The 72,089-nt window shown below is 30.7% G+C and overlaps 2 protein-coding genes across 8 annotated transcripts; one reads left to right on the top strand and one right to left on the bottom strand.

Annotated features, from left to right (window-relative positions):
- Positions 1 to 15,816: 15,816 nt before the first annotated feature.
- LOC110642957 (trifunctional UDP-glucose 4,6-dehydratase/UDP-4-keto-6-deoxy-D-glucose 3,5-epimerase/UDP-4-keto-L-rhamnose-reductase RHM1) lies at positions 15,817 to 19,357 on the top strand. The gene is made up of 3 exons (XM_021795165.2): positions 15,817 to 15,976; positions 16,847 to 18,431; positions 18,527 to 19,357. The coding sequence occupies exons 2-3, from the start codon at positions 16,860 to 16,862 to the stop codon at positions 18,968 to 18,970; spliced, it is 2,016 nt and encodes a 671-aa protein (XP_021650857.2). The 5' UTR covers positions 15,817 to 15,976; positions 16,847 to 16,859; the 3' UTR covers positions 18,971 to 19,357.
- Positions 19,358 to 24,773: 5,416 nt separating this feature from the next.
- Positions 24,774 to 69,651, bottom strand: LOC110642955 (alpha,alpha-trehalose-phosphate synthase [UDP-forming] 1). Of its 7 annotated transcripts, none has more exons than XM_058145556.1 (21): positions 69,479 to 69,650; positions 59,146 to 59,176; positions 58,890 to 59,024; positions 58,193 to 58,347; positions 52,267 to 52,725; positions 51,900 to 51,997; positions 51,368 to 51,756; positions 48,823 to 48,937; positions 48,566 to 48,667; positions 43,135 to 43,285; positions 39,590 to 39,678; positions 32,763 to 32,811; positions 29,699 to 29,799; positions 28,830 to 29,017; positions 27,724 to 27,841; positions 27,433 to 27,609; positions 27,232 to 27,354; positions 27,061 to 27,148; positions 26,834 to 26,964; positions 26,620 to 26,718; positions 24,774 to 25,510 (listed from the first exon to the last, which is right to left on the bottom strand). In XM_058145556.1, exons 5-21 carry the CDS (start codon positions 52,649 to 52,651, stop codon positions 25,091 to 25,093), a joined length of 2,823 nt encoding a protein of 940 aa, XP_058001539.1. In that variant the 5' UTR covers positions 52,652 to 52,725; positions 58,193 to 58,347; positions 58,890 to 59,024; positions 59,146 to 59,176; positions 69,479 to 69,650; the 3' UTR covers positions 24,774 to 25,090. The 7 variants fall into 7 exon arrangements, with proteins under 7 accessions (XP_058001539.1, XP_058001541.1, XP_021650853.2 ...); XM_058145558.1 differs by having other exon boundaries at positions 58,890 to 58,992; XM_058145561.1 differs by having other exon boundaries at positions 25,364 to 25,510; positions 27,061 to 27,126; positions 69,479 to 69,651.
- Between the last annotated feature and the right edge of the window lie 2,438 nt (positions 69,652 to 72,089).

The following is a 72,089-nucleotide window of genomic DNA, read 5'->3' as shown; positions in this document are numbered from 1 at the left end:
TCAACATTATATTTTTTAAAACAATATTATTAATATCCTTTTTCACATTTTTTTTTCATATTTTTCATATTTTTATTTTTATTTTGTACTTTGATAAAGATTTTCATTCATTTTCCTTTTAATGTCTATCTTTTGCTTGCCTCTGCCTCTATTGACGTCCATGCTAGCAGGTCCTGTACTTAGGAATCACAATTGATCATGTATTTTTTGTTGTTTAATTTGATTGAATTTTATTAGAATGATTTTGGGTAATATATAATTAAATTTAAAATAAGTTTAAATTTAAAAAATAATATTTATATCAGTTCAACTTTTATATATAGAATATTTTTTACCCAAATTTGTTTTATAAAAATAATGATTTTGGGTAATATATAATTAAATTTAAAATAAATTTGAATTTAAAAAATAATATTTATATCGAGTTCAACTTTTATATATATAATATTTTTTACCCGAATTTGTTTTATAAAAATAATTAATTAAATATAAAATATATTTTATAAAAATATTTATAAATTTTATATATTATATTTTAAGAATTTAATTATTTCATAGAATTATTAAAATTTTAAAATATAAATTATTTATAAAAATTTATATTATATAGATTATTACTTAAAAAATATAAAATTAAATAAATTCAAATAGTATTCAGATAATTAATAATATAATTTTAGATTAATAATAATAATAATAATAATAATAATAATAATAATAATAATAATAATAATAATAATAGTTGTAAGTTTGAATTCGAAGAGGAAGATTTTCACAAATATCCTACTTATAGCCATTTCTTGTCGTATTCACCACCACAACTTAAGAAGTGGATCTTCAAGTTGGCATTGAGGGTTAATCAATTAGACATTTCCTCTCCCGATGCTTTTTTTTTTTATTTTTTTTTTGTGCCATCAATTTGTTTAGAATCTCATCAATTTGTTTAGAAATTTGAAAAATTCAATTATTTTTTATACCAATTTTCATGTTTAAAATGATAATAGTAAAAAATTAATTTTTTTAATTTAAAAAATCATTCTAAAAAAATACAAATTAGATAAAAATTGTATGATTGTATAAGAATTTAATTGGATTTTTTTTTCTTACATATAATTTATTTTTATTTACACCAAAAATATAATTTTTTGCGTTCAGGCTCATAATTAATTAACTTAGTTTTTTACAAAATTAATTTAATTAATTTTATTGCTTTAATTTAATTATGAGGCTTGATTAGTTATTTACTAGATATTTTTGATAATTGAAAATTAGTATTTAATTGGAGGTTACAGGAGGTTAGTAAGTAATGGAAAATTATAAGGAGTTACTGGAATATGATGGAGGTTACTTACCACAGAGGAGGTTACTAAGCAGTTGACAAGATAATGGAAAGCAGTTACGGAATGTGCAGTGCGATAAATTTTGATAACCGTCCCTGAACTTATCTAGTATAACATTATAGTCATTCAACTTAAAAATGTAACATAAAACCCCTTCAACTTTCAAATTTTGCATAGTAAAATCCCTCTAACTTCTAATTGTCGGTTTTTCAGTTAGACGCTGACCTGAACAGTTCTAGCGTGAAGCTTAATCAATATTTCTCTTTTCTCTTTCAAGTTATGTGTAAATTGAATACTTTTTCTCAATGTAAACAGAATGATTTTTCAGATGCAGAGAGAATAATTTTACAATTTGAATAAGAGAGGAGAGAGAAATGTTGACTAAGAGCCATGTGGGAGCTGTTCACATCAGTTTTCAACTGAAAAATTAGTAATTGAAAGTTAGAGGGATTTTACTATGCAAAATTTGAAAGTTTAGGGGGTTTTATATTACTTTTTAAAGTTTAAGGACTGTAGTGTTACAACCATATAAGTTCAGGGATAGTTATTAAAATTTACCCATGTGCAGTGTGAGAAATGTCGGTTCCAGATTCTTCCAAGGGTAGCTAGGTGCCCCTATAAATATTTTGCGCTGTGCAACGTTCAAGACCCTAGCCACTCAATCAATCAAACAACAGCAAACTCAATCAGTCTATCTATCTTTAATTTTATCTATCTTTAATTTTATCTATCTTTTATTTTTCTAGCCTTGCATTTATTTTTTCAAGCCTTGTACTTAAATTTTTAGCAATCAATACAATTTCCTATTACTTTAACTGTTCATTGGAAGTGAGATTTTGATGAAGCTGCGTTCAGTCTAGTTAGGTTCCTACAACCATTTGAGAGAAGTTAGAAGAGTGCACAGTTGATACACTCAATATCTGGCATGCTTACATTCCTAAGCTGTAAGTAGCCAAATTGTTTTATAAGGAAATAATTTTTGGCATGTCCAACGAGATAATCTCTTACAGTGTCAAGATAACAATTTTTGGCACACTCAATGGGACGATCTCATGCTTCATTGTCATTCACATTCTTGATGAGGCGTTATAAAGTGCCTTATATGATTTGAAAAAACTGGCATCAACCATCACGAATGCTTTGATAAAAGGCATAAATTCGTGGGTGGAGAAATCTCCTCAATTGGATACAAAATTTATCTATAATATTCCAATTTTTATGTTACTTCCTAATGGCCTGATTCCTAGGCCAGAGGAGTCCAATTCGGCATTCAAAAGTGTTAGGGAAATCAGAGAGCAGTTCTTGCCATGAATTCCCCAAGCCAATGTCGAGGGAAGCCAAGTTCAGACTGAAGAAGGTACTAGCCACTCCACAGGAGAGATGAGATGGTGGTAGGACAACCCAGAGCACCAGTGCAGTTAGTTGCCCTAGTGGCAGAACAGGTGCTCCTTTTTAAATTATTGGAGGCACAAATCCTATGACTCATTCGAGCAATTATGATGTAGAGGCAATTGTAGGTTCTCAGACTGCTCCAGTGTCTCAGTAGGTCCAGATGCCCTAGGTGACCTTTGGCTTAGGGGGCAACAGTCATAGGGGAATTAATGTGTCTATAGTGCAGGTTCCTTAAATAGCCACACTAGTCCCTCAAATGGTAGTACTCGTAACTCTAATTATAATGGTGCCAATAGCTTCCCAGGGGATTCATGTTCCTTAGGTGACTCCATGCTCAGAGGGCAATCATAGTATCAGAGGAATCAATGCTTCTACAGTCCGTGTTCCTCATGTAACAAATACTCCTACTCCAGTCCTTCAAGTAGCAGTTATAATGATATGATTCTCCAAGTCCAAATCCATCACACCTTACAAGAAGTCAATGGAATAACACCAAGAATAAAACATCTAAGGTCGATCCACGGCCTCTCATAGGCAGACTCGTAGCCTTAAATAGCCGATCCCATGGCTTTTCTTAGGCTCACCTATAATTATTGCAAAGACAAAGTTGATATAACGACTAACATATTATAGCATTTATTCACATAAGGTAAACAGAAGTTAACAAGTAGGCCTTATGGTCACTGTCATTCGCAAATGAAAGCCGAAACATGGCTTATTGTTCAACAAATATCTAAGTATTTACATGTGTGCTAAACTTATTTGATCAAAATATATGACTTCAACATGCAAAAAATCCTTGAATGAAGCTTAAAGTCAATTGGTAACTCTAGAAAAAGGCTGGATAGATAGCTCCCTAGTATTTCCAAAAGAGAAAGGTAGTACCGGCACCTAATAAGGAAGTGCTTATATTCTCCACGTAAAGATTGCAGTACCTGATCAGGGGAAATTTTTGACAGAGTCTCCCTACACCAAGAAGGTTTGATATAGGTTCAATAAAGAGAACTACCTTTGGCTACTATACAAAAAGAGCTAATGCTGGACATCGAGAAATTTGATTATGCAAAGACCTTTAGTACAGAAGAGGAATTAAAGCCCTCGTATAGAGATGCTCAGAGGAGATATAACCAAAGGAGGGGTCGCACCAGTATTGGTAGTAGGTGTTGTAGCAGGTGCCATACTAGGTAGGGGTGTCCACGATTCGGTTTCGAACCGAAACTTGTTTGGTCAAAACTGAACCGAAATCGGTTAAACTGAAACCCGCTTTGAATTAGACCAAAACTGCTCTTCTGCGATTTGGTTTAGGTTCATATTTTTTAGGACCTATGAACCAGTGGTTTCGAACTAAATTGAACCGACTAGTTCTGAACTGGACTAAACCGGCGATTTAAATATAAAAAAATTTAATAAATACCCTACCCCACTCCTAATTCATTTATATAAATTATTAACTCTCTAGATGATTATTCTTTGCACTCTCTTTAATTCTTAATACTCTTTCAATTTCTCTCAAATTCTCTAAACAATTATTTTTTACACTCCCCTTAATTCCCAATACTCTATTTATTTCCCTACTTGATTATTTTATATGCTCACTGAAATTTTCGATACTATCTCAATTACTCTATTATTATTTTATATCCCCAATAAAATTTCCAATACCCTCTATTTTAATTTTTTTTTTCTCTTTTATACTTTCTTAATTATCAATTATCATATAATTTTTAGAAAAAGGGCAAGCAATGGAACTTAAAATTTTGATTCATCTAAATCCTAAAGGGATAAATAGGCAAAATTAAGTTCATGCACCTTTTTCTAATTTTTTTTAAAAATAATTTCATCTCTAGTTTTTTAATCAAGTTCAAGTATTTGATTATTAAATTTTTCTTAAAGATAAATTATTTTTATTCTCTTTTTTATTATTTTATTTTGTTTGAAAGATTTCTTAGAAAAATTAAAATATTTTTATAAATATAACTTAAATTCTAAATTAATAAAATTTTCCTATGATTTTTTCATCTAAGTCATTCTTAAACTGCCCATAAACTTGTCACGACCCAACATATAGGCTGGATCGGCACTAGGATCTGGGCCAGCCTAAAGCCCCCGAGGCCCGTAGTAAGCCTAACTATTTCTCAACCCATGAGCAGGCCCACAATTTTAGGCCCAATATGCATATAAAATAATTTAAATTAAACTTTTATGATTTTATTTCGGGTCAACTTAACCCAGTAATTATCAGAAACTAAAATTAGGGGAGCCCAGCTCAACCCTGTTACATCATTTACAAACTATTTAAAACTCATAAAAAAAATTTTATTTGTTAATACAAAAACTTAAATTCATGCAGTCCCTGACAGAATTAATGCTACTACTAGTGCATGCGGAGTTCTAAATTACAAATTTAGATAATAATAATACAGTTAAGAAATTTTTATTTTCATAACCTGCGAGGAAAGGAATAGGTTATTCTGAAAAAGATCTTCTCCTGTAGCCTGGAAAAATATGGTGAACATGAGTGAGCGTTCGACTCAGAGAGTAAAATATCAATTTTAACCATAATCTCTATAACTATCTAAAGCTAATGCACCCTGTAGAGTGAAATGCAACATCATTAATAATTTCATATTATAACAACAAAAAGGTAATTTGGAGCACTCACACACCCGGTAATGTCAAACCATAAATATATGGGAGCTGATCCCCTATACAGCTCTCTTAATCCAACCTCTGCCAGCGAAGAACTCAAGCCAGACTTTCACTTAATAAACCAATACGGGGTCCCAGCGAAGAACTCAAACCGTGTCTACCCTGAAGGACCGGGTCTCAGTGAAGATCTCAAGCTGTGTCTACCCGTCCTGTCCATATCCAACACTATACCACAAGCACGCCAACGCACGCACACTGCTCCAAATTACCACAACAACATCCATGGCACTTCAACATTTATGAATGCAATGTAAAACGTGCCTATTGTTTAACTACATAGATACATACATATAAGTGATGCATGGACATGCTTGAACATATAATAATATCAAAATTATAATTAAAATTAATATTTTACTCACAGTACATCGAGGACTATTGTGGCTGCTGGATAGAGAAAAATAGCTGGCATCGATCACCTAATAATTAAATTATAAATTTATTAGTACTAAGTCAAAATAAAATTCTAAAGAGGCAACAGACAGCCTAATTCATGCTGAAAATCCGGCAGAGTTTCCCCTATACCTGCAATCTACCTAACCTGAAAAAGGCTTCAAAATACACTTCTATATTTGCCAATCACACAATCACAACTCGATCACACCACAAGGCCCCTCCTGGGCCCACTCAAATAGTCAACAATCCACAATTTGGAAAATTATAATTTAGCCCCCATAACTCGTCCTTTTGCAAAAACTACCCAAACGAGCTCTAAAAATTCTAAAATTTTACCCCGCGGTCCTTAATAATATTATAAGGCTATTGCAAAAGAAATTATAATTTTCTGATCATCCACGAATATTTTATGAATTTTTATTCTAAATCGGTATTAGCCGAAAATGAGCAACTTGGAGTTCAGGTTTACCTATGTCAATTCTGACAACTGGAACGCGTTCAGAACTTTTGAAAATGCTAGGATTGACTGTAATATCGACCACATTCTGAGACGAGCCGCCTGGTAGCCGGATCTGGCTGAAACTGCAGTCCCAACGCCGGTGAGCTATCCTCGATCCGATCACACCTAAATTAAGTCCAAATTTTGTTAATAATTATCATAAAATTATTTTTCAATTTGGGGAATCGAAAAAGTTCAAAAATCTCACCAAGCGATCTGAATCGTCTGATTATCGCCTTTTTCAAACGGTGTTTGATCGGAGCGAGACCAGTCCTATTTTGAAGATCTCGTCGTCCTGAGTCCATCGGTGGCCTCGAATTTCCGATCTGACGGTCGGATCGCCGAAAAAGTGGCCGAAAAGCCACTGTCGTCACTTTCTCTCTCCTCTTTCTCTCTCTTCGTTTCTTGCTGGAAAACTCCATTAAAACCGGCGAGTCTTGGTCAGACGAGGAACCCAGTGCTGCCAGAAGCTCGCTGCTGGCGTCCCCTGTCTTCCCATCGTCGGAGATGGCCAGAAACGGCCTTGGATGGTCCTCTCCCCATCGCACAGGTTCCTCTCTTTTCTCTCTTCATTCCGGCGGCTGGAGGAGCTTTGGCCAGCATCCATGGCTGCTGGAGGTCAACTGGTCAACGCTGGAGTGGTCACCGGCAGGGGGTCCCTCACCGGCAAGGAGAAAACGAGAGGGAGGAGGGAGAGTCGGGGAGAAAGAGAAGGGAGCTTGGGGGGGGGGTGTCTGCAGCATTTTTTTTTAACTTCTAATTACACTATTAGTCCCTCAAGTTTCATGAGTTATTCACTTAAGTCCAAATTTTTAATTCTTTGAAATTTTAGCTTTCAATTTAAAACAACAATGATAATAATAATAATAATAATAATATATGAAAAACAAAATGATACTTATTTAACAAAAATTACCATTGTGAAAATATTAATTTAAATTCATGAATAAAATATCAATAGATTATCAGGTCAATAAAAGAAAAATAAAATATATTTTATTAGAAAAATTGAGTTGTTACAAAACTGCTCTCAAACCGTTCTCCAAACCGACTTGAACTGTCCTTTTTTGAACCGCCCTTCAAACTGTTTTAAATCGGGGCTCAAATCGGAACCGACAGTTCAGGAACCGTCTTCCAAATCGTCCCATGGCGATTTAGTTTAGGTTCATAATTTCATTGAACCTGAACTGGCGGTTTCTGAACCATAGCCACTCTTGGTACTAGGTGCCATATCAGGTGCCACAGCAGGTGTCATACCAGGTGCCATCGTAAGTGCAGTACCAAGTGCCACAGCAAGTGTCGTACCAAGTGTCGCAGCAGGTGCCATAGCAAGTGTTGCAGCAAGTGCTGTGGTAGGTACAGTACCAAGTGTAGTACCAGATGAGGTAGCAAGTGTTGTGACAAGTGTGGTAAATGACGTTTTCACAATGTAAAATATAAGGATAAATGCAACATCAATAGAGTACCCATTACCTCCCAAGTGCACAAATAAATCTCAAACTACACAGAGGTACCAAATTCATTCTCAAAATAGAAAAATTCAAGGTACTTGCAATTTCTTTCAAATTTTCTCAAATTCCTTCAAATTCTCAACAAATTAACAATTTGCCCAAACAAGACCCAACATCTATTTAACCAAGAAATGGCTATTAGAGCCAAGAAATGGTTCAAGAAGCATGAATCAAGAAAATGGAGTAGAGAGAGTATCTAAAATGGCATCAGGCAAGACCAAGAGAGCGTGACAACTCACATGGAAGGCTAGGTGACTAGCAAAGGAGGCCTTTAGGCCTTTGAATCGATCGACAATAGTGGGTTTTGATATAAGGAGTAGCACGCCAAAGGTAAAGAAGCAGACCAAAGAAGGGAAAAGAAAAAAGAGAAAAAAAGACAAAATTTACATAAGGAGAAGAAGAAGAAAGGAAGAAAAATGAGTAGATATTTAAGAGAATGAGAAAATGAGGTAGAAATTTTATGGAGGGAGTTTTATAGTGCAGAGTTTTATGGAAAAAATGGTTTGGGAAGACAAAAAGTAATTTTGATAAGTGTGAAATTAATGAAGTGATGGGATAAAGATGGAATATTATTTGAATATTCTTATCTTTTATTTAAAGTTTAAATTTTTGGAGAAAATGACTTTATTTTAAATTCAAATTCTTATCAGGAAATAAGTCAAGTGCTGTGATCAATGACTGGATGTCGACCTAAATGTATGAGGCAGGGGAGATTGTACTAGGGGAGTTCAAGGAAAAGTCTGAAAAATTAAAATTTCACATAGAATGGCCTGATCGGCCAATCCATGTGTTGGGGGCATTGTTTATACCAAAAATATAATTTTTTGTGTTCAAGCCCATAATTAATTAACTTAGTTTTTTACAAAATTAATTTAATTAATTTTATTATATTAATTTAATTATGAGGTCAAATTAATTTTATTATATTAATTTAATTATGAGGTCAAATTAATTATTTACTAGATATTTTTGGTTATTGGAAATTAGTATTTAATTGGATGTTACAAGAGGTTATTAAGTAATGGGAAGTTATAAGGAGTTGCTGGAACATGATGGAGGTTACTTGCCACAGAGGAGGTTACTAAGCAGTTGCCAAGATAATAGAAAGCAGTTGCAAAATGTGCAGTGTGAGAAGTGTCGGTTCTAGATTCTTCCAAGGGTAGCCAAGTGCTGCTATAAATATTTTCTGCTGTGCAACATTCAAGACCATAATCACTTCATCAATTAACTAACAACTAACTCCAACAGTCTATCTATTTTTAATTTTGTTTGTCTTTTAGTTTTTCAAGCCTTGTACTCAAATTTTCAATAATCAATACAATTTTTTATTACTTTAATTGTTCATTTGGAGTGAGATTTTAATAAAACTGTATTCAGTTTAGTCAGGTTCCCATAATCGTTTGAGAGAAATGAGAAGAACGCATATCTAATATACTCACTATCTGGTACACCTTATTCTTAAGCTGTTAGCCAGCCAAATTATTTTCTAAGGAAACAATTTCAAAGGAAGTCATTATCTTTTTCATTCATTTGATTCTTTTACAAAAATATCCAAACTGAATTTATTTTTACAAGTCTTATAAGAGATATAAGGACTTAACTTAGTATACAAAAATCTGTGTATAGAAATGTACAAATGGGGATAATTCGGTAAATTCCAGGCACTTTTTGAATCTACAATGTCTATTTAGCCCTTTATGAAATTTTCAAATTTGAATTTAAAAATTTGCAACTTCTCTCTCTTCTATTATTAGTCATCCAATCAAATACAATTAATTCTCTAACCTAACATCTTTCATCAATTATTCAACCAATTAGAGATCATCTTACCATTAATTTAACCAATAATGACCCATCTCAACCTTCAATCTCCATAACCCTTCTCAAGTAAGAGACTCCATAACTAATCTCAAATATCTTCTTCATGTATCCATTTCCCTTTTTTTTCCCCAAATCAAATTTATATTTTCTATCTCATATGCCCTTCAAGCTCTACAATAATGAGAAGCGATTTTCAAAAGAGGGGAAAAAAATATTAAGTTGTCTCCAAAAGTGAATTGAATAAATTGAAAAATTCAAAAATAAAAATTGAACCGAGCTGAATTTGTACAAAAATCAAACCGAATTTTTTGAATTAAATTGGTTTGCTCGATTATTTTGGTCTGAATCGAATAATGCCCACTGTTATCTAATTGATTATTTAATTATGATGTAATTGATCATAATTACTTAATTTGTGATTTAATTAATTATGATCTACTTGATTAATTGATAAAATACCTGATAGTACTTGATTATGATGTAATTGATCATGATTACTTGATTTATGATCTAATTGGCTAATTGATAAAATACTCAATAGTCCTTGAGTATGAAGTAATTGACTATAGTTACTTGTTTTATGATCGAATTAATTATGATATATTTGATTAATTGATAGAATACCCAATAACACTTGATTATGATATAATTGATTCGCAGTTACTTGATTTATGATCTAATTGATTATTATCTACTTGATTAATTGATAAAATAACTGATAATACTTGATTATAATCTAATTTATTATAGTATTAATCATGATTACTTGATTTATGATCTAATTGACTAATTGATAAAATACTCAATAATACTTGAGTATGAAGTAATTGAATATAGTTACTTGTTTTATGATTGAATTAATTATAATCTACTTGATTAATTGATAAAATATCCGATAATATATGATTATGATATAATTTATTTGTAGTTACTTGATTTATGATCTAATTGATTATTATCAGCTTGATTAATTGATAAAATACCTTATAGTACTTGATTATAATCTAATTTATTATAGTTACATGATATAAGATTTAATTGATTAACAGTTACTTGATTAATTTGCCTAATTGATTATGATCTAATTGATTATGATCTACTTGATTGATTGATAAAATATCTGATAATACTTGATTATGATCTAATTGTTAATAGTTATTTAATTAATCGATCCAATTGGCTATAATGTAATTAATCATAGTTACTTAATTTATGATCTAATTAATAATAATGTACTTGGTTAATTGATAAAATATCCAATAATACTAAATTATGTTGTAATTGATTATAATTACTTGATTTATGATCTACTTGATTAATTGATAAAATACATGATAGTACTTGATTATAATCTAATTGATCATAGTTACTTGATTAATTGATCTAATTGATTATGATATAATTGATCATAGTTACTTGATTTATGATCTAATTGACTAATAATTACTTGATTAATTGATCAAATTGTTAATAGTTATTTGATTAAATGATCTAATTGATCATAACTAGATGATTTATTATCTAATTGATTAGGTGATTCGATTTTTACAAGAGGGAAGGAAAATAAAAAATATTATGTTGTCTCCAAAACCGAACCAAATAAACAAAACATTTAAAAATAAAAATTCCTAACTGAATTTCTATAGAAACTAAACCAAAATTTTGAAGTAATTCGATTTGGTCAGCTATTCTAGTCAAAATTGAATAATGCTCATTCCTAGCTAATTGATTAATTGATTATGATGTAATTGTTCATAATTACTTGATTTATGATCTACTTGCTTAATTGATAAAATAACCTAATTGTACTTGATTATAGTGTAATTGATCATAATTACTTGATTTATGATCTAATTGATTATGATCAACTTGATTAAATGATAAAATACCCGATAGTATATGATTATGATGTTATTGATTATAGTTACTTAATTTATAAATTACTTTTAATTGTTGAAATACATTATATTCTTGATTATGATATAATTGATCATAGTTACTTAATTTATGATTTAATTGATAATGTTTGATTTAATTGATAATGTTTTACTTGATTAATTGATAAAATACCATGTAGTAGTTGATTATAATATAATCGATCACAGTTACTTGATTTATAATATAATTGATTATTATCTACTTGATTAATTGATAAATAATCGATAATACTTGATTATGATGTAATTGATCATAGTTATTTGATTTATGATCCAATTGATTATGATCACTTGATTAATTGATAAAACAACCCATTATACTTGATTATGATGTAATTGATCATGGCTACTTGATTTATGATCTAATTGATTATGATCTACTTGATTAATTGGTAAAACACCTAATAGTACTTGATTATGATATAATTAATCATAGTTACTTGATTTATTATCTGTTTGATTAATTGATAAAATGCACTATTGTACTTGCTTATGATGTAATTGATAATAATTACATGATTTATGATCTAATTGATTATGATTTACTTGATTAATTAATAAAATATCCTATAATACTTGATTATGATGTAATTGATCATAGTTACTTGATTTGTGTTCTAATTGATTATGATCTATGTGATTAATTAATAAAATACTCGATTATACATTGATTATGATCTAATTGATTATAATTACTTGATTTATTATCTAATTGATTATGATATTTAATTGATAAAATGCCAAATAGTACTTGATTATGATCTAATTAATCATAATTATTTGATTTAAGATTTAATCGATTAATAGTTACTTGATTAATTGACTTTAATTGATTATAGTTATTTGATTAATTAATCTAATTGTTCATAGTTACTTGATTAATTAATCTAATTAGTTATGATCTAATTAATCGTTGTTATTTGTTTTATGATCTAATTGGTTCACCTGTTACTTGACCGGTTTAGATGAATCAACTTTGGTTTGCTGAATAAAGGGTTTGAAGCTTAAACCGAACCAACATTGTTATGGTTCTCAATTAAATCATTCCAACCGATCTAGTCTGGTCTAATTCTAACAACATTGTATGAAATCAATTGTGATTGTTGTATTTTTGGTGTAGTTAAATATAATTGGTTGAATTTTTAATGAGCTATGATTGATTGAGAGATTGGTGGGATCTATTGATTGGTTGAAGATTGATGATATATGATTAGTTAAGAGATTGGTAAGAACTAATTGGTTGAAAATTTGATAGTATGTGATTCGTTAAGAAATTTATGAGAGTTGGTTGGTCAAAGAAAAGGAGGATAATGATTAGTTGGATTTTGGAGCGAAAACAAATCAATTTGTAGCCTAAATGTTACAAGGGCAAAAAGACATTCCACCTTATTTGTACATTTTTTAATACACAAATGCTTTCCTAGATATAATACACATACAAATGAATATCTTTGAGCAAAACAAGAATTCCCACTGGGAATTGGACTGATTGACAATTCAAACCATTATTAGAATTAAAATTTATAAAGTTGTCTTTCTATTCTTTTTATTTTAAAAGTTCAAAACATTCAAAGTTTGAATAAAAGCTTTTAGAATACTTTTTCAAGTACTTACCTAAAATTTGTGATCTCTTTTTGAGTGGGAAAATCTTTTTTTTTTTTTTCACTCTCACTTTTAAATAAAAACTTCCATAAAAATCATAAATGGATTTAGAAATAAATGATAGTTCAAATAAATAAAATTTAAATTATTCTTCTTATTATTAATTATCAGGAATTTGAATTGATGCAAATGGATTTAGAAGGTGTTTGGCCTAGCAAACTAACTTGTAAACCATAATTTTAAACTAATCTATTTGTTTAAGATAGTTTTAGAGTTGCTAAGCTATACTTATAAGCTAAAAAAAAAGTTTGGGATAGACTTTTTATTTTTGTGCTTATAAGTTAGTTTAACTAAATATTTTATTATATTACTTCATTTAATTTTATAATTCCTTATTGTAGGGTAATTTTTATAGCTTGTCCTTAAACTTTATCCTATGTTTTATTTTTGTCCCTTATCTTCAATTTGTTACTAAAAAAACCCCCAAAACTTTATATGTGTCTTACAAAAATCCATCTAACTTGCTGTAGCAGGTCTCCAAGTTAAGAAATTATCTTTTACCTCATTTTCTCTCATACTCACATTATTTGAACCTATTACAAAAATATCAATGCCATCACAATGATTTATTTCCTGGAAAGGAGAAAGATTTACCCTTTACTTGAAAAGTGCTCAAATTGCATTTATAGACGTCATATTGTAGCCTAGAGAGGGTTTTTAATATGAATACAACTGATAGCTGATAGTTGATAGTTGATAATTAATTGTATATCACCACAAAATATAGTCAAATACATATTTTGAAGGTAATAAGGTATTTGTTACTAATAACTATTATTTGAAATAAAATTTTATTAATTTCTAAATATTATATTATTTATTTCTAATAATTATTTTTTGAGAAAAATCTTATTAGTTTTTAAATATTATATCATTTGTTTCTAATAATGAATTTTTTGAGGCAAAAACTTATTAGTCTATGCGCTGTGTTATTTGCTTTTAATAATTATTTTTTTTAGGAAAACTACTCATTAGTTCTAAATGTTATATTTATTTCTAATAATTAATTTTTTGAGAAAACTTATTAGTCTCTAAATATTGTATTACTTATTTTTAATAATGAGTTTTTTGATGCTAAAGCGTATTAGTATGTAAATTTATATTATTTGTTTCTAATTATTTAGGTTAATTTTATTTATATAAAAAATTTTAAGTATTTTTTAATTTTTTATATAAAAAATTAATGTTACATGCTAAGCGTTTGGTAAAATTATATTCAATACATATGATTAATAAAAGCATATATCGTATTATTTATTATTAAAACAAATATATAATTATTAATTTATTATACAACAATATAAAAATTAAAAATATATTTTTAAATATATATATACATATTTTTAATCATATAAATGAATATTATACAAAATTTTTATATTTATCTATTAATTTTATAATTATAAATAACTTATTGATATAAAAATTAATTTAAAAATATAAACATTTTATAATGAATAAATTTTAAAAGTATAATACAATTTAAATAAAAAAAAATTAAATCAAATCAATTATCAGACAAGGAAAAAACTTTAAAGCTGATGAAATTAACAATTGATTCGGATTAAAATCAACCTTTAACAGCTTATTTATAAATTTTAGCAAAAAGCTTCTTATTTCATCAAGTTAAAGCCTTTAAATTTAGGGATCTCGAAAGTGATAAGAAAAATTATACAAATAATTTTTTTTTTTTAAAGTTTATTGAGTTTGAAAAGGAAAAGATAAGGAGAGATTAATTATCCTTTCAAAAACCATTTTGTTTTTGTTTTAAAATTTATGAAATAAGAGTTATAATTATTTTATAAAATATTTTTAAATATATATTTTAATGCTTTAAATTCTTTTCCTATATGTAAGAATTTAATGTCATTTACAAAAACATAAATTTAGTAAATAGGAGAAAAAAAATAAAAATTAGAAATAAAAATTAAATTGAGAGTAAAAAAAATACAAAAATCGATAATATTGGATCAATACGTTTTTAATTTAATGATATTAAAATTGTTTTTAAAATTATAAAATTTGGAATTTAAAATTTAAATTTAAATTTAAATTTCAGTTAAAATTAATTATTAAAAAATTTTCAAAAAAAATATAAAAAAGTTCAGACTTATCTTCTGCTTGATTAAGAAAAAAAAATCAAAGAATTCATTGAAATAAGCAAATATATCATTGGTTTAAAAGAATATTAAATTTATTAAAATTAAGATATACATTATTTCACTAATAATTATCATTAAATGAGAAAGCAATCTCCACATTTTGTGGAATGTAAAAAAGCTTGAAAATATAATATTTATGAATTTAAATCGAAATTAGATTTTTTAAATTAAATTAAAATAATAACAATTTGATTTAAATCTATTTTTGAGTAAAGAGAAAATTTAAAAAAAATGAATTATTAAATTAACTTAAATCTTAGTCAGTTTAAAATACTAACCCGAGTCAAGGGAACCTAACATCTGTAATTTAATTCAATTTCGAGGGTATTATGGTCCTATAAATTTCTTCTGCCCGTGCAGTATATATTCACTTCCCAGCTTCCCTCTCTTTCATTCCTCCTTACTGCTCCATATTCTCATTTCTCTGTGGATTCTTCGCTGTTTCCTTGTCTTACTGTCTCTCTCTCTCTCTCTCTCTCTCTCTCTCTCTACTTCCAGAATTCTCTTCCTTATCTGGGTTTGCTTTATCTTGACCTGAATTGGATTTGTAAGTCAATCCTGATTTCTCTTTATCATGATTTGTGTAGGTTGGATCTTGTGTTTTTGTTAGTTTTTGAATTTTGATCTAACTGATTATTTATTGTTTCTCTTAGATCTATTGCTAAAGGTGACGTATTTTTTGTGTTTTGGTCTGCTATTTAGTTTTGATTAATCCACATTTCTTACTTGATAGAACCTGGATCTCTGCATGAAGTAGCTAGAACTACGAATGTTATTGCAATTGTTTTCATCTTACTTGTGTTCTAATGCATTTTGAAAATTGGTCACGCTTTTATTGGTTTTGTGGGGATCTGTGATGTGCTTTCTATTGGATCTGTTCATTTTGGATGGGATCTTGATGTTATTGTGCTTAATTGTGAATCTTCCATCTTTGCTTATGGTTGTTCAAATGGAATTCTTTGAGATTTTGATTACTCTGCAAATGAGGAAACAAGCTTGAAATTTAAAGCTTTTTAAGATTTTGGTCTGGCAGGTTTTGTTTTTAAGGAATGACAAGCTCTAATGATGACACTAAGTAATTGTATTGGATTCACTTGGATTGTCTCAATTGTTCTGGAATTTTTTAAAAAAAAAAAGAGGATTTAACAATTATTTTATTAACGAGGGTGCATAATCTCCTCTTGTGTCCTCAGATGGTCAGATCTGTACTTTATTTTCTTCCTTCCTGTTGTACCTATATAGAATGACAGCTGTACTATTTGCATATTATTTTTCTTCTCGATATTGAAATTTGTGGACTCTCATTTCTCTTGTTTACTACCTTTTTGGTTATATAAAGAGTTATATGTATTTACTTTCTATTTTAGATGGCTGCAATAAGTTCTGAGATATAGTTTCTGTATTGTTTTCTTTGTAGAAATTGTTTTGGCATGGCTACATATAAGCCAAAGAACATCCTCATTACTGGGGCTGCTGGCTTTATCGCATCCCATGTTTGCAATAGGCTCATCCGTAACTACCCTGATTACAGAATCGTTGTCCTTGACAAGCTTGATTATTGTTCAAACCTGAAAAATCTCCTTCCTTCTAAATCATCCCCCAACTTTAAGTTTGTCAAGGGTGACATTGGCAGTGCTGATCTTGTCAACTTCCTTCTCATCACTGAATCCATTGACACAATTATGCACTTTGCTGCCCAGACACATGTGGACAACTCCTTTGGTAACAGCTTTGAGTTTACCAAGAATAATATCTATGGTACCCACGTTCTTTTAGAAGCCTGCAAAGTCACTGGCCAGATTAGGAGATTCATCCATGTAAGTACAGATGAAGTTTATGGGGAGACAGATGAGGATGCTGTTGTAGGAAACCATGAAGCTTCTCAACTCCTCCCAACAAATCCATACTCTGCAACAAAAGCTGGTGCAGAAATGCTTGTTATGGCGTATGGTAGGTCATATGGGTTACCTGTTATAACAACCCGTGGAAACAATGTTTATGGTCCCAATCAGTTTCCTGAGAAATTAATTCCAAAGTTTATCCTCTTGGCTATGCAAGGGAAGCCTCTTCCAATCCATGGGGATGGTTCCAATGTGAGGAGTTATTTATATTGTGAGGATGTTGCTGAGGCTTTTGAAGTCATCCTTCACAAAGGAGAGGTGGGCCATGTTTACAATATTGGGACAAAGAAGGAAAGAACAGTGATAGATGTGGCTAAAGATATATGCAAGCTTTTCTCAATAGACCCTGAGACAAGCATCAAGTTTGTAGATAACAGGCCATTCAATGATCAGAGGTACTTTCTTGATGATCAGAAGCTGAAGAACTTAGGATGGTCGGAGCAAACTATTTGGGAGGAGGGCTTGAAGAAGACTATGGAGTGGTACATTCAAAATCCTGATTGGTGGGGTGATGTAACTGGGGCCTTGCTTCCTCATCCAAGAATGTTGATGATGCCTGGTGGGAGACACTTCGATGGTTCTGAAGAGAACAAATCTGCATCTTATGCTTCGAATAATTCTAATCAGAGCCGAATGGTCATCCCAGTTTCTAGAACTAGCAGCAGTGGCTCCCCTCGAAAATCCTCTCTTAAATTCTTGATCTATGGCAGAACTGGATGGATTGGGGGTTTACTTGGGAAGTTGTGTGAGAAACAAGGGATTCCTTTTGAATATGGAAGGGGGCGCTTGGAAGATAGATCATCTCTTTTGTCAGATATTCAGAATGTTAGGCCAACCCATGTTTTTAATGCTGCTGGGGTTACTGGTAGACCTAATGTTGATTGGTGTGAATCCCACAAGACAGAAACAATCCGCACCAATGTCTCTGGAACTTTAACATTAGCAGATGTTTGCAGAGAGCATAATATCCTGATGATGAATTATGCTACTGGCTGTATATTTGAGTATGATACTAATCATCCAGAGCATTCTGGCATTGGGTTTACTGAGGAAGACAAACCCAATTTCACTGGTTCTTTTTATTCTAAGACCAAGGCTATGGTAATTTCCATTGCAGAATCTCTAATTATACATACATTTTCATCTCAAGATATATTAACTGTTGATGCTTTTCTTTTTGTTGAAATTTCCACCAGGTGGAGGAGTTATTGAAAGAATATGACAATGTGTGCACTCTCAGAGTTAGAATGCCAATATCATCAGACCTAAACAATCCACGCAACTTCATTACTAAGATTTCTCGATATAACAAAGTGGTCAATATTCCAAACAGCATGACTGTCTTGGATGAGCTTCTACCTGTTTCAATTGAGATGGCTAAGCGGAACTTGAGGGGTATATGGAACTTCACAAACCCTGGCGTTGTGAGCCATAATGAGATTTTGCAGATGTACAAGAGTTATATTAACCCCAACTTTACATGGGTTAACTTCACACTAGAGGAGCAAGCTAAGGTGATTGTGGCACCACGAAGCAACAATGAGATGGATGCATCCAAGTTGAAGAAGGAGTTTCCGGAATTGCTGTCAATCAAGGAGTCCCTGATCAAGTATGTTTTTGAACCAAATAAGAAAGTCTGAACTAAAGCAGCACCATAGATCTTATGTTGCATTACAAATGCCTATGAGTATTGCTAGCGATTCAATTCTGCTAGTCATTCAATTTGGGTCATCTCATTTTTTCTACCATGCTAGAAAGTGAAGTATTAGGCATGCTTCTTTTGGTTCTTTACCTGAGTTGTATTTTAGTCTCCTAGTGTTCCATTGCAGCTGCAAACTTGGAGTAGGTTCTAGATATGTGTAGTCATCTGCAGCCTTGTGGGTGTCTTGAGTCGTAAAATTTAGTAGATAGTAGATAGTTGTTTTATTGTTTAAATTCTTTGTTAAGCTTAGTGAAATTGTACTTGCTTGATGTCACATACGAGTTAAAAGAAAAATGAGAGAATTTAATTCTTTGACTTCCGATTATTTCAAATTCCTTGTTTGTGGTTGGAACTATTTTTTTTCCCCCTTCTAGTATTTGCTTTGGTTTGGTAATTGATGTTAAGATGTCTCTGTGTATTACCTGAGATAAAGAAGCAGAGCGTAGTTTATTTATTATGAAAAGAAGCACATTTCTTTTGTTAGATAGTTACAGGTGCATGGGCATGTGTAGGATTTCTGTTAAGAGTTTGTTCCAAGTTAGTTTCTCCTGTTTTTCTCTCTTCATGCATGTACACTACTTTTGATCAATGGAAGCTAAGTTTTAGTTTTCCGAATTTCATTTCTTGTTATGTTATTAGAGCAATAACAACTGCTCGGGATTTTTGCCTCTATTTGTACTTGCATTTGCATCTGTTTCATGTGTTCTTTGACTTCATCTGTGGCAAACGGTTCATCTTCTCAATCAACAAATCGAACTCCAGATCATTTGATAAATCCATCAAACCCATATTTCTTTCATTTAAACAAGAATTCAGCTTTGGTATTGTCTTACTGGGTCAAACTACCACGTAGGCGAGGGCATTGTCATTAAGCCGAAAGATGACACCAAGGCGACAGGATACCCTCTGGCCTTTTAGGTGAGAGGTGAGGCAAGGCAAGACCCTTTTTGAACCAATACGTCATAGGCTAAATTGTTTAAATTATACATATATACGTATTAAGCCTTGCACAAATGTATTCAGATTTCAATAGTTGCCTAGTCTTTCTTACTCTTTGACAGCAAAACAACACCTTACACAAATGTATTCAAATTTCAATAGTTATTAATTTCCTCAATAGCTATTAGCCTAACAATGACACATAAAATAAATGTGATATTCACCATAAATTTGCAAGGAGCACCTCAATGTCAATTTTAATTTCTAATTACTAGTAAATCTGCATCCAGATATTAAAAAATAGTCATATAACAAAAAACTAAACAACAAATTAACAAAAAAAAAACCATATTCAATAAAACAATTAAAATAAAAATTAAACAATACCCATATAACAACAAATTAATAAAAAACATTTCATATCTAACAACAAAATAAAAATAAACAAAACAATATGACCAGCAGAGTAAAAAAGAAGAGAGAAGAGTAGAGATTCCGCTTTGAAGAAAAAGATCAAAGAAAAGGAAAAAAAAAAAAAAAAGAAAACAGAGGCTCTGTTTTGAACTAGCAGAGTATAAAAAGAGAGGAGAACAAGACTTTGCTGTGTTGAAACTTGAAAGAAGAAAAACATAGAAGAAGAGGGAAGTGGAGAAGAAATAGAGGAAAGAAAGAGTAGAGAAGAGAGAGAGGGGAAGATGAGACATACGCATAGTCCCACAGCAGAATTCATTAAGGAGAGGAGAAGGAGAGAAAAAGAAGAAAAAAAAAAGAAGAAAGTGTGCAAAGATACTGTTGTGTTTTAGAGAAGAATAGAATTGAGAAGAAGAGAAGAAAGAAAGGAAAGAAGAAGAAGAAGAAGAGGGGAGAGAGAGAGAGAGACACCCGTTGTTGAGAGAAATGAGCTGCGTTTTGTATTTCACCTTTTCTCCTTTTTGCTTTCTGTTTGCTTGAGGTAGCCGAGATTAGGTAGGGTTTTATTTTATTTGGGTGGGTTGCAAAGCAATTAAAAAAGAAAAAAAAAACCTTTACTTCAAAGAGGCGTCACCTCAGCGCCTCAAAGCCCCTCGCTTCGCTTGCTAGAGGCGCTCGCTTATTGAAGGTAAGCCAGGCAGCTAGGCGAGGTGCTAGAGGGGCGACTCGCCTTGGTGCCTCCAGCGCTCATGACAATGGTGCTGTAATTTAAGAATAAGACGAAGTTCATTGATGGATTACTCAAGAAGCTAATGAGAATGATCCTCTGCTTTCTGTCTAGGAGAGGTGTAATACAATGCTGTTATCATGGATCACTTGTTCCTTGTCATTGCACAAAGCATATTGTGGATTGATATTGTGTTATAATCCTACATTGCTAAGGAACAACATTGGTGAGAAGTTAAATAAGTCTCCAAGCACTCTCTTCTTATAAGTCGGTTTTTACAGGTGAATTCTACCTAGGTGCTTATTCCTCATATGGTTTAACCTTAATGACTCATGGAGAGTCCAAGTATCTAGTGGGAATAAATACGAACACTTTGTTCTGTTCTATCTCTATTATGGTTGAGCCTAAATCTTTTTCCTAAGTCATGAAATTTGACTGTCGGGAAGAGGCAGTGCGATCTGAGATAGTTGCTTTTGAGCAGAACAAAACTTGGGTGCTCACTGATTTATCAAGTGGTAAAGTCCCCAAAATGGGTTTATAAAATTAAACATAGAGTAGATGTCTCCATTGAATGTTACAAAACAAAGGCTTGTTGCCAAGGACTATACGAACTGAGGATTATTTTGATACCTTTTCTCCTACTGTACTTGTTTTTATTGGCTCTTGTTGTTGCAAACAATAAAACTTCTTCAACGATTAAACGTGTCTAATGCGTTATGGTTATACCTCCAGGATTTCAATCTTCAAAACCAAATCAATTTTACAAGTTGCAAAAATCACTTTATGTGTCGAAACTTACCTTCTTTATCAATGGAAGATTCATTTCTTGTTATTATTTTCCATTTCCATTGATGAGGGTGAATTTCAAGCTGCAGAAGAATCCTAAATTCTAGTCCATTTGATTAGTTTTTCTTTTTGAAAAGAAAAAAAAAGGGATTTGTTTTCATATTGAAATAGGAATTAAAAAAATTGAAAATAATTTTTACAAGAATGAAATATGTTTTTCATAAGAAGCAAAAGCCTTAACCATAAAGATGTATAGACGTGGCAGCCCTACCATCGCCTCTTCACCACCAACCGCAAACACTCAATGCTGCCGCTACCACCACCACCGACCACACCTTATTAGTTATGGCAACGGGACAATGCCAGATTTTGTCTTTTTTGTTCTTGCTCCACTTATTTTCACCACTCTAATTGTTATTTTGACAATTAAGTTGGATATCATACGCTATTATTTTCATTATTTTGTTTTGTTTTTCTTTTTTTTATCCTTTCTTAGTCAGTTTCTCAAATTAGTGACCATTATGTTAAAATTTTTTAGTGATCTGATATAATTTGGATAATCTGTTTTTATGATCATATGCAATCATATGATTAAGTATGATTAAGTACTGTAATTGTTATACGTTGATGGAGGTGGAAGTTATTGGTCGTATTAAATAAATAATGATGATTAAATATTCTTTTACTATATACATATAATCATTTTAATTAATAAAATTTTAAGCTAATATTTCTTTTTTATCTGCGAGCATCAAGTGAGTATTCAGCTAATACTGAGGTTTTCAGGTGATTAGCAAGCATCTCTAGGACACAAGTGCTGGTGCCTGGTGTGACACCTGAAGCCACACAAGAAAACATTTTGCTAGGAGCATATGAGCAGATATACCCATGTTAACTTTGGATCTTTCAACAACGACAGTCACTGTGGTTTGATATGAAAGATAAATGCACCTAAAGGTGTAAAGTTAGCAATTTTATAATTTTCATTCCCAAGGCTTCATGCAACTTATAAATAATTTATACTATTGCATAAACACATAGAAACACATAATTTTGATCATAACAAATTATGTTTCTATTGCTAACATACCTAACTGCCATTAGGAAACAAAACCCTAAATTTAACAAAGTAAAGTTTAGGAAAATTTACCCTTTAGGCGTAGAATCAAATCCAATATTAAATCCGGAGAGTGGAGACCAACAATTGTTGGTCCTCGAGCTTGTCCACACAAGCAAAGTGATCAAAGCTCCCTTGAATAAACCAAAACCCTTCCTTGCTCTTCCTTTAGGTTTGGCCAAGATTGGAAGAACGGAAGTTTTCATTTTTCTAGGTTTTAAGTGTATGGAAGTGATGAGAAGCACTTTCTCAATCTTTAATTCAAGAGTCACAACTTCTAATTTCTGTTAAATCAAGCAAGAAAATAAAGGAAATGTTTGGATAGGGACAGAGGGTGTGTTTTGGCCAACCAAGGAGACAGAAGCAGAAGATAACTTTCTTATTTCCTTTTCCTCTTTTATTTATTTTAATTTTCTTAATTATAATTAAGCTTACAAGTGTCCACACTTGATTCACTCATCAAATGTGTTTTCTAATCTTAATTAGTCTACTTGTCAACTTAAGATAATTAAGAAATTAAAATTTCAATTAACTAGTGCATGAGAAAATACTAATTAATTTAAATTTTCTCTCTCCTTTGACCAAGTCAAACTTAACCAAATTAATAAAAATTAATTTATTAATCAAAATTAATTTTCTACCTTATGCTTAATTAATCAAGTGTATATTTAAATATTAATTTGAATACTTCCATAAATAAATTTAGTTTCAAGTCATGCTGGAGACTTTACAATCTAATTGCAAACTAAATATATTGATTTATTTAATTAATTAATTTGCTTTGATCACATTACTCTTTTGTGTGACTTACTAGGTTTATTACTAATTGGTAATGAGAATAATATTAACTCTTTAACATTATTGGAAGTATTCCATACTTAAAATGAAATTCCCTCTCATTTTAGTTCTTATAAATCATGATTGACATCTAGCATAATGTACAATGATTACCTAATTAGTTATGAATTATTTCTTAATTCATGAACCTTCATCATACATACCATGCACTAAAATCTCTTCGTTACAAGATCTCGATTTTAACAAGAGTCATAGTTTATGTCAAACTCTTATTACTTTGAATCATATGTTCTCATTTTAATTCTAATTCTTGATTAATAAGACTTTCCAGTCAGAAACTCCTTTCTAACTAAGTCTATCTGTCCTGGTCAGGAACTTGACTTATAAAGAACAATTTAAATGGACATAGGATTTTATCCTTATTTACTCAGAGTAAGGAATCCCATCTTAATTAATACCTATCTCCATATATAACTCATCGGAGCTAACACATGCCTGTATACTCATATAGAGTATAAGCATGAAAACAATATTAAACTCAAAACCACCTATATACAAGATAAATGTGTTATCTCAAATCAAAGGATTATATTCACTATTATGATCTATATGACTATGTATTTACAAGAGTAAACTCCATGTGTATATCATCTTGTGTCATTAATTTAGCCTACTTATCTTATAAGTACCCAACTTGTTTATTATATGGCATGAGACTCACCATTCCATATCATTAGTATCTCATACTAATCACAGAAATAAACAAATATGACTGTTTATATGGATAAATCTTATCCTGTGAAGTATCCAAAACTGCAAACCATGATTTATAATACTTGTACCATAATGCTCCGTCACACATATTCTTAACACTTTAAAAATGAAACATATGACAAGTTAATAAAAGATATTTTCAATTAAATTGAAACCATTTAAATTCAAAAGAAAAAAAAAAACAAGCCATTAAAAGAAAAATAAATATTTATAAGATACAATTTGTTGATATACTCTAGGGCATATTACTAACATTATCCTGTTCTCTCTCTTTCAATTTCTAATGTCTAAATTTCATGCTTTCAGGTAAGTTAAACCAAGGTTCCTGTTAAGGTAGGCATAAAATAATCATTGATTCTACATCATTCACATCTAAAAAGCACTCTTTCTGTTGCTTGATATGCTTTCCAAATACAGACCCCGATTCTTGAAACTTTCAGTTTCTTAATGAGAGGATGCATCACAGGACACTGGAGATAAAAATCTTTTAACTTGCATTATTAGTCTCAAGAAGATGCACTGGCTAGTTTCTTTAGAAAGGAGACAACGTCATCTGTCGATTGTAGTAGATAGCGAGCATTTGTTCGAGTTCGTCCAACAGAACAGGAGAAATAGTTATCTCCCTTGAGATCAAGAACGTTCCATGAAATCTTTTCTGGTGACTGCCTCCGGGCACTCCCACAGCTGTTGTTGGTAGCTTTCTTGTCAAGATTGGCACTTCCACAGCTGTTGTTGGTAGTTCTCTTGTCAAGATTTGGTGAAGTTCGTGTCTTACCTTGGGATGATTTGGACCCAATTTTAGCTGGAAGCTTCAAAGAAGGTCGCCTTTCTGCTGGTGACTTTAAGCCATCAGTTTGCTTGGTTCTTGCAATACCTATGCCATCAGAAGGTAGCACCGGCTCAAAGAAGGTGTACACATCTTCATCCTGAAACAATAAGGGCAAAAAAAAATTAACCAAGAATGACAAGGGAATAATATTCCATCGCTTAAAACACAAGCTTATAAATTAAGATAAAGCTTTTCCTGTTTCTCCTAAATGTACTTCATTAACAGCTTAAAGATGACCAACTTACAAATGAAGAGTTTACAATAAGATTGCTATTATCCTATCATGATGTTACCAAAAAGGGGTTCTAAGAAGTAGAATCAAGAGACATCTTAGAACTTAGAAGTCAGCAGTGTTGCATGAAGTGGCTGCTCCTAAAACATGAACCTACACCCTTATGGTTACAAGAACAAGATGTAATTACATCAAGCAAACATTTTTATGCAAAAGTTACAGTTAATTCAATTCCAAATGAGTGCCACATAAAACATATATTTTTTGGGACAAAGGTCAGACAAGCAAGTGCTCCCTAATTTGAGATTTGTGCATCTTATATCAGCATTAAAAGACCATTTTTATTTATCACACCATAGGGATAGAAAAATTCACCAACACCATAGCAATTTGAACATGTGTTTCATTTGAAGAGTAGAAAAGAGACCACAAAGGCGTGAGACACTTCACAAAAGCTGGCAGTGATGGATGTAGACATTTGGAATCCCCAGGCAGGTTCATAAAGTTGCTAATTGAAGTGAATATGTGCTACATGCTCACAACTATTAGCTTTCCAGCATTTCAGTTCTCCACATTCATTGTCAATTTAACAACTATTGCACATAGTAGGAGCTCATTGAAACAAAATACAAAGAGCTTAAACTCATTTTGATCAAAATATATCCATACAGCCGGTGGGTGAGTGAGAATAAGGTTGTTGGAGAAGAAAAAAAGTTGTAGTTTTGGGTCCTTGTATCAGTGACAATTGTTACATACAGCCATTACATAATGGGCATATTGGACCATAGCAGTCCATAACAACTGTAATGTCCTGTGTCAGGCAATGTATCACCCAATCATGTATCATTGTATTGAAATTCTTTATGTAATGGCTGAGAAGGCGTTTATTAATACTCGGCTTTCATTTCACCAGGGATGCAGTTAATACCATGAAAATGCTAAAAGTGTACCACTTTTCAAAGAAGTTAAATTACCTTTCCCAGAAAATGCCCAATACACAGGACATAATCAATTGGTGTTGTCATGGATTTGCTGTGAACAATCTCTCCCAATATTCGATCGATAGCAGCACCCTGAATAGTAATGAAGAAGTCAAATATAGAAACAAACAACTTCAATACTAAATTATAAGATAAAAAAAATCAGGTTGTGTACAAATTTTTTAAGGGCATCAAAGTTGAATTTTACCTTTGTAACACCAACTGCTCTAACCTCAACTGATCGGCTACCTTGGACGACATCAACAGATGCATTAGAAATTGGGCCTGTCCAGAGATGCTGCAACATATCCCTAGCTTGAAGTCTTCCAAATTCAACATCTACAACCATAATTAAATTAGGATAAACATTGACCGAGGGAAGACAAAATAGCAGCTCTTTATTAGCCTAGTCTAGCCTCCAAAACAATCAAGTACCTGCATACTTGTAGTTCCATACGAGTGATGTTTCACGAAGTTCAAAATGTGATCTAGGTGTCCGTTCTGTGAAGTACTCAAAAACATGCTGAAAGAAGTCAAAAGGGTCACATAATTCTTTTAGAGGCAAGGATGCAGAATTCAGAATGATTGCAATTTCAATAGAAGCACCTTCACACTGTCAACCCATTCCATGTTTAAGTGTTCTGGCATTGTTGTCATCCACTCTCCCGTGGTAAGACGTAAAAACATTCCATGTTCTGCTGCCAACCACATGTCAAACTCACCAAAGTTCTGTGGAAATAGTAAAAGAATTACAAAACATGGTTAAGAAGAAAAATATAGATGAAAGTATGAAACTAGGAAAAATACCTCATCTAAGACATTTCTGTCACTCCCACTTAGAACAACAATGGTTGTCTTTGGATCACTGCACAGTGCTACTAATGTTTCTTTTAGCTCAGGGTGCAACTTAAGTTCCATTTCTTTAATCTGATCACCTCTTCTTCCCAGAGTGTCTACTGGTTCAGTCAATGTTGCGTTGAATCCCTATAATTTAAACACCTTAAATGAGGAATACAGTTGCAGAAAATTCATTTGCTAAACCCCTGAAAAGTTATATGATGAAGCATATACATGAGTTATAAATCAAACAGACAATACCAGGATGAGTAATCGATTATTAGACTGCAAATAACGTTTAATTGCATCGTCCTCTGGAAGAATAGGTGGAACTTGCCTGGTCCTTAGCTGAGCCTCAATAACGGTATCATTTAGTTCACTGCGACACAATTGAAGCAAATTTTGGATGTTATAAGATAATAACAATAAATACAAACATGAACTGAAATGCTAATATTTCACCACAGCACTTAAGCGAGTTTAACAAGCATTAGATGTAATAATTTATTTGTGTAGGTAATGCATGACAAATTTCACATCCATCAGATATATGTAGTTCTTTTATTCACATAACTCGTCAGAATCAAACTTTAACTTAATATAATTGTGAATGAGATTGACACAATATTGATGGCATACTCATCGTTTTGGCATGCCTGTTCTATCCGAATAGAATGTCCAATCGTTGGCTTGTGAAAAATCAAATCAAACAGATACGAAACTATGCAAAAAATCAAGTAACGAGCACATTTGAGTGGATTCCTTCCTGGAAGAACATATATAGCTTGACCAACAATTCTCCAGAATTAGCAAATGAAATGCAGATTTTCATGTACCTTGTACTATATACACAAAAAAAGTATGACAGACCTTATAGGATCTGTCTTTACAAGTAGTAAAATAAACAAACAAGTACAGTCGAAGTTATCACAACAACCACAACATTTAAAGGAATACAGCTCATTAAAACTTATTTCCTCCAGTGTCTTTAATGCTTGCAGGTTGCAGAAGCTAGCCTTTAGAATTAAAAGGAAGCTTGGCCAATACTATGAATCAATCTTTATGTCAGAGGATCAAATAAATGAAAGGACAGTAGAGATGATCCTTTTTTGTAACAAATTAACTTGAAAAAGAGACTTTCATTAAATTACAAACCCATTAAACATCTCCAGCACAGACTTCTACTCTAGCTTCATAATTAGGGATAGAAGGTAAAAATTGCAACCATCTTAACCTACAAAATTTTATAAGCAATAAAGTTCTGTACTTACGGTCATTTTTTGTTGAAGATGCAAGTGAAAATAGGGTTGAGATGCACGTTCAAAGCAATACATCACAGCAAACCATGTCTGTTTCATTAAGTTTACCTCACAAAAGTTTCAGCCCATTCTTGAGCAGTGTGGGTTGTCACATGTGCAAAATTATGCCGATGTCGCTTCTCTCTCTCCTCACATGACATAGTCAAAGCTTGGCGTATTGAATCAGCAACTTCAGTGATATTCCAAGGGTTGACAAGGATTGCTCCAGCACCCAGAGATTGTGCTGCTCCTGCAAACTACAATATATACAGGAAAGACAAGTGCATTACAAGTTAAAAAGAGAAAGGAGAGCATCAGTTACTATGAAAATGGAAAATGCCATCCCAAATCCAAAACTTTAAACATGATTTGCATAGACTTAAGAGAGAAAGTCTTGCTTTTGACTCTTGATGAAAGGGCCACAGCATCAAAACCAAGAATAACTGAACTTATGTTACTGTCAAGTGTACCAGCTGAACCAGCCCCACTAGGAAAGAATGTTTGAATGTTCATAAAGTTGCAAAGGAAATAAAATCTTCCTTTTCTTCAAGTTTTCCTAATTATGGTTAGTTGCATTAGTAAGGTATTATCAAAGTTGAAGTTTGTTGTCCACTCTGGTCTTAAGAGAAAAAAAAAAAAAATCACTACTTACTTTATAAATATATTCACAAAAACAAAATGTTGACAATGCTACTGAAAGTTGTTTTACACTTATATGAGCCAATATCAAAGTATCTGACTCCAACTCTTTTAAGCAGAAAGATGAGATTCATCAAATGGACATGAAATCAACAATTAGACATCCAAAAGATGTGATAGAATGTCATTCACACTCATATATGCAAGTATAAGCAATACTGAAGAAGGCAGCTATAATATCATCTGTCAATTACAGTATCAGAAGGGAAGAAGAACAGATCACACACTTAATTCATTACCTCACTAAGAATGAGTACGCCTTTCTTTGAATCTTGGCATGCCACAAATTCATAACTGACAAGATTCATTCCATCCCTCAAAGAAGTTACAAGTGCAACATCTGCAAAAGACAGAATTAGAAAGTGGAAGAATCATGGAGTATAGGTAAAAAACATGACCAGATTTCTTAAATATTCATGTCATTATCAACAACAGACTTATATGTGAAGTGAATACTTAATACAGAGGTAAGAATTAATAGTGAATCACAAATTTGTTTAACATAAATATTCAGACAATTCCACAATCCAAAAGTTCAAGAGAAGCCAGAAAGAACTTCTTAACAACTCAATTTCTATTGCCTTCAATATAACTCTTGGGCGTTGACTACTCAAGTCACAAGAGTGTCATCCTCATCTTTATTTATAGGAGGGAACTGTTATTTTAGAAAGAAGAACGCAGTCCTCAAAGGTTAGACATTAGCATGAAACCCTTGCTTAGTGGGCTAAATTAAACTTGTGGTCCCTGAAATTTGCACTAAAGTTCAATGCAGTCACAAATCTTTAATTTGGATTTATTTGTTCATCAAACTTCAATTTAGTCCCAGTTGAACTAATCTCACCATAATCCAGTGAAAGGCTTGCCAAAAAGATGACGTGGCTACCACTTATCTCTTTTTCTTTGTCTCAATGTCATTTTTTTTTCCTTTCTCCATTTTCTCTCTCAAATATGGCAGCCAAATCAACTTTCCAGTGGGTCTGTAACCGAATTCTAGTCAGTTTAATTTGGTTAAGAATAAATTGAAGTTTAATGACCAAATTGATACAAATTAGAGATATAAGACCAAATTATAACTAAGAGAAAAGTCTAGTGACCCTGAATATAATTTACGGCGCGATCCATCATTTCAAAGAAACAAACAGCAGTAAAGGAATAAATATGTGGACAATGGATATGAGAGCAATTTAATATAGATACATTGATGTAGCAGTTCTTGAACAAAGTCTGTTGTTAAAAAAGATAGCATATGTTCAATTTAATATCACAAACCTGTTAATATTCTATATCAGAGTCAATATCATCAATTAAGACTTATTGCTCTTCCCATGATTATGCTCATGATCACCTGCCTTGCCAGTGTTCACATATATGCAGAACCATCCAGGAAATACCAGTGTCCATGCATTTGACCACTCCATTCTAGAAGTATGCAGCCTATACAGCTGTGTCCAGATAAGCACTGTTTTGAATGATTATCCTTCTGTTCTATATAATAAGCTAGATTCTAACAGATGCAAATGCATTAAAACAGCTTTAGGTCGCACCTCGTTGAATAACTACCAACTTCAGATGTCAATCCTAACTTTATTATCAACATTAAAAAAATTGATAGTTTGATCACAGAACTTGTAAACTCAACTCAACTAAGCCTTTATCCCAAAAATTTGGGGTCGGCCATATGGATTCGCTTTCTCCACTCTAAACGATTTTAGGTTAAATTCTCAGAAATTTGTAATGCTTCTAGGTCATGTTGTACTACTCTCCTCCAAGTCAATTTAGGTCTACCCATTTTTTTCTTTCTATCCTCTAACCTAATGTGCTCTACTTGTCTAACTAGAGCCTCCGTATGTCTACGCTTCACATGACCAAACCACCTCAATCTCCCTTCTCTCAACTTATCCTTAATTAGCACTACTCCTACCTTTTCTCTAATACTTTCATTACGGACTTTATCTAGTCTAGTATGGCCACTCATCCACCTTAACATTCTCATCTCTGCAACTCTTATCTTAGACGCATACGACTCCTTTAATGCCCAACACTCACTACCATATAACATAGCCGGTCGTATGGTTGTACGGTAAAATTTTCCTTTCAACTTATTGAGAATTTTGCGATCACATAAAACTCCCGTGACACATATCTACTTCAACCATCCGGTTTTAATCCTATGACTAACATCCTCCTCACATCCACCATCTACTTGAAGGACTGAGCCGAGATATTTAAAGTGATTACTTTCGGACAGTACCACTCATCCAAACTAACTCATTCCCTATCACCAGTTTGGCCTCCACTGAACTTGCAATGCATAAATTCTGTCTTCGTTCTACTTAACTTAAAACCCTTTGACTCTAGAGTACTTCTCCAAAACTCTAGCTTTCTATTGACTCCTTCTCGCGTCTCATCTATCAGAACAATATCATCAGCAAACATTATGCACCAAGGAATACTCTCTTGTATATGTTTCGTCAATTCATCTAAAACTAATGTAAAAAGGTAAGGGCTTATAGCTGATCTTTGGTGTAATTCTATTGAAATCGGAAAATCTCGTGTCCCCTCCCACTGTGCGCATAATAGTAATTGCTCCTTCATACATATCTATCAACACTTGTATGTACCTAATAGATACCCTCTTTTGTTCTAACACACTCCATAAGACATCTCTTGGAATACTATCATAAGCCTTCTCCAAATCAATAAAAACCATGTGTAGATCTTTCCTCACATCTCTATATTTCTCCATCAAGCTTCTAATGAGAAAGATCGCTTCCATAGTTAAATGACCGGGTATGAAGCCAAATTGATTGAGAAAGATAGAAGTATCATGATGTAGTCGATGCTCCACAACTCTCTCCCACAACTTCATAGTATGGCTCATGAGTTTAATTCCCCTATAATTCGAGCAACTCTGTATGTCTCCCTTATTTTTATTGCCATAAGAAAAATTTACAATGAGAATAGTAAAAGGGATCAAATTGAATCAGATGGATGGCAAAGGAAAAAAACAGAGAACGCATATAAGAAGAAACATAAGCAAATAATTGACCATGGAGATGTTAAAATAAGGAAACCACAATTACAAGTATTTAACTGAATAGTATCTGAAAAACAAAGATTAAGAACAAATATGCATGTACAAATTTTAAAAAGTAATATTAACAAATTACTTTTTTTTTCTGAGAGAGAGAGAGACAGAGAGAGACAGAGAGAGAGAGAGAGGGTTGTCCAAGAAACAAAGAAAAAAATTTTGTTAAAAAGAGAAGTTATAGAACCTAAAAGTTGGAGGGTGTAGAATAGTACCAGTAACAGCATACAATGCACATAAAGCGGGGAAGTCGAGAGAGCGATCCTGCGTGCACAGAAAAAAAATGTTTTAGGAAACTTTTATTATCTCTTCAATGCAGTGATAATAATAGCAAGATCAAATTATTGGGAAAAGAAAAACAAGTGTTCGTGATGCAGTATAGGATGATGGAATTTAGGAATTACATTCATTATAGAATTAGAAAATTTTTATATTTTTATTATTTAGGAGTTTTATTATCATTAGATTATTATTATTACATTGGGCATTTAAAGTACAACATATCCACAAAATGAGTGGCAGAAATGCGGATGTTAAGATGGAAATATGGCAACATGATAATGGATAAAATTAGAAATAATCACATCCAACAGAAAATGCATGTAATACATATTAAAAATAAAATAACGGCCAAGATGGTTTGGTTATATCCAATAAAGAAGATCATATGTCTTGTACGCAAGTATGATAAGTTAATAGGTAAAGGAATAATAAAGGAAAGGGGAAGACCTAAGACGACATGAAGGAAAATAGTATCAAATAATTTATAAGTTTTAAAAATTGATGTAGACTTTGTATCTAATATAGCTGAATAGTGAAAAAAGACCCAAATAGCTTACCCCAACTAGTTTGGAATTAGCACTTAGTTGTTGTTATATATTTATTATTATTTTAGTTTAAGTTTATTTAGAATTATTAATTAGTATCATATTATTATTTTATTATTTTAGGGTTTCTAATACTAATGTAATTAGGATTTCAAAATTCTATAAATAGGACCTAGGATTTGTACACAATTAGATTTTGATCAGAGCAAATAATAAAACTTTATTTAATTAAATTCTCTAGAACAAAGAGAAAAATCTCTAGAGAAACAAATTCTCAAATAAATTTATTTAATTGTCAACAATATCATAATAATTAAATCTAATTATGCACAAACCCTAGATCCTATTTATAAAGGGTTTTAATCCCAATTACATTAGAATTAGAAACACAATATTAAGGGATTTATGGTGAGATTCACATATTACTTTGTTTAATTGTCAATAATATCATAATAACTAAATCTAATTATGTACAAACCCTAGGTCTTATTTATAAAGTTTTGCAATCCTAATTACATTACGATTAGAAAAAAAAACCCTAAAATAATAAAATACTAATCCAATACTAATTAAGAATTCTAATTAAACTTAAACTAAAATAATAATAAAATACCTAAATAATAAAACTCTAAATTTTTAATTTTAAAATGAATATAATTCCTAAATTCCATCTTCCTATACTATATCAATTAAGCTTTGAAATACAAAATAATGCTCCTAATATTGGTCATAATTCACAATAATTCGGAATTTTATAAGAACACACCCCAAAATATCTTACAATTTCTAATGTTATGATTTGCTATGTCCAACATAAGGAATTATTTCTACTAGTTATTATATTTCTCTAGTGCTAATAAAATATTTCTAATATTATTATTGTTAAACTCAAAAAGAGTGCTAGACATATTACATATTAATTTATTTTTAATATGAGCATATGTAAGTGATTCGGCTACTTACACATCAAAATGAATAGCCAATTTAATGTTACAAATTCAATTCAACCATTTAGATTGTGCACTTTCACTATGTATATTTTCAATGTGAGATTTCCCCAATACTCTATTTAAGTGCGACCACATAGTTGTCACTTAATTAGTATTAACCAAGGTAGTTAAAAGTAGAAGACGCACTCAAAGCGATGCATCACCCAATCGCTCAAAGCACAAAAAAAGCGCTTGCTTCAACGAAGGAATTACAAAATTATTAAAAGTTAACTAATAAAATAATATGCAAAGAAAATACAATCCTCTATATAAAATTGAAACTCTTAAAAAAAGTCATCAAACATCCAAAAGCTTTTATCATTCAAATTCAATCATAACCTAGAGATATTCACTAGATTTCCCATCAAAGTCCTCAACACTTTCATCCTCATCTCCAAAATAAGATCCATTTCAGTCTCAACATCTTCCAATATTAGCTTTGAAGTTAAGGCTCTTTGCACTTTGCACTTTTTTTGTACTTTGCACTTTAAGCACAAAAAGCCTTTGCTTTACTAAATGCGCTTTGTTTAGCATATGTAAAAGTGCTTTCCTATTTCTTCGTTGCACTTTTGCAAGCGCTTTTGACTACACTGGTAATAACTCAATATAAGCCCACTTATATAATCTTATGGGCAGTTGAAACTTACAACTCAATCCGAACTTTAATATTATGTTAAATTCGGAGAGAATGTTGGGTATATTACATATTATTTATTAATTCATTTTTAATACGAGCATATATAAGAAATGAAGCTGCTTACACATCAAAATAATTAGCCAATTTAATGTGACAACTCCACCATTTATATCATACTCTTTCACTATGTATATTTTTAACGTGAAATTTCTCAACAATTACATATATCATGTAGCAATATTTAATTGATATGCATAGTTAATTATTTAAGAGACTATACAACAATTAAAACTAAGAAATCAATTCTCAAATAGTGGCAATTTTTTAAAAATATTTTATGTTAATGACATAATTAGAAGAGTTCTTCCTTGGCTCACAGTAGACCGTGTTAAGGAGAATCCATAACTCTAATCATTTCTAATGGGCTCAAATGCTGACCATGCGTGCTATAAGATTTGCGTTGTCTTCTTATTTGTGAATAAAAAAAAAAAAAATTAAGGGCCTGCTCACTTCTAAGAAACTCGGGTAGTTTTCTACAAAAGTTTTCTAAGAAAATTGAAAAACGAAGTTTCATAACCACATGTGCCAGTTTTCCAAATGGAGAACTAGAAAACCAGTTTTCTAAAATTTAATTAGGATTTGGAAACAACTTTAAGGTGTTTTCCACTATTTTCCTTTATAACAAAAATTATGTTTTCAACTGTTTTTCAAATGGAAAACAATGACTTTTATAACCAAAATTAAACTATAATTATTCATAATGATAAATATAAATCATATTATTATAAAATAAATGAATAACACATATTAAAAAATTTTTAAATAAAATAAATTTTTAAATATATTTTACAATGATTTATTTTTTTAATTATGGAAGATACAAACAATTTTTTTTTTTAAATTAGAAAATAGTTGTCTATTATTTGCAGGTAAACACGTTTTCTATATTTTTTCTTAATTTTCCATAGAAAATGAAAACTGAAGTTTTCTTAGAAAATGAAAAATGAAAAACAGAAAACTGTTTTCTACAAGTAAATAGTCCTAAGATTTTGAGATTACCTTATTGGATTATAGCCCACCACCCTCATCATAAAATCACACCTTCACATTTTTCATTTAGGGAGGCTGAGGCTTTTGCTCATTTTTGCTACCACATTTTCTCTCTAATATCTCTTTCTATTTATCTACTACAGCCAAAAAAAAAAGTAGGAGTCCTGCTCATACATACGGATTGGGAACGCAAAGAAAAGTATGAATCCATGAATATTAACATGTATGTTATGTACCATACAAATAAAATAAAAAAATAATACATTAAACTTAAATTGAATTCTCATTTCTCAATTATTCCAAAATGCATAAACAATTCCATTCCATCATTACTAGGATTTCTTTGACAGAACTATTACTCCCAGTCTCCCACCATGTGACATGAGACCTCTCTAAGATTGCCGACTCTTCTTATGCCCTTTCCTTCTTGTGCATTGTACATATATGACATTATCCTTATCTAAAGAAACTTTGTTTATAGATTCTAAAAACTCAAAATTATCAATAAAGATGGAAGGGATAGATGTACTATTGTCTTCCACCTACAAGATCCCCCAAACATTATTTTGTTTTGAAATTGCCTTTCTTTCTCAACATAAACTTTCAAAATTTAATATTGTCTGCAATGAAAACACATCACTTATTTTATCTCCTCTAATGTATTACAACCTACATTAATCACTTTTCTCCTTTTCTCACCTTTTTATTATTTTTCTTATTTTGTCTCAACTTTAAAAAATTTGTAACAAATATTTCTTTTTTGTATATTAGAAATATTTAGAAGGAATTTAACCCTAATCTCCTATACCATGAAATAAGCATTCAACCACCAGACTACTACCCAAATGATTTGTGAATGATTTATTTAATGCTCGACACATAGTTTTTTTTTTTTAATGGGTTAATTACAAAAAACCCCATAAGGTTTACCTCAAAAAACACTTTGGTCCCTGTAGTTTCAAAATTAACACTTCAGTTATACTATCCATTAGTGAAAATTGATTTTGTGGGACTAAAGTGTTTTTCCAAAATAATAATTAAAGGACTAAAGTGCAACTAAATATTAAATTTTAGGTACCAAATTATAATTTAATTAATACATCAGAGAATAAATTATAGAAGAAAAGTACATAATTTTATAGTTAAGGACTAACATGTTGGTTCATTAATAAATCTTAAGGGGTTTGTTTAATTGACCCGCTTGTTATTGTCTTTCTATTTTATTCAAATTGTTTTTTTTATGGTTTTTACAATTCAAAAATAGGCTAACAAAAGGCCTTTTTACTAAGTTAAGACATAAAAAATTTAGCAAAATCTCTACAAAAATTTGGAAACAATGACCCCATTGAATTATTATTATTATTTTCTTTATACAATTTGAAACTTAGTAATTATGCTGAAATTACAAATAAGTTCAATAACAATCGGTGAAATTAACCTTATTTTTCTGTTTAAGAGTGCCTTTTCTCACTATTTAACACATCCACCCTCTGTGGCATATCCCCAAAAAATAAAAAAAAATCTGGGTGCAATATATAATTTTTTTTTTCAGGGGTCAAGAGTTTTTAATAAAAAAAAGGGGTCAATTGACCTCCCATTTGCAGAAATGCATTTGTCATTAAAAAAGATGCTTCAATAATTAAATCTATTAGGGGTTAATTTAGCAAATATATACACATAAAGAGTAATTTTTTTTTTTTTTTAAAAAAAGAGAGGTCAATTGACCCTCCCATTTGTGGTAGTACATCTGCCACTGTCCACCCTATTATAATGCATGTTAATTATCTTAAATTCTTATTTACTTAGGGTCCGTTCAGGATCACTTCTTGTTTACGGCTTTGTTTTTTCTTTTAAAAACATTGAAAACTTGTTCGGTTATGCATTATGTTTTATTATATTTTTTTTAATTTTTTTTTTCATGTTTGTTTTTGAACATGGAAACAAAAGCTTGAAACCAGAGAAAGTGTTTTCTTCATTTTAGTTTTTATCTGTAATGCCCACGTGCCCACTCCTCCATTAGTATACAACAATTGTTTTTTAGATAATTTTTTTTAGATTTCTCTGAACTCATATGTATTATTTAATAGTTATAGCAATAAGATAATGGTTTCTAATTGACTTCTATAAAAATTATGAATATAATTCATTAATTAATTTTTTTTATAATTCCTTTATTTTTAATAATACTTTAAAATATAATGAAATTGATGCATTTGTAACATATATTTTTTTAAATTGTGTAAAAAATATATGGGTATTTTTCTACAATGACACAAAAAAATTCAAAAGATTTTTTTTTTTTTGAAGAAATTTTAAAAGAATTTTGATAACAACAGTTTTTGAAAAACAAAAACTAAAAAATTATAAACAGTTTTCAGTTTTTACTGTTTTTAAAAAACGAAAAACAGAAAACTTACAATGATACCAAATGTACACTTAGAGATGTGATTGTATTTTAATGGTGTCAAAATAATATCTACCTAAAAAGTTATTGTTCATAATTCTAATAAAAATTTTATGCGAATTCAAAAATAAACCAACAATTATCAATATAATTATATTATAAATGAAGCTAATGCATAAGAAATATGCAACATTCTTCAAATCAAGATGTTATTTCTTTGGATCTAGGGCTATGAAAAAAGATTTAGATTTCTATCCTAAGTGTGCACATGTTTTAAGGGTAAAGGGGGTTAAGAGTAAGGCAGATAGGTTACAGGGTAGCACTTATCCCTCTTTAACCTCTTTTTAAGGGGTTCAAAAGCTAACCTTTGTAGTGTATTTTTTTTAACTCTATCCCCCAAGTTAAAAGGGAGGAAAGAGTGGAGGGGGAGAAAAAAATATATTTATCTAATTATATTATTATTTATCACAATTAAAATAATAAATAAATATATAATTAAAACATTCACCTTGTTTTTTTTTGACCTTATAACAAACACATTTAATTGACACTGCTGTAACTTTTTATTCCTATGTTTTATCACTTAATTATTACATCCTTAAACATTAATAATGTAATTGTAAACTCCTAATTACTTTACCTCAAAACAAACATTAATTGTTTTGCTCTTCATTGGATCTAAATATCGGTTGCTGCCCTTTTTTTAATTTATAGAAATTTCAAATCCTTATTTTATTCCCTTAATTATCTTTAAAAATGTAATTATCAATTCCCGATTCTTTAACCTCAGAACAAAAATACCCTAATCGTTGTGCTCTTTATTGGATCTAAATATTGGTTGCCCACCCTTTTTTTTAATTATTGAAATTTGAACTCCTCTTTCATTTGAACGCATATAATTTTACTTTGTTACTTAGAAGTGGAAATTTATGTAGTTCAAGAAAATATTTTCTATTTATAGTTTAAGTTTATTTATTATAATTTGTCCCTAATAAGAAAATTCTCTCATTCAACCCATAGATTCATTGGAACACAAAGAAAATATTACATTCTTCAAAATACATTTTGTAAAGTTAACAATATTTATACTGGACAATTCATAATCAAGAAACAAATTGAGCAGTAAAAAACATACCAAATGATGTATTGGAACAGCAGTCAACGTTCCAAATCTACCATTAATGCGCCCAACAATTTCATGAACTTGGCTTGTAAGTTTTTGATCTGAGTAGATGAAAAAAAACATAAATTGATACATAATTTTCTTGAAAGATAAATGAAGGAAAAGTTATTTTTTCTTGTTAATCCACATGACAGTACATAGGTATTTATATACAAAGAATACTACATTAGATAGGAGATATCTACTAGTTAGGAATCCTTACAGACTAGGAAACCTTTTCTATACAGAACTCTTTACAAAGTAGACTTCTATAACACTCTCCCTCAAGTTGGAGCATAGGTATTAATCATGCCAACTTGTTGCAAATGTAATCAACCCGAGCTCCACTCAGAGCTTTTGTAAACATATCTCCTCTCCTATTTTAACATGTCCTGTTGATATGATCTTTTATTGAATTTTTTCACAAACAAAGTGACAATTATTCTCAATGTTTATGGTCCGTTCATGAAACACAGGATTAGAGGCAATATGGAGAGCAGTTTAATTATCACACCATAATTGTATGGGCAAAGAAACCTTAAGGCCCAATTCTTCTAATAATTGAAGTATCCACATTATTTCACACACTGATTATACCATAACTCTGTATTCTGATTCAGCACTAGATTGAGAGACTACACTCTGCTTCCTACTTCTCCACAATACCAAGTTACCTCCCACAAATGCACAATACCCAGTAGTTGGCCTTCTATTAGCCTTAAATCCTGCTCAGTCTACATCTGAAAAACATTCGACATTCAAATGCCCATGATTACTATATAACAAGTCTTGTCCTGGAGTTCCCTTCAAATAGAACAAGATTTGTCCTAATGCTTCCCAATGAACAACAGTTGGGGAAATCATAAACTGACTCACCACACTAACTGAGTATGCAATATCAGGATGAATTACTGTAAGGTAGTCCAATTTACCTACTAGTCTCCTGTACTTTTTTAGATCATCAAACAATTCACCATCCTCTGCAACAAGTTGCAAATTTGGAGTCATTGGTGCACTACAAGGCTTAACACCCAATTTTCCTGTTTTTGCCAATAAATCCATAGCATACTTTCTCTGAGACAAGAAAATACATTTTTTACTTCTCATAACCTCAATACCCAAGAAATACTTCAATAAACCCAAATCTTTTGTCTGAAATTGGGTGAAGGAAGGATATGAGGGATGAATTACCAACAGAATCACTTCCTGTGATAACAATATCATTCACCTAAACTACTAACAAAATTAAACCAGCTTCAAATTGTTTATAGAAAACTGAGTGATCACACTTACTCTTCTTTAGACCATATCTTTATACCACTTCACTGAATCTCCCAAACCAAGCCCAAGGACTTTGTTTTCGGCCATAAAGAGATTTTCAAAGCCTACAGACTTTATCCAACTCCCTCTGAGCAACAAACCCAGGAGGTTGCTCCATATACACCTCCTCCTGAAGATCACCATGAATAAACGCATTCTTGATATCTAGCTGATACAGAGGCCAATCATATGTAGCTGCTAGAGAAATAAATATATGAACAGAGGCAAGTTTAGTTACAAGAGAAAAATATCAGAGTAATCAACTCCATATGTCTAAGTATATCTTTTGGCTACAAGACGGGCTTTTAATTTTGCTACAGAACCATCAGGGTTTACCTTTACTGTAAATACCCATTTGCAATCAATTGCTTTCTTACCAGTAAGCAAAATCATCAATTCCCATGTACCATTAGTATCTAAAGCTTTCATTTCCTCTTTCATAGAGGCACGCCAACCAGGATGAGCTAATGCCTTAAAAACGGTTCTAAGAATAGGAACAGAGTCTTGATTAGAATTCGCCTCCCTATTATGCTGATTATTTTTATTGCCTACACCTCCTCCTCTGGTTCCTCCACTATTACCTTATTGTCCATTTGTATTACAGCTAACAAGGGCACCATTGGCAGGTTGTTATGAAAATTGAGTACTTTCTATACGAAGGACACGTGTGAACGTATCATGCAGGGAGCAAATCTCAGAACTGGATAGAATCTGAGATTTAACAGTTTTATACTCTGAAGGAAGGCCTGCAAGAAAACTCATAATAGCCATTTGCTCTCGTTGTACTTACTAAACTTTCACATCAGTGCTAAAAGGCAATAAAACATTAAACTCTTCATATACCCATTTAAAATCCATAAAATAGGCCATGAGAGACCTATCATGTTTCTCAGCACGATAGAATGCCTTGCACACATCATAAATACGAAAAATATTTCCTTTACCAAAATATAGACAATTCAAGTAATCTATTAATTCTTTAACAAATTCGTAGTGATTAATTAGACTGATTACCTCACTGTGAATCGAATTTCAAAATTGCAAAAATAATCGAGCATCCTCCCTGAGCCAAGCCTGCCTTATATCATCGGTGAGTAGATCCATAGTAAGGTGATCATCCTTATCAATGCTTCGTAAATAAACATTAACAGTCTTACTTGATTCTAAACAATTTAAACCATTAAGTTTGTTTTCCGTGATCTTAGTCATCACTAAAATCACATCAGACACAATAGCCTTATTGTCTGCCATTAGATAAAATAATAAAATTCTGTCCCAATTTTCAACAAAGCAGACTTAATAAGTATCAACAAAACAAGTACCAACACTACCCAATCAACAAATAAACACACGAAAACTTGATAACAAAGGGATTCCTTGAAACGGATTAAAAAAAAAAAAAAAAAGAACTGCTAGAAGATTTCGAACCTTGGAGATCCAAAAAAAATACCCCAAACTGAACAACCACCCACGGGAATGGAGTCACCAAGTCGAGGTGATGCTGGGAAACGAAGCGTGGCTGCTGGAGGATAGCATACGCACGATGACGAGCTGGCGCGTCGAACAGGGGCCATAAAGCAAAAGTGGCTTGTGAAGGCCACTCGCTCCAAGTCCAATCACCTGACTTTCAAGGATGGTCGATCGGCATCTGGGTCTCCTTCTAAGGCTGGCGATGAGACACTGTGGTAATTCTATTGAGTTCTCCTAGGGTACAGTAGTTTCGGAGAAAAAAATGGGAAGAAAAAAACTTTTGGGAGCAATTGTTCAAGGCTCTGATACCATGAAGGAAAAGTTATTTTTTCTTGTTAATCCACATGACAGTACATAAGTATTTATATACAAAGAATACTACATTAGATAAGAGATATATACTAGTTACGAATCCTTACAGACTAGGAAACCTTTTCTATACAAAACTCTTTACAAAGTAGACTTCTATAATAATAAAAATCCACGTTTACATTAGCGATGCAAGACTAGCACTTACAGTTACAATTTCATCCTACCATGCAAATACAAATACTTATATTGACCAAAAGGCCACACACGCACACACACACATCCTTTTTTTTTTTGCAGATCCTAATCAAATCTTCAAGCTTCATAAACAAAATCAAGCCCAAAGATCATCTGATTCTAATGCGAACAACATAGTAATAATAACACTAAGGGAAAGATGAGCATGTTACGAAACATACACTCAGGAACATCAGTACGTGTTGGCACCGCAATTTGCAGCAAAACAACTTTATCACGCCAATGAGAGTTTTCCTCCAGAAATTTTTCAAATGCAAGTATCTTCTGTGGAATTCCTTTAATCATATCAAGTCGATCAACACCTAACATTACCTGTTAATTAAGAAAATTATCAGTAATATATAACCAATAAAAAAAATGTTAAATTTAGAGAGTGTTGGACATATTACAATTTAATTCATTTTAATTCGAGTATATATAAGTGAATAGATTGCTTTACACATTAAAATGACTAGCCAATTTAATGTTACAACCCAACCACTTATATATTACCCTTTTACTTCATATTTTTTCAATATAGGATTCCCAACCAAGAGCCTTGACATATTTAATTGTAAAACAATGGAAGCGGTAAACTATTCAAGGTTTACAGCTATAAAAAACAAAAGTGGCAAGGAATTATAAAATGTTCTTGTGGATTAATGAAAACCTATCCATTAGTTCTTTACAACTTCTCTGGTAATAACTAATAAAGAATAAATCACAATCAGCAGCACTACATTGCCATCATATTACACTAGCAGGATCTGAAAAGGTAAACTGCCATAACATAAACCAGTTAACTTCAGATACACATGTAGCCTATTTCATTTACTGAAGGAAATAGAAAGAAAATTAATATCCTATGGTAGAAGTTTATAAAATTTTCTCGTATACATGGAATCTGAAATTTTTATGATATTTCTATATCTCACTCACCTTAATTTAGATGAATATAGAATTAATTTTTCAGTATAATTTTTACAATTAACTTTAGGCCCTATTTTGTTCAAATAAGAATGAAAATGCGACGAAAACCCTAAAATTAATTTTATGATATCTATGTCTTTTTTGGATACTCTCACCTCCAAAAAGGTTATATCTTATAAGTACTATTCACCAACCACAAACAAATATTTCATATCAGCCGAAGTAACCTTTTTGAGACATCTCCATTTTTTCATCCAATTCAGTCGACCAAAATAATATCACTAAGTCTCTTCATGTTCCTTATTTTTCTGCAACATATCTCATCTGATGGCTCTCTTCTCATCCTCTTTAGGTCTACTTTTGTCGACCTCATCCAAATTTCTTCTAACCAAAATGATATTGCTCATGATATTCACGATGCAGGTCCAAAAAAGGCTCTAGTTGCCAACATCATCACCATCACCAACCACAATTGCGCCTTCAGTACCCTTCAGAAAGGTACTCATTTTTCTCATAAACCTTATCCCATTAATAATTTCTCATGTTATCATCATTTGTTTTCACCCTATTATTGCAATTTGTCTTCTATCTAAACTCCAAAAACCATTATTGAAGCTCTATCTCATCTCAGGTGGCAAAAAGCTATGATTGAGAAAATAACTACTCTTCATTCTAATGATACTTGTGATTTTTTATTGTTGGCTATCGCTAGATCTATACAGTCAAGGTTGGTCCTATGGAAAAATTGATTGTCCAAAAACTCATATTGTTGCTAAAAGATACACACAAGTTTTTGGGTTAAACTATAGTGATACTTTTCTCCAATGACAAAGATTGCTTTTGTTCACCTTTAATTTCATTGGCTACAAACTATATATCATTGGTCTTCATCAATTTAATATCAAAAATGCTTTCTTACATTGGGAGTTAGCAAAAGAAGTGTATATGGAGCAACTACCAAGGTTTGTTACTCAAAGGGAGTCTGACTTAGTTTGACGACAATGTCGATCCATTTATGGTTTAAAGCAGTGTCCAAAAGCATGGTTTGGATAGTTCAATATTGTTGTCCAAAAGTTTGGGATGATTTGAAGTGAAGCAAACACTCAATATTTTATTGCCATAGTTCTCATGGAAAATGTATCTATTTGATGGCAGATGTTGATGATATTGTTGCAGCAAACAATAATCATGATGGCATTTCTCAACTAAAATATCTTTTCAATCACTTTTGTACCAAAGATTTGGGGAAATAATCTAGTATTGGTATTGTAATCTCACAATAGAAGTTTGAACTAGATTTACTGGAGGAAACCGATATGTTGGATTGCAAACATATGGATACTCCCATGAATCCAAATGTCAAACTTATTCCTGGGTAGGTAGAGCCCCTGACGAATCTTGAAAGATATTGAATTTGGTTGGAAAACTCAATTATCTCATAATCACTCGACTAGATATTTCTTGTGTTGTTAGCGTGTTAAGTCAATTTCTCCAAACTCCATGCAATAGCTAGTGGGATGCAATAATCTACATCCTTAGATATATCAAAGAAGAACCAAGACAAGATCTATTGTATGAAGATAGGGGACACACATAGGCTATTGGCTATTTTAATGCAAATTGGGCAAGTACTTCCTCTGATCAACGTTCTACTTTCACGTATTGTGTTTTGATTGGAGGGACTCTAATATCATGAAAAAGTAAAAAGCAAGATGTAGTTGAAGCAGAATATCAATATATGGCCTCAACAACTTGTGAGCTCATCTAGTTGAAGCAACTCCTTCAAGAATTGAATTGTGGGGGTATCCAACAAATGAAGTTAATTTGTGATAATCAAGCAACATTACATATTGCCTCTAATTCAGCCTTTCATGAAAGAACAAGATATATAGAGGTGGATTGTCACTCTATCAAACAGAAAGTTGAGTCATGTTGTATATTACTACTAGTTTTGTCAATTCAAACAATCAGTTAGCAACCATGCTCACTAAATCTGTCAAATGTTCTGATATTGATTACATATGTAATAAGCTAGAAACGTATGATATGCATGCTTCAGCTTAAGGGAGAGTTTTAGAATGCTAATTGTGATTGTGTGCTGTAATAGTGTCTGTAATTGTGTCCTGTAAATGTGTAACCTTCTAAACTTAGTTTATCTAACAGCATATATACTCTCAGTAGCTTGGGGGAATAATTAAGCAATTTCTTCCACATTTACCATCAATTTCTTCTTCATCATAAAAATTAGAACAAGTGACTTTTAGTGATAAGTGATAACCCACAGCTTCATATGTATAAATGGATGTTTTATCCAAAAGCCAATTAGTAATATGCATGTCCTCACATTGCAAGTGTTCAAAATTTTTAAGACCAACAAGGACTGAAATAACTGACCATTCACAAGAACCCAAACCTTAATTTGCAAAGATTGTTTTCTTTTTTTTAATCATCGAAGGCTAAATAAGAGATTCAAAGTTGCTCAAAATTTTATTTAAGTGACAAAGAACACAACTTATAAAGTAAAATGCATACACCTCACCAAATACATATGCAAAATAAAAACACTACTAAATTAATCTTCTAGCAATTAATTTATCACTTGGGACTCAGCCCAAAATGAAAAACTGGTATTGCATAATTAAGTCCATTGCAAAGTGCATTATATGTTATAAAGTTTCAAGTACATCTTTGACCTAAAATCTCTAGTTATAAATGACCTAGTCATCGTGATTTTGTTATTCATGATGATTATTTACTTAAGCTACTAAATTGTGCATTCCTCGTACTTCACTTATAGAATTTTTAGTATGGGAATTGCATGCAAGTGGATTAGCAGGACATTTTGGAAAAGATAAGACCATTGCTCTTGTTGAGAATAGGTTCTATTGGCCTTCATTGAAGAGAGACATTGCTAGGATTGTCTCACAGTGTTGCACCTATCAGTTAGCTAAAGCTAAAAAACATAACACTGGTTTGTACACTCCTCTTCCTGTTCCACATACCCCTTGGAAAGATGTGAGTATGGATTTTGTTCTTGAGTTACCTAAAACAACTAGAGGGCATGATTCTATCTTAGTAGTAGTGGATAGGTTTTCTAAAATGGCGCATTCATTCCATGTAACAAGATATGTGATGCTTCACATGTAGCTGCATTGTTCTTCAGGGAAGTTGTCAAATTGCATAGTTTACCTTCTTCTATAGTGTCTGATAGGGATGTTAAGTTTGTTAGTTATTTTTGGAAGACACTTTGGAAGTTGTTTGGCACTACATTGAAATTTTCTTCAGCTTTTTACCCTTAAACAGATGGTCAAACTGAAGTTATGAATCGTAGCTTGGGTGATTTGCTTAGATGTCTTGTAGGAGAGAAGCAAGGTAATTGGGATTTGGTTCTTTCAATTGCAGAGTTTGCCTATAACAATTCAGTAATCGTTCCACAGGTAAAAGCCCTTTTGAGATTCTTCATGGCTATTCTCCCCGTACCCCAGTTAACCTTGCTCCTCTTCCACCTGATATTTGTGTTTCTCAACCTGCTGAATCTTTTGCTCAACATATTCATGATTTGCATACTAAAATCAAGCGAAAGATTGCTTTAAGTAATGAAAATTAGAAACTTGCTGCTAATGTGCATCGTAGGAATAAAGAATTCAATGTTGGTGATTATGTCATGATTCGTATTCGCCTTAAAAGATTTCCTAGAAATTCCCTTAAGAAACTTCATGCTCGAGCCATTGGCCCTTTCTCCATTTTGCAAAAACTTGGATCTAATGCATATTTACTTGACTTACATAAATATATGAATATTAGTCCTGTTCTCAACGTGGAGGACTTGTCACCTTATCGAGGCACCTTTGAGCCTCCTATTTTGCCTTCTAGTGTTTCTGTAGGTCAGCTTGTGCCAAAGTCGCCATCACTTCCTCAGCCTAGAGATATCATTGACACTATGCTTGATGATGAGCTTGTTACTTCCTCACAAGGTGGATTTCGTAGATCTCTTGTCAAATGGCAAAGCCGTCCTGATTCTAATGCTACTTTGATCACACAAGAGGAGTTCCAGACTTTAGATCCTTCTCTCTTGGATGCTTATTTACAAGTCAACTCTACCGAGTCGAGTTCTTTTCAACCAAGGGGGAATGATGCAGAATATATTCCTAAAGATTTTAGGAGTACATACTTCAAGAAAAAAATGTAAAAAATAAGAATTCTTAGAGATTTTTATGATTGTATATCCTAATTAGATTAGGTTCCTAATTAAATTGGAATTCTTCAATTCCTAAATAGTTTGGGGATCCTCAATTCCTAATTAGGATTGAATTAGGGTACTAAGATCCTAATGTGATTGGGATTTCTAATTCTATAAATAAACCTAGAGTTTCTATTGTTATTAGACAAGTTTTGTTATGACAATTTTATGAGATCAATAAAATTTGAGAATTAGTTCTCTTTCTCAAGGATTGGTCCTTATTTTGTTCTTTGTTCTTGTTTGTTCTACATCACCGAGATCAGTAAGCATTCTTATTTATTGATTCAAATAGAAATCATGTCACTAAATATCAACAGTTCTACAATTCAGAAATAGCAAGACTAGAATAATTCTGCATGGTCTATATTATGAGTATAGATAAATATAAACCAAGTGAAATTTGTTCAAATTGAAGTAAATCATGAAGTAAAGACTAAATCTACCTTTCGGCCAGAAAATCTCTCTTCTAATTCCTTGATATGATCCTGGACTTGAGGGACCTCTAGTGCTCTTATGAAACGATCAGAGTCTATCCCAATAGGGAACTAACAATATAAAAGAAAAGGGATCATAATTAGTGTACCAAAAAATAACTACAAATTTGTTCAATGTGGAAACTGTTTAGTTTTAACATGCTTGATGCAACACCAAAAGTAAGGAGCAAGTCTAAGAAACAAGGCAAGGTTCTACGCAAACATACAGCAGCAACTCGAGTCAGCCTCCCCTGATCCTCGACTCCTTCAGGTGTACCCTCTAGTCCAAGAATACGAGTACAAGCACTAACAAAATGCCTTGCATAGTCATAGGTATGAAATCTGGAGAAAAGAATCAACTAATTGTAGTGTTGTGTACAAAAATTATATAGATAAGGTTGAAAACTGCAACAAAAGTGAATTTCTGATAATTAAAATGATGAAACCAGACACAAGGATATAAATCATGGGTCAAACTTTCAATTATATCTAATTATAGGAACAATAATTTTAGCATTTATATTTAGTAATTAAGAATGAGATTTCTAGCCAAAAAATAGAAGTATCTTTTACCGTATTCTCCTTTGCTGCTTTGAAAATCGTCCTACCTTGTACCAATAAAGATTATATAAAATTTTTCATAGGTAAGTGTTCATTGATCAATGCTAAAAGGAGTAAGTTGTGAAAAAAAATATTAAAGTTGAATAGATTGAACTAAATTAACTAGAGATCATCAGATCAAAAGAAAAAAGAATGCAGCATTCACCTATAAGTATTAATTAGACTAATGAACCTGATCCTGTAGTCTTTGCAGAATCCTTTAAATGATATGTATACCAGTATGTGTCATTAATGTTTCACTTTAATAGTAAGACCAGCAATTGCATTGAGTGGGTTCAAACGTTCAATTGTATCAGTGATCAGAAAAGGTATATACACATAAAGATAAACACATACAAAATTTAGGTTTACTTGGTGTTGCTTGGTAAACTTCCTCTTTTTGCTTTTTTTTTTTCTCCTATTTTTTTCTCATGTATTTTGTTTTATAATAGCATTAAAGAAGAAGAAGAAAATTTATCAAACAAAGCCTTAATAATCCTATGTTGACCATGTGACACCTTCAGTTGAATCAGTTCTTCCAGGTGTCATTATCCTCTATTGTCTATGACAACTGAATACAATGAGTAATATTCTGGAATTTACAAAATAACATCACAACATTGAAAATTGAAAGCATCATAATGCTCATGGTTTGAACCAAAAAGCTGGTATTGGTTACGAAGCAGACTTTGGTTGATGACTAGATGATCATTTTGTATTGCTTATTGAAAATTTCATGTCTAGCATGACTCACAAAAGTCCGAAAGCTCTATATTTGCCAACAATATCTGCAATTAACAAATAATTTCACGTCCTTGAAAATTGAAATACATAATAAGCGCTCCCAGTTCTGCACAAAAAGCTGTCATTGGTTATGACTTATGAACCAGACTTTGGTTGCTGACAATATGATCATGGTTAATTGCTTATCGATCATGCTACTGGCTCTATATTATTAGGTACTTTGAGAATGAGTTATGCCTAATTTAACACATTACAACAGGGAGACAACTATACACCAAGTAATTACAATACACTTCAGATAAAAGCAATCACGGCACTGATACAAATGATAAGTAGATCTGTTACAGATCATATCAACACAATCTGAAAAGATTATGTATGCAGACAAAGACAATAAAGATAAGAATGCAATTTACATGACTATATCGTACAACTTAACTAAGCCTTAATCTCAATCTAGCTAGGATTAGCTATATAGATTCTTTTCCTCCATTCTACTTGACATAGCGCTACTTAATAATCATTCTTCCCTACTTCACCCAAGTCATCCTAGATCCATCTCTCATCTTCAATAATTAGCTTGAATGCGTTCAACATTCAGTGTAAGAACAAATATGGGCTGATCCACAAATATGAGAGAGACTGATAGAGATTGGAGCCAAGGCAATAAAAACAAAGTACAAGCAGTCAAAGAAAAAAAAAATTGTCCTATCCTTCATTCTTTCTGCTGAAAAGTGATCAAATTAATAAAATGTCTACTTACAGATCAATTATCCATGTTTTAAAAAGGAACAAGTGAGGCAGAAGGCTCCTTCACCCGCCCTTTAAGAAGTTATGTTGTATATGCATAAGGTCATTATCATTAATAAGGACACAATTCCCTTGTAGAAAAGAAAACCAATGAGGCAACAGGAATATGCAATCCAATTCACAAATGAACATCAAATGGTACTACTTAAACATTAAGCAGTTAAGCATGCCAGAACCAACACTATTTCTTAAATATAAACATCTGCATCCGAGTAAACTCACTGGACCACCCAAAATGAGTTAGTAATAGGAGACAAAGAGCACATGTAAAAAACAGATAAACTCTACCATAGTTGACATCATTTCCTCACAATCATGTTAGAATTCATGATATGTATGACATCAACCCTAGTCAGTTTTTAACTATGAAAAACTGCATCCAAGAACCTAGTAATGCACTGAGATAACACAGAGAGCAGACTGTTGTATAGCTGTGAAAGACACTAAAAAAAAAAAGGCTTTAATCCTAATGGCTCTGGTAAAACAAGTAAAGCCTATGCAAAATTGCACCTTGCAGACAAACATAATGCTGAATAAAAAGTGGAATCAGACTCAAATTTTTCTTGGAGATTGATATAAGACTTATCCAGAATCTTCACATTTTCAACTGAAGCTTACCCGACTAAATCAGCAGCAAGAACTGAGCGCAGTAGCTCTGATCGAGATGGCAGTGTCCTATGGATTTCAGAAGAAGGAAAGGGTGTGTGGAGAAACCAACCAACTTTCATGTTACTGGAGTATTCTTTCAAGCATTTTGGAAGGAACATTAGATGGTAATCATGGCACCAAACAACATCTCCCTCTTCATAGTGCTTATTCACCACATCAGCAAACATTTGATTAGCCTTCTTATATGCAGCAAATTGAGACTGAAAACTTCTGGTTGTGGCAAGGCGATCTTCTTGCGGAAGTCCAAGATAATGAAAAACAGGCCATAATATATTGTTGCAGTAGCCATTATAATATTGATGAACAATCTCTTCATCAAGGAATACTGGTATGCACCTCTAACATGATTTCAGGATAGGAAAGTTCAATAAGTTATAAAGAGAACTTGTCTAATCAGGACATCTATATCGCAAAGCACAAATAATGCATGATTTAAGAAAGTCTCAAATATCAAAATGTTTCTGGACACATAAAATTGCACCTTTTCAGCCAAAGCTCTAGTAAGTGCCTTCTGGCCAATCTCATCTGGCACATTTACACCAGCCCAACCAATCCATCTTGCCTCAAACTCCTTCACACCTTTTATGACAACCAAAATGCATCAGGTTCCTCATTGGAAGATGGAAAGAGAAAATGTTATCAAGAAAACTCCAGACGATTAAGCAGAACTCAAAACAGAGGAGATACAGATGAGCATAAGATTTCAATAAATAGTTAAACAAAAAACTCAACTCAGCTTAGCCCTGATCTCAACAAATTTGGGTCAACCACAATTCTCCATTCCTTTCTATCTAGGGATGCATTCTACATGATACGACCAATGCAAAAAGAAGACTTAAACCACTGACCTAGAAGAGCACTAACTAGGCCTCCAGCACTTATCTCCAAAGACCATGAATCTTCGCCCCTTCTAACTGCAGAGACAGGAAGCCTGTTAGCCACCACCAGCAGCCGTTGCCTTAAAGGCCTGCCATCCTCCTTTTCACATCCCTCAGCAAGTGTCCTTGTAGCTGCAATAGCCCCTTCAAGGTATTTCTCAATATACGAATTGTTTGAGTTGTCACCTGCTCTCAAACGCAAACCATGTTCACATGGTTCAATCCCCCCATTATTATCAGTCACCTCATTTGAATGGGAAGCCCTGCTGCTTCTCTTTAGCTCTCTTTCTCTCAAGAGCCGTTGCGTACGACTTGGGTAAGGGGTTGAGTTACCGTTGTACTGGTTTCCAGGCATACGCTCACTCTAGAACCCAACCTCCAGCCACCAAATTGTATCAGCTCCGGCTGTTCTTAGAGCAATTGTATGTCCTGCATTTCATTAAAAGGAAAATTAAGTCTTAAATACAACTATAAACCACATAAAACCTTTAAATCTTCCGAATTTGGGTATTAAGAGTACATAAATCGTCACAAAGGCCAAATCTTTAGAGTAAAACATAATTCTACTGCAGTACAACACTTAAATCGTCGGTGAAATTAAAACGCATGAGCATCTTTAAGTATAATACTCATCAAACAAGATATCAATAAAACGACACAACAGCAAAGAGAAAAGATATTAGAGAGAATGGGATCCACAGAATTCCAAGAGGCAACAAAATGGAGTCTACAAAAAATTCTGGTTATCTAAGCCAAAAATTTTAAAGACCCACATTCAGAAACAGAACTCAGACATGAAAAATCCGCCAACCTTAGCAGCGAGTCCCCGAAAACAAAGGAAAGAAACAGGATGACAGACAGACAGAGCGCAGAGGGCAGAGAACAAGAACCATGAGATTCACAGAAGCATATGGATCATAAAACAGGGGTCTCTGGTTATTATTTTCACTCAGATTAAAAAACAAGCACACTGCATGAAAATACCACAACTAAAATCAACTAGAACACAAACAAGAATTACAATGTTTTTATTCACCCAAAGACGCATTAAAAAAAAAAAAAAACTGAAATTATAACAGGGCATCAATGACCCACCTACAAAGAAGGCATAGAAGAATCAGCTTGGCAACAGATAAAAACCAGAATTCTGTCCAAACAAAGGGAAAGTTTGGTTCAGTATGAGTGTTAGGGACGGAGAGAGAAAGAGAGAGAGAGAGAGAGAGTGACAGGAAGGCGAAAGAGAGGGAGCAGCAGGGTACTCGTGTAAGCTTTATAGGGTACATAAAGGCTCAAAGCCATGCAGGATTTTTTGTTGAAAAGAGAGAGAAGAAAATCATTATATCAAATCGGGTCTAATTTAGTGATCCCGCAGAAAGGCTAATGACTTAGCGATTAATTAATATTTGATATTTTACTACCCTCTTATAAATTAATTTTATTTTCATATAGTTTAAGAAAATATAATTAACATAATTAAAATAATAAATTTTATTTAAACTTTTTTTAGAGTGTTATGTGAAAAGTTTGAATTTTATAAATTTAATAATTATTATATTAAATATTGATGTCTAAATTTATTATTTATTATATTATTTTTATTCATTTTTATTTGTTATATTTATATAATAATTAAAAAAATATTTAAATAATCTTATTTTTATAAAAAAAAATCTCTAGCAATTGATTAAATTATTATTTGTCTTACTTAAAAAGTATGTAAATATTTATTGTTATTATATTACTTAAAAAGTATGTAAATAAACTGCTCGTTCTAAATTCATTTATTATATTAATGAGTCAAGTTTGAGTTCTACTCGTGTCAAGCTCAATAAATTCATTAAAATGAATTTAAATACAAACTCGATAAAATCAAGTTCGGTTCAAATTTAATAAACTTAATCTCAAATTCAATAAACTCGAGCTCGAACTTGAGTTTGAGTTCAATGAGCTCGAGCTTGACCGTTAATTATACCCATTTTAACTCACAATTACTTTTATAATACATTATTACATGAGTCCATAGTTGTTATAATAATAGAAAATAACAAAAAAAAATTTAAAACACATTACAAATTATTTTAAAATAACACAAATTATAACACACCATAATTCAAATAAAATTAATTATTTTTTATTATTTCAATTCAAAACTATATAATTTTGAATCAAAACTACGTAATTTTAAAATTACATTATAAATTTTATATAATTATAATTAAATTATTATTTTATGTTTCTAAGATTATTCTAATAAAATTATTACTTTTTACATTATTAATTAATTTATGCCATTAATAAATTTTATTGATTTTTTAAATAAATATATTATAATTTGAGCTTTTTACGATTTTTATATTTAATTTATTTAAAAAGATTAAATTTATTAGATTATTTAATTTATCAAATTATATTTTGTGTTTTATATTTTTTACCAATATTTTATTTAAGATATGAATAAATTAATTTGTATAGAATAAGTAGATAATTAATATTAAGTATAATAGTAATTATGAAAAGTACATATCTAAGTTATATAAAAAAAATATGAATTAGTACTTAAAATTTAATCTTTTAAAAGTTTACAGTTTAAAAAGAGAGATATTATAATAATAGATACTGAAAAATGGATAATATAGAGAGTAATAATAATATATGGATAGATTAGTTAATATTAATAAGAAAAAAAAAATAAGTGAGAGATTGTAAAGTGAATAAGTAATAATAATAGTTAGATATATTAGTATTAAACTTGAAATTTAATTTTTTAAAAGTTCAAAATATAGAGAAAGATGAAAAGAAATAGATAAATTCATATTTTAAGTCGTACGACTACTACCAAAATTGCATAATTAAGTTTTAATTTATTTAGTACTTTAATATAGATAAAATAGTTCAAAATAACTTTTATGCATTTGTTATATAATATTTTAAATTTATTTCTCATATAAAATTAACTTATTTTTATAAAAATTATATTCAAAATACAAATAATTATATTTTATAAATGCACTTTTTATTTTGATTATATCATAATTTTATATAATAATATATTATTTTATTATATTGGCACTATATATTTAATATTCTGATTTTATTTTTATATAAATTAACTTTATTTAAAAAAATAAATTAGAAATAATTATATTTTATACATTGAGTATATTATAACTTTAAATAATATATATTTTTTATATATTATTTTTAAAACAATCATAAATAAATATATATATATATATATTTACAATATTATAAATTATAATTACTAATGTAAATGTTTTTATAAATGAGTTAGTTCACGAGTTTATAAATAAACCTTAAAATAAGTTTATTTATAAATTTATTCACAAATTTATTTAATGAGCCAGATCGCGAGTCTGTTTAACGAGTCAGCTCTCGAACATGTTCAATGAACCAGCTCGCGAACTTATAAATGAGTTGAACTTAAATCAGAGCCAAATACTACTAAGTTCGAACTTTGCTCTTTTATTAAACGAGTCCAAAATTCGAGCTCAAACTCGGCTCGTTATGAAAATTATTTGAATCAAGGCGAGCTTTTATCAAGCTGAACCTCAAGTAGCTCATAAACAATTTGGTTCATTTACACCCCTATCACCTTGTAAAAAATTTAAATTGTTAACAGAGTTGCAACTCTAACTCTATATAGCATAGGGTCCAAGTATCATGAGTCGAAAGAATATAATATGGGCAGATACTAATTCACTAAGCTATCTCTACTCAATATCAACAATCTTTCAACACTGGCTAAGAATTCGTAACTTCAACTATGATACCAATTATAGGATCGAGTGTTTATCACCATACCAAAAATTTAAATCGTTAGAATTTAAACAAAATAGTACCAACAGCTAATTTATTGAGAAATTATATAAAATTAACACAAGAACATGCACATGACAAGCATACGCATTAAATGACCCTTCCGGATTTTCATACGGGAATATTATTTCTCTTCTACTTAAATTTCTTCTCATAACCCATAAGAAATAGCATATTCGGTCTTTTTTATTTTTATTTTTTTATAATTTATTATTATTTTTATAAAAATTTACTTTATATATAATTCACAAATTATTATTCGATTTACTAATTTATATTCAATAAAAAAATCACTTCCCATAATTATAGGATTCTTTTCCATTCCCATTTTTTAGAGAAAAATAAATTTTTCTAATTTTCAAATTTTGGTTATACATTATGTCTAATAAATAGTAATTATTTATTTTAAAAGTAAAACAAAAAAACTGCAAAATTTAAATAAGATAATCTCTTTTTAGTTATTTTTAACATTTGAAAAATATATAATGATAGAATTTAGCTTTTTATGAAATAATTAAATAAATACAAATTCAAAAAGTGCTTTTGAAAGAATTCATTTATTGAGACATAAAATTAGAAACTTAAAATATGTTAAATTGAAATTTTCTAAATAAAAATGTAAAATAGAAAAGTGAATATTCATATTACCATATAAATTATTTTAAATTATGAAACTCACTATCGATTTCAAATTTATTTTAAACATAAATTTTATTAATTAATGCCAATTAATTTTTTATTCAAAAGATTAAGTTAAATTATAGCTTATGAATTATTCTAAACCCAATGAATAAGATATTTTTGCATGTGGACCATATCTAATTCTACAGACATTTATTAAAAAATAATAAAAGTAAAATTATATATATAAAAAAAATACTATGCAATATGATGATAGAAATTGTCCATAAATTCTTTATTATTATGGGATGAGCTGAAAGTAGCTCATTCTTTTTTCATAAATGCCCTCACCTCATACGTCTAATGAATTTCCAATATGTAATCCCTTAATAGAAAATCCCAATCTTCTTCATACACTTTCACTCATATGTTATCATAAACAAATAAGATTTAATCAATTTTAAATAAAAATGTAATAGTTCATAGGTCAATGAAACTAGAGAACTTATCAGATTCTTCGTATTAAAGTTCAGGCATTAACTTTTTTTTTTTTTTTTTTTACTTGCATCTACATAAATTTTTAATTAAGAATCTAATACTAATCCATGTTTGTAATATATATTTTTACAACATAAGTTTTATATATATAAAGTCTTTTTTATTAAATATATATAATATTAAATAATTAAAATTCTTACTTAAATGGTATTTAGCTTATCTTATGAAAATTAGCTTATAAGTACCGAGTACTTAAAAGCTAATTTGAGTTTATAAACATTTTAAATTTTAAACAATTATGTGTTTGATTAAAGTACTTACAAGTGATTGATAAATGTTAACTTGTTTGGTAAAAAATAGTTTACAAGCACATTTATTATTAAAATGACTAAAAATATATTAAATGAAATTTATAATAAAATTTTAAAAATTAAATAAGAATAATATAGTAAAATATTTAGCTAAATTAACTTATAAGTACATTACTTATAAGTACCAAAATGAAAAATTAGGTCCTAATTTTTTTTAATTATAAGCTTAATTTATAAATTTAAAAATTATTATAAATGAATAAATTAACATATTTTCAAGAGTTTATAAGCTAATTTGAATAATTACGACAAATTCTCTTTTAATGGCATGCCTTTACAAACTCTAATTGATTTAACTAATAAAGCATAATTTACTATTGAGTTCTCATAGAATTATAAAAAGAAAACACTATTTCTTATTGTATAGCTGACATCTAGCCTTAATTAATTAAGGAAAGAAAAATTATGTAATAAAAAAGATATATATATCATCCCACATGCTAAGAGAAGCCGATGAGAAAAAAATAATAATAAACCAACATATACATCATAAAAGGCAGTTGCATGTAATCTTTCATGGATGAAAAGACTTGACAAACGTAATTGAGAATAAAGTAATTAATGGTTACCCACTAATGCACTAGTTTAAATTATGACCCCATAATGGACCCAAGAAAAAGGCACTGACAATGAGTGTCCTTAGCGTGCAGCAACAAGCTTATTCCATTCATCCAAAAAGTGTGGTTAGCTGAGTGGATATTATCCAACAACCCACTAATTACAGCTGCCAGAAAAGAATTGTCAATGCATGGTTGAGGAAACATCTGGGCCAGAAAATGTTTCTCTACTTTCTAGTGCTAACTAGCATATATCTGGAAAAATTTCATGGAAAACAGTAATTTCCACCCCATTAGACATTGACTCAAAACTATTTTTTTGAGTAAATTTCCAAAAAGAGAGACTTATTTCTAGTGCCTGGTTAAGAATTATTTCTCATCTAACCAAGGAAAAAAGAACTGGATAAAGGATAAAAATGATAATGTTTTGTAATTATTTGTACCCAACTCATCCAATAAGTGGAAGATGATAGCCTACAACTAAATTACCAACATTAATTAGTATTAGTCCAAGAACTGGACATAGCATTTAACTATTGCAATTTATATCAGAACCAGCTCTTTATTTTGTTGTTGTTTTTCTGGAAACTTTAAGGAAGTCCAGGGTAGCCAGAAAATATTTCCAAGTGGACCAAATTTCCAAGAACATAATTAAGATCCTGAGAGATAATGAATTCACATCTACCATTAGCAACGGTTTTCTTCTAACCTTACAAAATTGGCAGCACTAAGTTCCCCTTGGACCATAATAATCATTCCATAAGTTTGTGTTTGTACATGGACAAGTCAATGATGCCAATCCTTAACAGGTACTGCATCAGTCAAACAAATGCCCAGAAGAAGTCTGAGAAGAATGGGAAGAAAGGAAATAGGAATAGGCAAGTTATAGCAAACAAGAAGGCATCATTATCAACAATCCAGCAAATGACACGTACAAAGAAAGTTAATTTAGATCAGCAGCTAACCTTGTTTTAGGAAGTATAGACCTTCATTGACCTGTTGAAGCAGAGTCACCATTTTAGATTTCAAGAATGATATTATGATAATCAAGAGAAGAAATATCTCAGATATATATCTTTTTGAATGATAGAGAGATGTATCCCCTTTCATGTGCACCACTGCATATTTTTGGGAAATTATAAAGTACTTGATAGAGAATCATAATAAGACGTGACCAGAAATCAATGAATGGGCCAAGGAAAATGCAACAAAATCAAATATTTATTCAGAAAAAAGTCTCATAGGCCAAGGGATATGCAACAAAACCCAATATTTATTGACAGAAAAAGACTCTTATGTGGCTTTGTTTTTTCCTCTGCTACACCTAGGCAAGTGGAATTGATATTATTGCTGGGATCAGAGACGTGGGATTCTACTTTCTAGAGCAAGTGGCCTGTGAATGGTAAGAGATGTATCCACGGAATTTACAGTAAGCCACAAATTTGTAACATATGCAAGAAGGGTTAATGCTCAAAATTTTTGTGGGTCCCTGTGGTAAAGATATGCTCAACCCTTGGCCAAGTGACTGGCATCCATTATTGCTTCATCTTTTGAGGAGTCATAGTTTTGAAATACTGCTATAACATCTTATAGATTTAGCTGAAGTTGTATTCTTATTGCCAGGTAATAATTTACTATTTATCGGCTAATAATTGGTAGAGCAGAAGTTAGAGGTTAAAACCATTTCCCCTTTGGAAGGCTTAGTTTTTCTCTCTTTTAGGTACCGTTTGCTTAGAAGTTGCATGAATTCGAGGCTTAGATTATCTTAGCGGAATTAGGAGAGATTATTTTTATTGTTTTTGAATTAAGTTATTTTTCTAATTAGATTAGAATTAAGGCAAGAGAAGTATTGTAAAAAAGTTTATTTCGCCCATACAGGAGGGTGGCTTTTTGCCCATTGATAGAAGTGGCTCTTACCCAAGAAAGGAGAGGCTTTTGCCCAAGGAATAAGAAGCTTTTGCCAATGGAAGGAGAGACTTTTACTCATTATAGAGAAAAGTTTTGGCTTAAGGTGGAGAAATAACATAAAATTTCAAGATGAAGTAATTTTTGTCAATCGATCATGAATAGGCTATTGCTCATGTAGTTGAAGACACCCTCTTTTATGATGTAGTTATAGTAATAAATATATTGGGTTATATCTAGCGAAGAATGAGATAAACTAACTAATTTATTTATTATTTGCAATTTTTGTGAGTTTTCTTAGATGTAATTGAGACAATGGGTAGATGTCTTTGAGCTTGTAATTGTCCTATCAATCAAAGTAGCAAGAAGAGCTTGCAAAGAGTTGCAGCAGAGAAGTTGATTAGGAAAAGAAATACTTTAGTTTAGTATTTATTTTATTCTTTTAGTTTTGCCAGCTCAGCTATAATATAACTGGACACTTTTCTTTGATGTGTATATAAACACTGTACTCATTAATTGCAAGATATGAGATTCACACTTTTCTCAGCTGTTTACTCTATAATATGGTATCAGAGCAACGCTAGATTAGAGGCAGTTATTTTCTTTTTGGCTTCTCCTTTACGATTCTTCTCATTTCTTCTTGTCACTTTTTCAAGTTTTCTGGTTCATTAATGGCAGATTCAAGCTCATTTCAGCAAGATGTTGCTTCTAGATCTAATGTCAATCCTGTAGAAGACACTTCTTCGCCGTTTTATCTTCATCATTCTGAGAATCACAGTTCAGTAATTGTTACTCCATAACTCACTTCAACAAATTTCCATCTTGGAAAAGGTCCTTTCTCTTGGCAGTTTCTATACGTAATAAACAAGGGTTTCTTGATGGATCCATTGTTAAACCCTCACCAGAAGACTCAACATATCTACCATGGATAAGGTGCAACAATCTCATTGTGGCATGGCTCTTGAGATCAATCTCACCTCCAATTGCATCAACAATGTTTTATATGGAAGATGCAAAGCAGATCTAGGAGAAATTGCACCAAAGGTTTTCACAACCTGATGATTCTAGAATTTGTCACCTTCAACATTTGTTGTGTACCATTACCCAAGGTACAAAATCTGTGGATGCATATTTTACTGAATTAAATGGTGTTTGGGAAGAATTAAGGAATTTTAGGCCTTTTTTGCATTGTTCTTGTGGTAAATGCAATCAAGAATGTTTTCAAAGATTTGTGGAGGTTCAGCAAAGAGATTATGTGTTTAAGTTTCTTAACGAGTTAAATGAGACTTATCAAGGTTTAAGGTCACAAATCATATTGATGAAGCCTTTTCCTACCTTGGATCAAGTCTATAATATGCTTTTGTGCGAGGAAACATAAAGATCTCTCATGATGCAGACTCAAAGTTTTTCAGAAACTTCTGCTATGGCTGTCAAAAGGTCCAAAGCTGATGTAACTTGCTTTCATTGTGCCAAGCCTGGACATGTTAAGGCCAATTGTTTTTTGTTGATAGGGTTTCCTCCTAATTTCAAATTCTCAAAATCCAAGGTAGGATCTGGTAGTTTTTTTGCAAATTCTAAGCAAGCATCTGCACAGCAAGTCACAGGCAAGTGTTCTGTTGATGTTGTGGTTGATAATATTTCTAAGTTGAATCTCTCTAAGGAACAAGTGAACAAGCTAATGTCACTTCTCAATGATCAAGCTAATATCACTGTCCCTAACCCTGTTTCATTTTCATCTCCAAATCAAAATGTCTCGCAAGTGAATACTGCAGGTATACATTCTTCTATTCTTTCTGCTGCATCACATTCAATTTTTCATAAAATTCTCCTCACTGATTTTATTCAACCACCATGGATTGTGGATAGTGGTGTCACAGATCATATAATATGCAATAGTTCTCTTTTTCACACTTTTGTTTCAGTTAGTGATTCATTTGTTTCTTTACCTAATGGAGTCAAAGTCCAAGTCACAGCTGTTGGTACTGTTAAGCTCAATCCTTATCTTGTTCTTACTAATATTCTTTTAGTTCCTTCTTTTAATTTCAATTTGTTGTCCATAAGTAGACTCATTCATTCCAATCAGATATGTTGTATAATTCTTTCCAATTATTGCTTTATCCAGGTCCTTTCATCATGGATGACAATTGGATTGGCTAAGCAAAAGGATGGATTGTTCTACTTGTTGCAGCAATATACTATCTCTTCCAGTAATTGCTCCACTGTGCAGTCTCCTAATGTTTCTTTTGATACTTGGCATCATAGGTTAGGTCATCTTGCTGATGACAGATTAACTATTTTACAGTCTTTCTTTTTCCACAAATAAGTCACATCATCCTTGTTATACTTGTCCTCGAGCCAAACAAAAGAGGCTTCCTTTTCCTAAACACATTTTTGTTACTGTTTCTCCATTTGAGCTTGTGCATATGGATGTATGGGGCCCTTATTCACAAAAAGATATTAATGGAAACCATTATTTTCTTACCATTGTTGATGATTTTACAAAGTGTGTTTGGACTTTTCTTATGAAATCCAAGGCTGAAGTCTCTTTTCTTGTTCCCCAATTTTATCAATTTGTCCAAACTCAATTTCAATGTCCAATCAAACAAATCAGAACAGATAATGGCACTGAGTTTTTTTTAAATTCTTTTTTTGCTTCTCATGGTGTTTTGCATTAAACCAGTTGTATCTATACCCCTCAACAAAATGGCACTGTTGAGAGGAAACATCAGCATATTCTCAATGTAGCCAGAGCCTTGTTATTTCATTCTCATATGCCTCTTTTATTTTGGGGTCCTGCTGTTCTCACAGTTACTTATCTCATTAATAGAATACCTATGCACAAGTATAATAACAAGTCTCCATTTGAGTTGTTATATCATAAAGTTCCCTCCTACCATCATCTAAGATCCTTTGGTTGTTTGTGTTTTGCTTCAAACCTTATAGCTCACAAAACTAAATTTGATTCTAGGTCTAGAAGATGCGTTTTTCTTAGGTACCCTACTGGTATTAAAGGATATTACTTGTATGACTTGGATACTAAAACATGTTTTGCTTCAAGAGATGTTATCTTTCATGAACATGTCTTTCCTTTCTTTTGTTCTTCTGTCCTTACCCCTTCTACCAATACTTCTGATGTTCCAAATCTTGTTTTACATATTGTTCCTGATTCTTCATTATTCTCTTTTTCACCTACCGAGTCTTCTTTGCCTATTGAGTCTTCTTCATCTGGTATTCCTATTCAGTCTTCCCCTATGTCTCCAAGTCAGTCTCCATCCACTGTTTCACCTAATCTTGATCAATCCCAACCTATTGGTTCTCTTCCAGTTTTAAGAAAAAGTAATAGACAAATCAGATTGCCCTCATATCTTCATGATTATCATTTGAATCTTAAGCATCATCATTCTAATCCTTCTGTTTCATGTAGCACTTCTTATCCTCTCCACAATTATATTTCTTATGATAGACTTTCACCCTCATATCGTTCTTTTATTTTAAATGTTTCATCTACTTTTGAACCTAATACTTACCACCAAGCTGTTAAGTTTGATCATTGGCAAGAGGCAATGCAAAGTGAACTTGATGCCTTAGAGTCAAATCAGACTTGGGTTATTACTCCACTACCTCAAGGGCCTAAAGCTGTTGGATGCAAATGGGTATATAAGGTGAAATTCCAGGCAGATGGCACTATTGAGAGGTATAAGGCTAGGCTTGTAGCTAAAGGATACGCCCAAAGAGCAGGGTTTGATTATCAAGAGACCTTTAGCCCTGTAGCCAAGCATAATACTGTTAGAACATTTTTTGCACTTGCAGCTATGTATGGTTGGCATTTATCACAATTAGATGTTAACAATGCTTTTCTGAATGGCGATTTGGTAGAGGAAGTCTATATGGAAATTCCACCTGGGTATAAGGTTCAAGGGGAGTATAGGGATACATCTAATCTGGTTTGCAAGCTTCAGAAGTCCTTATATGGAATGAAACAGGCTTCCAGACAATGGAATATAAAGTTTACTGAAAGCTTGTTGAAAGAAGGGTTTCACCAGTCAAAGTCAGATTATTCTTTGTTTACTAAACAATCAAATGAAGGATTTATTGCTTTACTTGTGTATGTGGATGACATCATAATTGGAAGTAGTAACAAAGACTTGGTTGACAAGTTGAAGTCTAATTTGAGTTCATATTTTAAATTCAAGGATTTGGGAAATCTACAGTATTTTCTAAGTTTGGAAATTGCAAGATCTAGTAAGGGAATTGTGGTATCTCAAAGGAAATTTGTTTTGGAGATGCTAGAAGTGTATGGCATTCTTGGATCCAAGCCAAGTTCTATTCCTATGGAAGTTAATCTAAAATTAGTACATTCAGAAGACAGATTACTTGCAGATCCTAGTAACTATAGGCAATTGGTGGGCAAATTGATGTATGTTGCCTTAACAAGGCCAGACATAGCCTATGGTGTTCATGTTTTGTCTCAGTTCATGGACAAGCCTTCTGAATCACATCTACATGCAACCTTTAAAGTTCTCAAATATTTGAAAGCTGCACCAGGTCAAGGCTTGTTTTTATCTTCTAAATCTGAACTCAAACTTGCAGCTTATTCTGACAGTGATTGGGCTGGTTGTTGTGAAATAAGGAAATCTCTAACAGGCTTCTGCATATTTTTGGGCCAATCCTTGATCAGCTAGAAATCTAAGAAACAAACTACAGTGTCTAGAAGTTCTGCAGAAGCAGAATACAGGTCTATGGCTGCGACTACCTCAGAAGTTCTTTGGTTGATCTCCTTATTAGCAGATTTTAATTTAAAAGTTTCTCAACCTGTGCAACTATTTTGTGATAGCATGTCAGCCATCCACATTTCCAAAAACCCAGTCTTCCATGACAGGACTAAACATATTGAAATAGATTGCCATTTTATTAGGGAAAAATTTATGCTTGGTATAATATAGCCAAAGTATTTGAATACCAGAGAGCAAGTAGCAAACCTATTCACTAAAGCATTACATCCTACTCAATTTAAATTTCTTTTGAGCAAGTTGAACATAAGCAACATATATGTTCAACTTGAGGGGGAGTATCAATCAAAGCAGCAAGAAGAGCTTACAAAGAGTTGCAGCAGAGAAGTTGATTAGGAAAAGAAACACTTTAGTTTAGTATTTATTTTATTCTTTTAGTTTTGCCAGCTCAGCTATAATACAGCTGGACACTTTTCTTTGATGTGTATATAAACATTGTACTCATTAATTGCAAGATATGAGATTCACACTTTTCTCAACTGTTTACTCTGTAATATGTCTATTAATCAATGAAATAACTATTGCACATATAGTTGAAGATACTAATATATTTACTATGAGTAGTATTTATGAATTTTTTTTTTTTTGTGTAATTAGAATAATGGGTAGATATATTTAAGCTTGTAATTGTTATTTATTTGATGATAGTGGAAGAACGGCATACAACACGTAAATATTAGTATTTTGTATGTTAGATTTATTTTTTTATAATTTACACGCTTTCATAGTTCACAACAAATTCCTATTTTTGTGTTTTTTCTAAATTGTATGGATTCCTTATTAGATTAGGATTGGGAACACTGACACTATAAGACTTTCGCCCAAACAGGAGAATAAATTTTACCTAAGAAAGTAAAATTTTTTGCCCAAAGAATGAGAGGCTTTTGCCCATGAAAAGAGAGATTTTTGTCCATTATAGAGAAAGGCTTCGATATAAGGTAAAAAAAGGGACATAGAATTCAAGATAAAACAATTCTTATCCATTGATAAATGAGTTGTTACCCACGTAGTTGAAAACACTCTTTTATGGTGTGTGTTATAGTTAAGTAGTAAATATATTGAATTATTTTTAGAGGTGAATGAAAGAGACTAACTAATATATTTACTATAATCAGTAATTCTTGATTTATTTGATGATGTTAAAAAAAAATTCCCATGAATGTAGCCACATATTAAGGGCTAATTATTAGATACATCAGAAATATTAAAAAATAGTGTTCTCTCTCTCACAAAAAAATGAGTCTTTCTTATAATATGAAGAGTGCATCCCACATGATTATAAAAAATGGTGCACCTGCACCGGGTGCACCTAATAATATCTCCATATTAAAGGGTTGAACAACTTATTTTGTAGTTTACTTATAAACTCTAGTTTCCATATTAGCTAAATTGAAGAAAATTTTATTAATTAATTATTCAATTGCTTTAAATTATAATTAAATTATTAATTTCTAAATTATGTATATGTAAGTCAATATATTAACATATTTATTCTATATACCTATAATTTTATATAGCACATACATATAATTTTGTTTTATTTTTTTTCACTACCTCTATTCTTTTTGGTTATTAATATTATTGTTGAGAATAATATTAATATTACTAAATAAAAATAATATTTAAATATATTATATTTCAATAATACATTAAGAGGGTAGAAAAAAATTTTAATATTTTAAAATGATGAAACTAATTATATGATTTAATCAACCTTAAACAATTTCATATCTTTAATTTATATTTTTATTATATTACTATATTTTTATTATTTTTACTAAGAAATTTTCATTAAAAATTTGAGAAATAAAAAGTTTATTCTACATGAAAAAAATAATAAAAAATTTAGAGTAATTAATAATAAATTTAAAATATTATTTTATTTTCATATATTAAAATTAAAATTATTATTAGCCACGTGCGAAAGTACAAATAATTCTCCTAGTTACTATTTAATTCCTGTGTTATGTTAAAAATAATACATATGTTTCCTAAGTTTTAAAAGTCAATGAGAAGGTTTGTGCAACACAGTTATGCACGATTCTTGGGGTCCAAAACTAAATCTAGTTGAAGAATCGTGTTGAACCAAACTTATTTTGAATATTTTGATTTGATTCTTATTCTTCATTAAAAACCAAACCGAAAATCAATTTTATACATATATTTTTCTATAATTTTTTTAAAAATGTATTATATACTTTCAATATAATTATATATTTATATGCAATTAAGATTTTAATATATATATATATATATATATATATATATAAAGACGGATCCACAGTGAGGTAATGGCCACTTGCCTCACAAATTTGTCATCCTTCAATATTTGAAAGCAAATTAATCAAAAGAATTTTAATAATAAATTCAAAATATAAAAATATTGAAAAAATTGTGAAGTAATAAAAGAATATTATTCTAAACTTGCTTTTATCTTTGAACATAAAATAATTATGAACATTTTGCATATACATACATACACATATTCACGCGTGTATGAGTGTATATGTATATTGTCCCACTAACATAAATTTCTGGATTTGTCTCTATGTGTATATATATATATATATATATATTATTTGCCATTTCTCTATAATTTTTTAATAATTTTAATTATAAATACAATAAAATACATCATATATATTATATAAGTGCGCTATTTTATATATATATATATATGATAAATATATTTGTATCTTATAGTTAAAAATTATATAATTAATAAATAGTTAAAAAATATATTGTATGATATATTTATATTACTATATAACATGATATGATCAATCCTATATTATATATTTACCTTATAGTTAAATGTTATATAATTTTAAAATAGTTAAAAGATATATCATATATTAATAACGTATTTCAAATGTTAAATGCTAATTAAGTTTTATATTTTATGGAAACAATTGCATAAAATTATTTAAAAAATTGAGAATCGAACTGGAATCATATCGAAATTGAAAAGTCGAGAATCGAACTAAACTAGAACCAAAATAGCAAAGGCTCATATTGTCCTTGAAAGTATAAAAAAACTATTTAAAATAAATTATATATATATATAACTTAAATGTTAAATAAAAGTTATTTAAAAATAATAATAATTTAAATTTATATTAAAAAAAGTATATGTTAATCACACTTCTTGTGATCATAACCCGTTAAATATGCAAGTTGAGATGAGCTTAAATATTATAATCAGGGATGTGTGGTTATGGTTCGATTTGGAATTTGTTTAAGAATTGGAATCGAATTGAAATTTCAATACGATTTTAGTTTAGTTCTTCATTGTTTCAATTCCAGTTCGGTACGGTTCTTAGTTTTTTAGTTTCAATTTTAATTCAATTCTTAAAATAATTTTATTTAATTATTTTTTAAAAAACTCATATTTGAATTAGCATTTAAGTTTTAAATTGGATTATTAATACATAATATATCATATTTTATATTTTTTAGCTATTTTTAAATTATATAATCTTTAACTATAAGGTGTATATATAATTTAGGATTAAATATATTATATAATATAATAGTAGAAATATATTATATAATATATATTTTAACTATTTATTAATTATGTAATATTTAACTATAAGATTCAAATATAATTAAGAATATATACATATATAGTAAAATAGTATGTTTATAATTAAAAATTATAAGGTAATTTAATATATTTATAACTAAAATTATTAAGAAAATATAGAGAGATGAAATATAATATTAGTTTATATTTATTTCATAATTATATATATAGATATAAATATATATAATTATATTAAAAGTATATAAAAGATTTAAAAAAATATAGAAAATATGTATAAATTTTATTTTCGGTTCGATTTCAGATTTCGATTCAGTTTTTAGTGAAAAATCAGAAGAACTAAATTATCAAAATAATTTTAGTTTGATACGGTTGCTATCGATTTAATATAATTCTTTGATTCAATTCAAAACTCAAAAACCATGCACAATCCTAATTATAATAGTCGATTCTATCATTCTATATATCAGCTTAAATTTTTTTTTTTTAAATGTTATATGATATGATATTTTAAAAATATACATATTTCCTTCTCTACTCTACAAAAATATCATATATAGTTTTTTTTTTCAAATCATTTTAATGATGATTGAGGAATTAAATACAGTTCAAATTAACTGATAAATTTTAGTTTCATAATAAGATATTAAATTTAAAATTTAATCAAAATTATAAAAAAATGTAATTCAAATTTAAATATTTTTTTTAGTATTTCATCGAAAGTGTATTAAATGATTTTATAGACTTAGGAATAAATTTTGATTCTCAAATTTCACAATCCAATTTAATTAAGTCTTACATTAACAATTCAATTCAGTTGGATTAAAAAAAAAAAAAAAAGCCACTCTCCTTCCAATCTAATAAAATTTAATTTCCATCCCAATTCCCAATAGGCTTTTCGCACATCACAAGCCAATATGCGATCAAAACCACCAAATGGCAAAACGAACTCATGATTACACTATTATCACATCGGATTTAGCATCCAAAAGAAAATTTAAAAAAAAAAATCCTAGCAACAATGAATATTAAAAGAGATTGAGAAAAGGTATTAACCTCGAGGTTGAAGATGCAATTTATGGTGATCAATCTCTAAGCTTTGCTCCGATCAGCGAGCACTGCTCCCAAGTTAAAACAATTTAGAGAGAGAAAGAGAGATCGCAGAGAAAGAAAGGAATTTAGAGGGAGAGGGAGTAGGAAATTGAAATGGAAATGAGAGAAATTAGAAATAGAGGTATCAAAAGAGAAGGGATATTACTTTGACAGGCAAGGCATGGTTCGCTTTTTTTGGCGCGTAAAACAGAGAGAGGGAGAGAAAAAAAGAGAAAGGCGTGTTTGGGTTTTGCCCAATCATCTGGAGGGAATTTGTTCTTTTTTTTTTTCTTTAGAATTTATTTATAGAGATTTCTTTTCAATGTAATGTATAAAGGCATTCCCAACAACTTCATTAATTCCTTATAAATGCTGATTATTTGTAAATGAATTTTAATATTGGGTATTTTATGTATAAATTATAAAAATTCATTTTGAAATTAATTTAATGGCAATAAAATTTTAAATATTTTCTTTTTTTTATTTTTGAAATCTATTTTGAAACTTGATTTAATTGGGCCTAGCTAGTGATAAAATTATAATTAAAAAATATTATTTTATCACCTATTTACTAAAAACAATTAGTTAGAATTAATTTTATATATGTCCTTCCAATGCTAAAATAAAATTATTTTTTCATATAAATTGAATAAAATAAAAAATTTAAAATATTAATAAATTTAGTTAAACTTGATTAATTTTTTATTTCTCTTATTAAAATTAAAAGGCAATTTTAGTATGTAAAAATAAAATTACTCCATTTATTATTTGAAAGTCACGAATTCATTACAAAAATAACTTTTCTGCAAATTAAGATAATACGTACATTAACTCTCTCTAGAGCTCGCAAATGAGAAATATTTTATACTTTAGGAATTTTTTAAAATTTTTTATTAAATTTAAATTTAAAAAATTTCATAATTAAAAAAATATTCACTAACTTATCAGTTAATGAGTCTATGAGTCTATTTGATATTGCTGAAGTGGCTGTTATGAAAATTATATTTTAAATATATTAATTAAAAATAATTTAAAATTAAATTTAATAATTTTTAATTATAAAAATATAATAATAAAATTATTTTTTAAATTATTTTTTTAACAGTATATAAAAATATTTTTATTTAAAAAAATAATTTTAGCCTTTAACTTTAATATCAAATAAATATTATATTTAATTAAAAAATATAATAAAAATATTTAATTACCGAAAATTAAAAGGCAATTGATTCTCTTGAAGTGTCTAGCGATTAAAGATTTCTCAACTCTTGTGCATGGGGGGGTTGATAGTGATGCCTTTGTTTGGGTGTCACGTGAGCTCACATCTTAAAGCACCAACTTTTTCTTCTGTTCCTTTTTATTGTCTAGCTCTAAATAGTATTTATTTAATTATTGCATATGTCCTTCTGCCTTTGCTCAAAGCATCTCAATTCTCAACACCAACATATACTTTTGCTGAGATTCCCATTTGATTTGTCTAAAATAATAATAATGAATAATAATAATGCCAAAAAGTATGCTTCTTCTAAAGATTGCTTTTGATTCGCTCCTCTTTGCACAAAGAGAAGTCCTTTCTGTCTTGTAAATACACTGTTTTGAGGACGCCTCCCAACAAACTTGTTGATTTTTCCATACTGCGCTAATCAAGTCTGAGATTTTAACTCTTTAGTATGCCTAATTCAATGATTAGATCCAAATCAATTATATGAAATATACAAAAGTTAATGAGTGCATAAATTAAAAAATTACTACTTTTTATTTAAATATAATAAATTGAGTAATAGCTTATAAATTATACGACTAATAAGAGATAATTTTTTCATTTAATAATTCTTATGATAAATATAGGTAATACAATTAAACTTCATATCCCTTCACTTCTTATATTTTCTTATAATAAATTATAAATTTGTCACTATATATTATCTCACATTAATTTGAGATAAGGTATTTATATTATATATCATATATAGGCAAATCTTCTTCCCTTGAGTTGGTTTTTGGGATGGAATTATGACTGATCTATTTTCTCTATATACCAATAGAATCTACCCTATTTCAATGTTAAGTCATTTATAAATGTGTTTACTTGTAAACTTCATACTTCAGATATTCATATCTGAGTATGTCATCTCACGTTGATTTGAGATAAGGTATTTATGCTATAAATAAGACTTTGACAAACTTCTCCACTTAAGCTAACCTTTCCAGTAGAGTAAAATTCATTTCATTTCTCTACATGCTCAGACAAAATTAATTAATGATTAGGTCCCATAGCTTAAAAACTGAAATAGTCCATAAAATTTAATTTTGTTAATAGTTATCCTCAATCAATTTTTTCAACATGTCACCCTACTCATACTAGTAAATAATGGTCAAATAGAAAAGTCGAGATTTTTATTCCCATAATACCCTCTTTTGTATCCATTATTCGCACATTCATACTCTGGTAGGTGAACCTGCCAACTACTCTCTCTCTCCCTCCCTTAGCACTCACCATCAAAGATCACTCCACACTTTAATTGATTTAAAAAAAAAAATAAATTAAGAAAATATTCATCACATATAAGGACAA

Source organism: Hevea brasiliensis, chromosome 4, assembly GCF_030052815.1.
Source record: "Hevea brasiliensis isolate MT/VB/25A 57/8 chromosome 4, ASM3005281v1, whole genome shotgun sequence".
Lineage (NCBI taxonomy): Eukaryota > Viridiplantae > Streptophyta > Magnoliopsida > Malpighiales > Euphorbiaceae > Hevea > Hevea brasiliensis.
Note: the sequence above shows the minus strand (reverse complement) of the source record. Positions and strands in the feature narration are given on the sequence as shown.

Coding starts and splice junctions, on each gene's coding strand:
- LOC110642955 (XM_058145556.1), bottom strand. CDS start 52,651: ATGCCTGGAAACCAGTACAACGGTAACTCAACCCCTTACCCAAGTCGT. Junction 29,018..29,698: donor GCGTACTCATTCTTAGTGAG/GTAATGAATTAA, acceptor TATATATTGTAG/TTTGCAGGAGCAGCACAATC. Junction 25,511..26,619: donor TTGGGCATTTTCTGGGAAAG/GTAATTTAACTT, acceptor TTATTGTTTCAG/GATGAAGATGTGTACACCTT.
- LOC110642957 (XM_021795165.2), top strand. CDS start 16,860: ATGGCTACATATAAGCCAAAGAACATCCTCATTACTGGGGCTGCTGGC. Junction 18,432..18,526: donor ATTCTAAGACCAAGGCTATG/GTAATTTCCATT, acceptor AATTTCCACCAG/GTGGAGGAGTTATTGAAAGA.